This window comes from Tigriopus californicus, chromosome 12 (assembly GCF_007210705.1).
Source record: "Tigriopus californicus strain San Diego chromosome 12, Tcal_SD_v2.1, whole genome shotgun sequence".
Classification (NCBI taxonomy): Eukaryota; Metazoa; Arthropoda; class Copepoda; order Harpacticoida; family Harpacticidae; genus Tigriopus; species Tigriopus californicus.
In genome coordinates, this window is record NC_081451.1 from 9,704,504 (window position 1) to 9,773,320 (window position 68,817).

The following is a 68,817-nucleotide window of genomic DNA, read 5'->3' on the forward strand; positions in this document are numbered from 1 at the left end:
AACATACAAGTATTTACGTAGATCAATAAAATGCAAGCCATCGGCCAAAAAAGATTGCCTGCCTTAAGCGAAATCTAAAAAGATCCTTCTTGCCTTCAATGTGGGATTGTTACTGACTGCAGAAGGTATATCCAACAATAACACAAAGAGTCATAATAAAAAAAGACACTAGATTGCTAGTAAACTGTGCACACCTACATAAGTCATGGAAATGTAGAAAGTTGAGATATTTGGTGTGACATACCCAATCAAAACGAGATTTGTCTGTCAATAAACTAATTTCAAGTTCGCTCTGAATCATGTCTTCTAGTTTAACTGCATTAGATTGTACACTATGAAGAAATGCAATTCATGACTGGAGCATGCCTATGGAAAAACAACACCAATTTTTACTTGGGTCAATCTATCAAATCCAATGATTACTAAACCCCCCCCACTCATTTGCGTCATGATACAGCTATCTTTGAAGTCTCTGAACATTGTTCATCCTTTTTGGACACATCAGCCTTTTACTTTATTACGTAAAATAAAAATGTGGCAAACATAAATGTGCCCAGAACATTTCGGTGACGCTGTTCCAAAATGGCATTAGTGCAACACTACAAACAGGCTGTATTCAATATGAACTCGATTATTATTTTCCCTTTCAGTGAACTCATATAGGATATTTTTTTGTGTCAGGATTTTTATTCTTCAATGCTATTATTGCGAGACAAACGGATAACAACTTGAGTTGCTTCATAACAAATTTATCTGTTTTCTCTCATCTCTAAATGAATTGTTGCCTGCAAAATCAGAGGGAACGATTTCTCGCTGAAAGAAAACGTAAATAGACACAATACCATTCAGAAGTTCAGGAAGGAAGAGCTTCAATTCGTGTGGACATTAATCATATTAGATACGTTTCAAAGGAAGACGGCCATCATGAGCGACGGGCGAAAAAGACCTCTGTAAAAGAGCGAAATTGAACTTGGCCCCAAAAACTCGTAAATCCACCAGCCTGGAATTGGGCTTGAACCGTAATTGTCAATGTGTTCAAGGGCCTTTCCATCCATCTGGAGGTTAGTTTGTGTCACATATTCTTTCAAAAAATGGGGCAAATTCAGAATGATGCATGGCAGACCCACGTGCAACACTGTTAAAAAAAGAACAATTCGGGGACCTTTGAAATAGACCCTAAATGTTTAATCTTTACGCAAGAAAAGTTAAATCACACAGATCACATTGTGAAAAAAACCCTATCCTAAACACATTAAAGATAAATGCTCAGTTGTTAATGGACTCCGGTAAGTTAGGTCAGTGAGTTGTGTCCCTCCTGTTCAAGGAGATGGGAGTGAAGACATATTTTCCAGAGAAGACGTCCACCAACCCATCATTGAGAAGGAAGACGAGAAGAGGAAGGAGGAGTTGGAGGCTCGCTCCAAGTCTGCTCGATCGACCGTCCGTCCGTCGTCCGCGTATGTTCCAGGTAGTAGGTACGCCACCAAAGGCATTTTTTCCCCTTCTTTCTCCAGTGCGTCGTTCATACCTCATGTCCGTACGCTATGCGTCAAAACCAAAGGCCCCAGGATGATTCAGTTGCGAGATTGGGATCGAAGTGAGAAGATGGTACTTGTCGTTTTGCATTGGGACAGGCCGATTGATATTGGGTGTTACTGTTGTGACCAGAGCTAGTGATTGGCGAGTGTTGGAAACGGTTTCACCGAATAATCAGGTGTTCTGTCAGCTGAATCTGAATCGGAGACGCCAAGGGTTGTTACTTATTATTGATTTCGACCTGACATTTAGCAGACCTCGAGGGTGTGAGCTTCACCTCTTGACAAGTTTTACTCCCAGGAAAAATTGCGAAGGTCAATCTCACGGAAAAGGGACCCTCTCGATATTTTAGCGTCCTACTGAAAGGAAAATATTTTAGAGGCACTTTCCCTTGGATTCTCAAAACTGCCAATAGGAAAATAATCACCGACCAAAGACCATCTGAATAGCAATCTGGAATCTGTGGGTCGATTGTGAAGGTTGAATAGAAATTGGATTTTGGTGATCTCCCGGGTGCCGCAAAGGTACGACTTCCAGCAAAGCAATGGTGTGTGAATCAAAGTGACTTATTGCGCCAGACATGACGTCGATTTGGCACTATATGTGCATTTTAGCCCTCCTTGGGGTCTACTCACCGGTCAACGGACAACTCTCATTTGGAGACAATGAAGGAGACACAAATGGAGGTAAGCGATTGCAATTTTTGCCAACATGTCTGTCTTTTTTTTGGCTAAGGTTGGATGTTTCGTACTAATAAAGCTACAATCCAGCAATGGGAATCAATTCCAAAGCCGTGCAAGGAATGAATGAGTGACTAAGTTCAAGCTCTACCAAAACAGCAATGCTTGCAAGCATATATGTTCCCAATGATTTCTTCGCAAATCATTTGCAGATACTTAATTGAAGTGAGTAACTCCCGTGAAAATGAAAACCCAGAAAACGACTTCCTTCATCTTTTAAAAACCTAGGAACTCATGTAGCTTGCTCGTCAAAATCCGAACCCGTTTGTCGCCTAGCCAAACAAATTCGAGTAGGACACTACAAACCGATTTGCGGACAAAGTGTCTCCAAACTTTGCCGACTTATTTGTGCCTGATAATTGAATTAATCCTCTGGCAACAAATTCATCACAAGCGCTCGAAGCCAAACCCTCTCAGCGCATGATTTGGATTCTCACGATGTTTTCAAGGGTGTTTTATCGGCATCCATTATCCATGTCAGGAGAAGTGTGTGTGTGTGTGTACGTACTTGAAAAATGACAAGTCGATATAAGTATAGATTGGCTAAAACGAGCATTACTCCTGATTGGATTTTTCTTGTTTGTGTTCTTGCAAGCAAAGTACCAGTAGACTCAGAGGAATAAAAGACGCTTTAGAAATACGTCAAATATATCCCTTGGTTAAGTTCAAATTTAAGCGCTTAAATAGTGAAATTTCAACCAACTCAACTATTCAGAGCGCTTTGGGATTGTAAAACGATTTTGGCGCCCGTCATGACGATGTTTTTCAATTGGCATAGATATTCTCATAAAGTTGGGTTGGTTTTAACTGAAATTTGAAACAAAGTCATTTCGCTGTAAAGCCTTAAGGCAGAGCAATATCATCAGCTTATTCGTTAAAAGTCCTCTAGGTTAATTTTGCAATATATTGACCAATATCAATCAAACTGCCGAGTTATGAGAACTTGATCAAAGTGTCGACCTTGTAGTGTCCAAATAACACTGAAATCGACGCTTTTTGCTTAAACAGCATAACCGTTTTGAAACCAATCAGACATTGTCTAGGGTTCTCGGAAAGGCTTATTTGACTGGATTTTTAATACTTCCTGAATTTCCGAATTTCATGGTGTTGTTCAATTGTTCCTCTAGCTATTATATCATTGTTTTTACAATGACCACACGTTTCGGCATTCTCTTTCAATCATGGATCAATGATTTGCGATAGGTCATGAAGAGGTGATGGTTCACCCTGTTGTAAAAAGCCAATCTTCTATCGTTCCTCAATCCAATGGATTTTATGGCGAACTTTCTCGTGACCGAATGGTTTCTAAAAGGTCTTTCATATTGTTTACAGTGGCCACAAAATAAAAAAATTCGTTGCCCCTTGAGTTGTTTTGTCATACTTGACCACAAAGCACCTTCTGATTCATGAACAATGAACTCATTACGATATTTCATGGTTAAAGCCCCCGTTCCTAATTTTTGGTCAAGGTAAATCCATCCATTGAACATGATCGAACACCAAAAATGGTTCTCATCTCTCAATTGAGGGAAACCCGCCTTTACGAGTAACTAAATTAGACGCAGCTTGAGTGACAGTCAGAAATATAGAGCAAAGTTTACAAATTTATTGACGCAAAGTCGGAATCACAGAGTATGCCACGTCAAGATCAATCATGCTAGATATAGTCTAGTTACTGAAGTTGTTTTGCTCTCAATCGTCCATCATTTCTTCCTTAGTGGCACAACTTGTGTCCATTTCATGTCATTCTTGGACAACCAGGGATGGGTTAGAGTCGCGTGATACTTGAAGTCTGGTTCGATCTCGGGTATTCCAAATATAAGCTTCCTTGTTGTACTTCAAATTCTGAAATAAACGGTAATTAGTTATTGTTTGACAACTTAATTGGGTGTACCTATGGTCATTCCTGAGAGCAAGGTAACAATTAATTATAGTCAGAGTATCAAAAAGACTTTAAGACACAAGTACAAGCTAATGTTTAACCAATCTCTAGCTAAAGCGCTTTTGATAAACTCGTGATGTAAAAATTCGTCAGTTGTTTTACCGATGTCAATCTTTTGCCACAAAAATGGCAAATATATTTTGCTTTTTCATTGTAACTTGGAATTTTTGCCTGTAAAACGTCCTGTCTTGCTAAAATGCAACACTATATTTCGGTTCTAAACCTGAGATGATTAATTTCAAGCAGAGGCGGAAATCTTCCCGACTTACTTTGTGCTTAGGAGTTGTTTTTGGACACTGGAAAGCATTTATTTTTCCTCTCACACATTTTTCCTTCTACGTCAAAGAGAGTCAAGAGCTTTGATCAGCAACGCTATATGCCAAAATCGACTTGATGGTGAGACGAATCCGTCTTTTGTGCGACCACCACCATCTCTTTCTACGTTCGCTGATCTGAGAATTGTGGATTTCTATGTACCTCCCCGCACTTATTTTTGTGAGCTTGATCTTGAATTACCACGGCCCTGAATTGAGACATCTCAAGTGCGAATGTTGCCTTGACAGGAAAAGTTCAGAGCGAGATGTGTACGGTTAATTGCTGCTGCAATTCTTTTTCTCTCTCTCGTTGTTGTTATCCTGAAAGGGGTTTCGAGAAATACTCGGAATGTATTTTGGGATGCCACGACCAATGCAGAAGCCATTGTTCACCTTCAGCTCCTTGTTCTGGTCTAGATACACATAAAAAAGGTCACATGGTCTCTTTGTTTCCGTCGTTCTCCGTACAATTGGTCCGACATTCAAGCCTCCCTCCAAGGATCTCACACGGTTGTTTGACAAGGCGAGGTTTTGTCACATCCACCAACAAGCCAATCTGAACCAAGAGGATCCAAACGAGTGAAAGTAGTACGGCAAAGCGGAGAAATGCATCTGTAGTTTGTAAAGAGCCTACTTGTGACATGAAATGTAGGAGAAATGTACGCCATATTAAATGAAATAATGGTGATTTTTAAGCCCTCTTGCTTCTAGCTCCAAGTGGCAGACTTAAATTCTGGTTGAGACACGAATTGCAATAGACCATTCAATTTTTATTGCATTACTTAAAAAGAGTTGGTTTGGTTTGCGATGAGGTCGATTAGGAATAATTGATTCTTAGATGGATTTGCACTTGTGGAGAAGATTTAAAAAAAATACTTATTAAGTAGTTAGGACTTCATATGAGAAGCATTGAATATCATAGTTGTAGTCTAGATTTATTTCTCCTTTTTGTCAAGATAAAAAGACTAAATTGGGTGGCATTTTAATACCTCTAATATCGAGGAGGCCAATTTATTGTGATTATTGTGATGATTTTCTACCAACAAGTCAGGCTGGACAAAATTCTGGAAACCCTTAGAATTCAGAGGCGAAATAGTTCACTATTCAATTTAGTGTATGAAATAGGACAATAACATAAAATTCAAAAGCAAAGGTAGTTTCAAACTCAATCCAATCCAATTTGAGTTGGGTACAACCCTAGTGTCTGAATCCTGATTCATACCGACATGTTCTCATGATCAATATATTTTTTTGCTGCTAATTGATTTCACTCAAGCTTTTATTTCTTCCCTCGCCTTAAGGAAAACGAATGCTATTTACGTCCAATAACAAAAGACGCCAAGAACTCTACGTAGTATACGAAATGTACTATTAAGCGACCTTTACAACAACATTCGTCAATCCTCACCAATAAATAAAAGTAAAGTGGTGACTACGTATGTGACATAAATATTCATAACGCATCTCAAACGGAATTACAACATTGTTGGATAATCAAAATTGTGATTGAGCAAAGCCAATACCAATGCCAAAATATGTGGTCAATAGATTATTCTACACTCACCAATAGACAGTAATAGATTTTCTGATCAACCCTTGAAGAGCATAAATACCCTTTCAAGGAAATCAGGCCGTCCATGATTTGAACACGTGGGGGTGAATGCGTCCGTGCAGCTCTCAAAGGTATGAGTACGTACATGAGAACGTAGTTTCTTGTCGTCGATAGGTTTCCAATGCATGCCAGCCAGAGCTTCACCTTTCAGCCAAAGGTTGGATGAATTTTGCGTGACAAATAAATGCCAATACGCCGTTACACTTTTACACTCGTCGAGCGACATTAGTGTGAAGCGTGAAGGAGCCAGCCTAATACACAAATGTATGGTTCCATCGAGAGCTCTTCAAAACACTCGCTTCAGAGTCTATACGTTCCGAGTTGATGACGTACGAATTCGAATATTTCGTTCCTCAATGGATTGATCGGGTTCCACTTGAAGGAAGAGAAGACAGTCCAATGAAAAGTTATTAGTGGCCATACATTGTGGCTCGTCACTTTCCCAGGATAGCATTGATTTGAAAACGGCTAGAGGGTCAGTCTTCCATTGATCACGTTTCTCGTGAGTCGGAAACGCGTCACTCCTTCCCTCTAGCTCAAATCTTAAGTCGTACGGGGGGGATTCCATCACATCAAAGTACTTTGGCGAAAAAAGAATAATATGTAGTGCTGGGGCGAGTTCGGACTCGAGTCTTTTAGAAAGGACTCAAATCCGGACTCGTCAAAAAAATGGTTTTTTATTCATTTATTTAAATTTTGCAAGACGAGTCTTTCCGCTTGACCTGACTCTAGTAAAAGACTCGAGTCCGAAGTCAGCAACTCCAGCAAAGAGTAAAACAAATCAGAGGACTCATACGAGTCTAACTTTTGCCGGACTCGCCCCAGCTCTAGTGATGTGTATACATTTGTGTTTTTCATCTTGATGCCAAACTGACACCATGAAAAAAAAAGCCGAGTCCTTTGTGTGAGAAAAAAGGTGCGGGTAAAAGGAAAACAATATTTCCCATTTAACACGAATAATTGAAATCAATTTTGGAAAGTCCATGAGGCATAACTTGAACTTGAATTTTAATTCTGATGGGGATATCAGTGCTATTCCTTTTACATTGATCAATTGCAAAAATAAGAATATGCGGCTGCAAAACCGCTGGAATGCCCCTCGCAAGTCTTGTATTTGAACCGACCGACGATATTGAGGGTTTAAGGTGTTCAAATTATCTCCATTCTTTCGTTGCAATCTGTTCATCTGAGCCATTGGTGGCCTATAGAGTGCTATGCTCTTGTTGTGGTTGTGACCGTGCACTCACAATGCAAGGTCGCCTAATAGAGATCACTTTACCCCTCACCAAATTGTCGGCCCATTTCGGTTCACATCCTCGTCACTCCCGATCAAACTCCAGCCGACTTCTCTCTTGACGAAGCGGGTGAAATCCACCGAAATCCGGTCGATCGCAGTTCGCACCCGCCGCAGAGTCAAAAAGACGTCAAGAACTATTATCCGCAACTACTGTACCCCTCTGGCTCATGTACATGCACCTTTCATTGCAAACATATATGGTGGGTTGTTTATCTATCCCGTCACCTTATTGGACTAGTTTCAAGAGGGGTTGGTTACCGGGTCGATACTTCAGTAAGCCACGTGTTAAGGAGTCCATGGTAAATATGGAAGGTGTTGCTTTTTCCGCATTCTGGATGGCAAATTTGCATCTATTCCACGATGAGGGCGGGCTGACAATAGGATATATATTAGCTTTCCAGGACGTTATGGACACACCTCGCAGGTTTAGTTACATTAGATTGCAGCGGAAGGAGGTGTTCAGATCCTCGGGGTGTCTTGGTAATCAAGTGATTAACTGAAACATGGATGATGAGACTGATCTTCCTCTTGACGAGATGAGATGATGGAAGCCCACTGCCAGAGATTACCAAAACCTGCTTAATCGGCTTGTCATTCCGAAACATGCACGTCACTTGACTCACATTTGAAAGAGTCACTGGTCACATTAACTTTTTTTTTGCTTGAGAGCAAGCTTGAGCTTCAACACTCCATGAAAACTTTTTCAGGGTTAAAGCATCCTTCCTTCTGCGAATTCTTGTGCCGAAGGAAGGCTCAAAACAATGGTCAAATGTACATGCTAGAAAGGGTTTTCAGAATCATTCCGAAACAACCATGAAGATATGAACTCTATTTCCATTTGATGCCCTATATGTACTTGGGATGGGTTTTTACACATTTTAACGCTATTTTCTCTGAGTATGCAAGGCCATGTTGACTAGGTTTGGCGACCATTATTTTACGCAGTACTGCCTTTACTTCGTAATACTTCGCTCTTGTCGACTTTTGGTGATTTGACATTCTTTAAAGACTTTTTTTTGCTACCAATTGTTGTGCTAAAAGATCAGCAAGTTGAGGGGGGACTTGTGTTTTTAGCTTTAAAAAACGCAGTTGACTAGGTTCGGTGGAAAAGTGGTTGTCGACGTTCCGCACTTAGCTCTAAGTATTTCGCTGTGGTCATCCAAACTTTGCTAACTTTTGGTGAATACGTCCAAGCAAAAATCCCCTTGTCTATGGTGTGGTTGGAAAAATAAACAAATCAGATTTAGATCTTTTCCATCTGAAGATGAGAAATTGGCAGAAGAATCGCTTGTGACATCTCAGGGACAGCCAATGAAGCGAAAATGCTGAGTTTGTGGCAATGAGTTCGTTAGTGGTGAGATGTCAGAGCATCACCACGATGATACTTTAAGCTATTTGCACGACGTCCAAGTACGTGTGTAGGTCACAAATGCAAGCCAAAAAAGCACGACGTGTGACAAAGTGACATTTTCATCAGATACGTACCACATACCACGACTCATCCCCACGGTCATTTTTTTCTTGAGTTTCCGTCCGTAGTCTGATTGGACGTCACTAACTTTTAGTAAATGCATCTGATATTTGTAACGGAAGGGGAACATATCCGTTAGGAGCGGATCTGCGTCGACATCTAAAACCACCTTTCAATCATGTTTGCCCAGATATCGCAATGGATTTTTGATGCTCTTGCGGTTTGGTTGCACTCTGGAGGCCCACTCACTCATTTTTGCCTTAATTCGTGCTCAAATCAGGAAACGGCCTCTTTGTTCTGGATAACTTGGCTTGGAAACGGAAGAAAACATGCACCAGGGTTGCCCAAATTGGACCCTCATCTTTGGATGTGTTTGGAGAGAAAATTGTCGATTAAGTTTTTTCCCAATTATTATACATTCAAAAGAGTGTACCTTCCTCGGCGTGTCAGTGTGTTTGCGTGTGTGTTGATTTGCCGAGGACGTATCTGGGAACCCTGATTGGGTGGAGTTTGTCATCTTAGCTTAATGGGCGCCTCTGAGACGGAGAGGATTTTTTGGGGGCTTCGGATCATTAAATAATGGGCATGAACAATGGCACATTATATGAAGCTGGTGTAGAAAATAGTGGACTTGTGCAGCTGTCAAATTGACATTAAGAAGATTTCCCTGTCTCTGAGAATTCGCCAGAAATGAATGGGCTTGTGCGTTGAATCATGATTCTGAGACAAAGAGAGCGATTGAGGACTCCCCAATTGCAGGTCAAGGGTAAAAAGATTTACTAACAAGTTTCTAAATCTCTTTGTTCGCCTTAATTCCTAAGCAAGCAGACGACGAGCAGGAGAGGGAGGAGGATGTGCAATTTGTAATTATTTAGTAATTAGAACATCACGACGATAAGGAAATGTCGAGGCCCATGTCTCTTGAAGAAGGAGAGATGAAATGTGCACAAAGCCACGTTTCAGATGACACTTGAACCATGTAAACAGGTTGCCTGTCATTTAGCGACTGAGACTTGCCTCGAAAAACAGTCAGCCCCCGTCGGAAATAGAAAATTAGCCCAGAAAAACTGTTGACGGAACAACCAACACCCACAACTAAACATGTTGGAGCTAACCTCCAGAGTCGAAGCAATTCGTCATATTTACGCTAAAAATATGGTCCCTTATTTTTTGGGAACTGGCTATTTTGATCTTTGCTGATTGGCCCATTTCGCAAGTGAACTCTCGTAAATACTCCTGGCTGGTGGGAACAAGTGATGTTTTCTTTCAGCTCTCAAGGTTAGACATCTCAATCTATTTGGCTAAGGAATCAGCCGATTCGTAATTATCAGCTGGACGTAGTGGTCATCGCCATTGTCCCGGTTTGACGTTAAAAGTGGAGGAGAAGAGGGACTTCCTGGAAAATGATGGGGCACTTTCTGTGAATCGGATTTTTCATCTTCCCTTTCAGACCTCTTACTGTACTTGGAAGCGCCTTGACAGATACCAAAGAGAGTGAATAGGGTGCCAAAATTCTGCTTTGGCGTCCTAAAAGGAACCATCCTAGCGCCTTCACGCACGTCAGCCTCAAATGGCGTTATAGGGACATTGAGTTGTTGGGGTGTGGAGAATGAATAAAAAACAACAAGAGGTTACGATGCAAATCGCTGTCCTTCGAGTCGTCATCCATAGGAAGCTCAAATTTGTTTCTCGACAAAAACTACTGTTTTATGATGTGATTAAGACGGAGCATTTCCTTTGATTTACACGCAAATGTTTGTTTATTACGCAAACATGTCCTGACAGGTTGTCATCGTCGTAAATAAACACTGACAAATATGTAACCATCATTTCACATTTCTGCCAAATGCAAAGCAAAACTAAATCTAAATATAGGGGGTAGAAAAAAAAATAGTCGATCCATAAACATTTGAATAGATGATTTCAAGGCACACAATTGAAGGGAGTCTGTCTTTCGCCGAGTCTCACCCACAATCGATAACAGTTCTGTTTGCGCCCAACTTGCCTCAAATCCCTTGACAAATTGAGCAATCATGTACCGGTACTTCTTGTTTCTGCCTTGATCAGACATCCATTTCAAGTCAAATTGAGAACATACCATTGCCCTTTGTTAAGCCGATTTTGTTGCACCACCCAACACGCCCACCTCGCCATACCTAAAGATAGGCGAAGAAAAAAAAAGCTCCAATAGATTGCCGAAACATGTAACATTTGCAAAAATAGAGATCTAACTTGTACCAACTTCACGTTAAGTTCACTTTGAATGGGTAAGTAAGCCTCCTGCTCATTTTTGATTTCTCTATGTGTACCTGTCATTTGACATTTTTAGACACCAACCGATCGAAGTCACGGCAACCAGGTCTTGTGTTATATGTGTTTGATAATTTATCCCTAAGTTAAGTTCACATTTCTATTTCAAGCGCTTTGATGAAATGATTGCAAATGTAAGTGAATTCTTTGGAAAACATCCTAAAGATTAGGTAGGAGGTCACTTTTTCCATTGTCTGGAAGGGCTAAATACGCGAAATTTATGTATTTCTAGTCCGCTCGTCGAAACACAAAAAAATGTCCGGAGAAGGTGCAAAACGCTAATGATAATATTCCGATCAAACTTATGGCAGAAAGCGCAAGATTCGCACGAAAACACAACATATGGAGGCCCTGCTCAAAGCAGACTTTGTGTCTAACACTCCTAGTTTAATCAATTCAAACATGACCAATGTTATAGTTGAATTAACCTTCAAGCCAATTATGATGTTGTCCAATTTCTGGACATTATGAGCCCCAAAATCGAGCCTAGCATGGAGTCCATTAATTAAAGTGAGGCCTATTACTGTCAACCTTGAGCTCTCAGACCAGGGAACCATAGCGATTAGGGACAAGTTATGTGCCTCTCCTGACATTCCGGCGATTCGAATCACTTAATTTCTTATCCAACTTTTTGGTTGTAATTGCGAATTCGTGCCCGTGCCAACTTTACAATTTTCCCGACTCAGCACATCTCTGAAATGTTCTTTCCTGTCCAAGATTGGTGGTTAGTACGGATCAAGAAAATGGTTGTGGTAAATTGTCATTGAACGAATTGACACAAAAACAGATTCTTTGGGCTTATGAAACAATAACACTGGTTTCATCCGGCTGCTTCTCCAATTTTAACATTGGTTTAATTGTTTTTATCCACCAGCATCAATCCACAATTCAGTCTCAAGGAGAAAGAAAATGGGGCTAGGAAACTAGGATAATGTTATGTTTTATTAGTATTATGACGATCGAACAAAATTAATGAGGACTTGAACTTTATCATTTGTTTTGCTGAAAGTCTACCTGAAAAATACCTTAGCGGTAGGTTCAATAAAAAATGAATGCATATGTTACGAGCAGCCACTGGAGAAGAACAATTTAGCACTCATTTAGATTACAAATCCAGATAAAGCAAAGGAGAGGAGGAGGATTGGTAAGACATGAGTAAACAAAAACAGGCTTGCCAATTAAGATTTTATTGAACATCGCCTTCGGTCACGATTTACACCCTTCGAACTATTCAAACAATCAATACTGAGCTCAAGATCTGGGCGTTTTGTGGGGTATCAATGGCAACCCTGTTTGATTACCAGCAGGGATGCTCGTGATCTGGATTTTGAGACGCAAATGACCTTTTCTTGCTAGATCGGACCGATGGCCCACCAGGAAGAGTAGGATTCCCTCATTCACTGGAGAGGAAGAACAATCACTTTATTGGTATCTGTTCACGCAAAACATCGTAATGCAAACATTTAATGGGAGTAAAACCAAGATTCTTGAAAATGAAAATACTTATTATCATAAAGGTTCCAGTCCACCACTGAAAGCAGTCTTCATGGGGGGGGGACTAATTGCTCCTTGAACTTGGACTTGGCACAATGCCCTTGATACAATTTGAAGAAGCACTAAATCATAATCACAACTTAATGCAAACATCCACCCCTCAAAGATAGCCAACATTTTTGTTTTGTAACACGATCGGGAGCATGAAGCTCCACAAGTTCATGCCATTTGGTTCAAATTGAAGTAAGAGATTCCAAGAAAGTGCAACGGGACGTGATCAGTTTTTTTACACGTATGTCACAGATCGGAAGTATCTGATCTACTTGAAAGAAGAGGAATGTGAGCAAGCTGGATTGCACTGACTTCAATGGCAGGTCTCAAATTCTTCCCAGGACGCTTTTTGGCTTCATGTGAGGAAATTTCACGCCCACATCGGCTCAGGGTCGCCCAATACACGAGCTTGGAGTTGGCTAAAGTTGGCTTTGAATGAGTCAACTTGGCGACGCTGATTGCTTTTTTTTGTCAGAGTCCTTGAGTTTTGGACGTCAATCCCTGGCCATGGGAACCAATGTCCGAACTGGCAGCCCTGGATTGGATGCCTCATAATTTGCATTATTTCACAGGAACCCACGTGTGTGAGCTTTTGAAGGATTATTATTGGGAAGTGCGGGGAATCGCTCGCTCGCCAATCGTGGTGTATGCAAATATGAGCGGACTTCCAATCGCATTTCCTCCATGATGTTGATGATTCCAAGACCCCCGGTTTTTTTCCTTTTCACGTCCCTTCCTTGGGTTGCAATCACCGTCAAAAGCGAGCGGATTTCACCCCCCAAAAACAACTTTGGCCAGGTGTTTTCATGGATGAAGCGTTCAAATCCCCGGCAGGTTGGAACTTGGTGCGGCTTCTTTAGCGCACAAAGTTCATTCATTTGTTTCTGAATCATTATCTCCATCATCTTCACTATCGTCATCTGACGCAAGAGGAAGGTATGACTTGTCATGCTGGGCAATAACATTAGTCTCGTTATGATCTGGATGACTTCCTAACATTATCGCGAGACTTCCAAACCGCCCATCCATTCACAAGTATTTTCACACCCATTTCCTACTTCGTTGTTTCCCTGATTTTGAACTATTCAATGTTAGTTTTATAGCACGACATGCTTGCCTAAACCACACACCTTTCGAGGGAGATACCAATCAAATACAAGTACCGTATACAAGTACGTTATTTAGCAACTAAGAAACTCACAATAGATTGCTGCTTATAGGCAAAGGTGTGTGAAATTACCGCTGGAAACTGGGTTGAAGATGCAGAGAGCGGACATTGAACAATGAGATCGCTATCAGATCTTATCGTATTCGTGTTCGACATAATTCATTCTCCTCACCAGGAAGGTAGATGATTTTTCTTTCCAAGTACCTTTTTGAGTCGCTCATCGCCATTTGTGTCAAAGGGGGGCCAAAACACACTGTATCTACTCCAATGAATTCCGTCCTAAATTCATGAACATATTCTCCATCTCAACTGGAATTGGAGGTCCATCTTGGCTCTCTCATTCGTCTTGCAGAGGTCCATAAATCTGAACATGCTAATTATGTCTTGGAATATTCATACGGTATATTTCACCCCAAGAACATGAGAAACGTACACAAGTTCGACTAGGTTGAAGAGAGCACAGCTTAATGTTCCGACAGACTATGATTACTAGAGAACAAGAATATTGCTTTGTTTTTGAGAACTAGATCTTAAATTTTGATTTTCTGAAATAGGGTTTAGTATTGGTTCACGAAGGCTTGTAATTAGAGGGCGGATTTGAAAGTTGTTTTTCATATGCTTTGATGTTGTAGCTGGATTTTTTTTCCGTTAAGGTCAGTCAAAATGACAGTTTTTCCTCAATTTTGTGTTGGAAAAGCAATATTTTCCCTACATAGCACTTTTATATTGTTTCAAGGAAACTTTTAACTACACCGTTACTTTCCAAAGTATGCTCTGTTTTGTTGGATGATTTAGACATAGGGTCAGAAAGGAAGATGTGATAGGCAATCAATTTGGTTTGAAGTAAATGTTAATGTTAGAATATTTGTCAGTCCAAGGGTAAATCTTATGTCAAACTGTACAAAAATGAATGTGATATTTTAGTGTCTCAGGTAGCTATATAGGAACCAAAAGTAAAAAGGATGGAAATAATCCAAAGTTTTCAACAATCTTCCGAAAAAAAAATAATTTCTCACGGAAATTTGATAAAAAAGTACGCCCAGTCATACTTAAACTTGCAAAGCAAGAATTATTGCCAAGAATTCAATATTTCTATGAGCAGAAACACGGAATTTATTATAACTATGATGCATTGCTATTGTTGCATCCAATTTTTTGACTGTTTTCGTATCTTTTTACCAATTTTATGGCTTAAAACTCACTTTCAAATCCGCCCTCTACCTAAATTTTTGCATTCTTTTTATCAATGGTATATAACTCAAATACACAAAATGAGTCTTCTTTATCACTAACAATCAAATGAATCTGCCAGTTCCAATTAACAGTTTTTAAAATACCATACCACTCTCTAATGAACACCAAACCTATAAACCGATTAGCAATTAGCACAAAAGGGCAAATGCTTTCAACCTTTTCCAAACTAATCCTTGTCCATTCAGCATAATTTGATCCACATGCTCTGCCTTAAAGTGCTAAAAATGTGGATGAAATCCTGTCGGACATCCAAATCATCATCTTTATCCATGGCATGAAGTTGTCCGTGAAATATCAGTCTTCGACATTTCCATGTCTTTCTTTCACGCACTTTCGTCCTTGGGAAGTGCTCTTGTTCTAAGAAAGATTACGTTTGAACCAACCAGTCATGCAATGGGTCATTTTTCATTTGCCTTTGATTTTCACCATTATCACGTGCTCAATCTGCCCCCAAAAGTCACCCCATGCGTCAGTGACCCTGAGCACTGGGTTAAGAACACTGCTGAAGAACAGAGACGCAAACGTCTTGGTTATTTATTGGCATTCTTTGATTGGAACTGATGTCCATTAGAAGGAGAGGTGAGACCTTCGGAGAGTGATTTTCTCTCACTACTTGAAATTTGGGGAGTACGTGTGACCCCCCTTGGAGGAAATATTGATGGGGTCATCTTCGACACCAATGAATGAGAAATGCTTCCAAGCTAATTCATCGCTAGCGCCCTGCGTCCTCAGGGATGCCATTATGCCATTTCCGAACAAGTGAAGTACAGTGATTTGAATGTTTGTTAAAAGTGACTAGTTGTGCAGAGGAGGCCGGAAAGGGACCCTAGGGTCTATTCTTTCATTGCTAATCGCCCTCTTCGCGATGAGATGACTTTATAGAGAGCTGAAGGAGGTTGCCGAGATGGTTGGTTGATTGGTCGGCAAAAAAAAAGGAACAAAGTCATCCTGACATGAAAGAACATCAAGGAAGGATTGGCAGGATTTATTTTCCTATTCCTATTCCTAACCCTGCCAGTCGGGTCATTTGTATACACATTTAGCTGGGGAAAGTTGTGGGGGATCCTGTGTAATTGGTTGTGATAAATGGCCAGGGAGGCCCTTTACTTGGACAGATACATTCATAGTTGTGATGGGCTTGACTAAATGTAATGCTTGCACACTTTAACCGTGCTCTCACAAGGTTGTTCGTCTCATTACGATTGCAGCTTGCCAATTCCGGGGACAACGCGGAAAAGCCGGGAAATTCGCTCGAGTCGCCGAGAACGCCACTTTGGGCACTGAGATCTTCAGGGTGTCAGTCTTCCCGCGACAGCGGTTCAATGTCCAAGCCTTGGACGGGGTAAGTAATCCACACGAGATGGCCGATTTGTGCAAATACCATATTTTCAAAACATGAGTATAGGTACGATGTGATATGATAGATTCATTTCATGGGATAATATATATATATATATACATATGACAGTATTTTTCACTTTTTTATGTAAACATTAAAAAGCTTCTATTAGAGCGAATTTTTGCCAAAAGAGTAAGGTGAAAATGACAAACGTCAAGTTATTTTTCAAAACACAACAGAACATATTTGCAATGTATGTTTCCAAACTCCAATATGACTTTGTTATCAAGGTACTTCAAGATTGGGTTCACTAAAAGGAAGAATGTCAAGAATGAAAAAAAAAATCAGCTTAGCTTTTCTTTATTGTTGTAGATATTGCTATTTCACAAGCGATAGTTAACATCCAAAAGCAAAAACTCATTTACGCAAATGCAAGAAATTGCAACTGAAAAACTAACGGCGTCCTGTTCATGAAATGGAAACGAATACCCAGCCGACTCATAATTCATAACAAAATTTCTTCGCTCCTCTGTCGAGCAGGATCCTGGATTAATTAAATCCTCAAGCAGACCGAGAAAAGAAGGTACCGTACATTAAATCATGCCATAATTGCCCCCTCGCTCTCATTTCAGTCGCGCTCAGATGGTTATTTCACATTCCGCGAAATCGACCGCCGTACCGTTGCACTCATTCTGCATCAGAGTCTCGAAGATTTGGTCGACCAATCAGCCCCCATTAGTGCTCTGCAGTTCAGACTGTCTTGTCGGGGAAGGAGCGGTGTAAGTATGCTACATGTGCTTGATATTCATTTCTAACTGGTTTGGTTAAATAGTACCTCCAACATTTTTTTCTCCCTTTTATATTTCATCAACCATCTAGCTACAGTAGACGGAATCAATTGAAAGTCTGGGAAAGAACTGACATATCTTATTCAGCTTATTTGAAATGTGCCTCGGAACATGGATATTTACGGTATATGTATGACAAAATTTGCAACTGTTGTGCAACAATAGTTGCGTAAAATACCTTGGAATTTCCCAAGCCAACTGCAGTACCATATTGTTAAAGCATCCGCTTTCCAACTTACAGATCCCAGTTCGATCCCTGGCTAGCCAAGTTCAAGTTTCTTTGCAAACTTTAAGTTGAATCATGAGTTTCTGCTTTGATAGCTTTAAAAGTGAAATGGGCGAATCTGTGGTCATTCCAGAGGGAGAGGTATCAATTAATGTTGGCTGTCATAGCGGAGCGGAAATATTCCTCAATTGGGATACCCATCATCAGATGGCAGGCCGAGCAAGAGGGCTACCATCTGACTCTAACAAACAAACCATCAAAATCTTAGAATTTCCAAGAAATATTTAACGAGAATGCCACAATAACGCATTGTTGCAGTGATCAGTTGTGGCTAATTATTAATAGTTTCTGATAGAAATCTACGAAAATTGTCGCTGTGCCGGCTTTGAATGTCCTCCTGTACATTGCAATATGCAGGGTGACTGCTTGAAAACTGATGGGCCCTGATTAGAAATAATAACTTTCTGGGCTAACAATCTCAATCAAATATCCTTTAGGAAGTTTAAAGTCAATCCTTTGTGTGTACATTTCTGTGTAAAATGTAAATGTTTCAAACTACTATGAGTACAAAAAGAGTAAGGAGTCTTTATAAGCGCATGGCTTGGTCATGTCATGTAAAGAAATAAGTACTTCACCTTCAATCTGCTTATTCAGATCAGTGAGCGAAATTATGACTCATTATCGCAAGGTTCATATTGTCCAAAGTGATCTTCACGCCTGACTGACACCTTTTCCTTTGAGAATGAGTCGGACTTTTTGGTCCCATGGAATACCAATTCCCTTTTGGTTTTAGCACATTTGTATGCCAATTATGCACTTCTTTTTTTCCTTTGGTAGACTGATGTTAAGGTCACCCTAATTTTTTGACGAAAAGGCACCAGAGCGGGAAATTCAAATCTTTGTCTATTAACGAATCTAACTCTTCTAATGTTTCAGCCTACGGATTACCTCCCTGTAACCGTGTATATAGACGACATCAATGACAACCGTCCGGAGTTCATTGGCACGCCCTATAATGTGAGCCTGGACGAATCGGCCACGCCCGGTTTGACCGTGTTTCGAGGGATCTCCGCCCTTGACCGCGACAAACCGGGCACCGCCAATGCCGCCATCACCTACTCAATTGTGAGTGGGAATAGTGATAGGAAGTTCTCATTGGAGGGACGGAACAGCGTCAAGACCGTCTTGGTCTTGAGGAAGGCCTTGGACTTTGATGCTGGAGAGCGACAGTTCATTTTGACCATCAGAGCACAGGTACATTTTTCAAGCGTTTTAGGAATCAAATAACCAGTAGGAGATGGAAGCAACTGTCTCGAGATTTTTGGAGGTATTTGAACTTAATCGAATTTCCAAATTGCAGTATTGCAGGCTTTAATTTGCGATTTCAAGGTAAAATTTGCGTCACCATTTAGTTTCCTCGGTAACTCCGAATTCGGCGGGCTAATTTAGAAGATTTTGATTTCGAATTCCCAAATTTGTCCTGATTTGTCTCAAAACACTGTAATCAGATAAATTTGAAAGCTAGTTGGTCATAGAAATTTTAGGCTTCACATTTTAGCCATATTCTTAAATGGAAGAATTTATATTTTCTCGACTTTGACACGTGATTAGACCCTACAAAATGAATGGCATTTGGCAATTAGTTTTTTCTTCCTATTTTTTTAAAATTTTGAACAAAAAATGGAACACTGCTCGTTCTCATTAACCCTATTACATTCTTCATTCTTTACAATGATAGTTTAAATAAGCTGGTTCAGCCTTATCCAGTTTTCTGATTCCAATCCAAACAATTGTAAAAGACACTGTGAACGTTTGCTATGGCAAAAAGATGCGATGGAAACCATAAATTATTGTGATAGACCCTTGCTGTCGAGTTGAGAATGTGAGTTCTTGTGTTGGGAAGTCATTAATCTTTCTTGCTTCCAAATTTGTGACAAAAGTTTTCTATTCTTTCTCTCTTTCTGTTAGGATAATGGAAATCCTCCAATGAGTAGCGAGACGGAGCTGATTATCAATGTGAACGATTCTGATGACCTGGGTCCAAAATTCACCGAGAGAAAGTATAAAACCACGATTCAGGAGGATTTTCCGATTAAGGTAAGGCAATCTTCACGGAATATTCATGCTGCGGACAGTGCCAACTGAACCTGCCTTTTTTTGACATACTTTTTGCCACTTAACACGACCACTGTTCTGTGGCCCTTTGGAGACTTCAATGTAGCGTAAAGAAGTACTAAAAGATAAACCAGACGAAATACGCTAGTGCCATATACAGAATAATTAACATCCATAGCAAAAGGGGCAAGATAAAAGGAAAAAGCTTATAAATAGCCTTACTAAATATAAAACGTTATTTTCAGCCTTTGCCATGATGAAAAACAGTAAAATCGTTTTTTCCCCTGAAAACGAGAAAATGAATCTGAATGTAGAAATGTCAACTTTCCTCAATGACGTATGTTTTATACATTTATTAACATTTCAATGCAATTGTAGGATGAAACAAGCCGGCCGATCCCTTTCGTTAAGAATTTGGTTAGATCTGTCAATTGGTAAAAATAATTAAACTGGAAAAAGTCCTCTTTAGAAATATCCAAAAATCAAACATCAAAATTCCAAGCTGAGATATTTATTCAGCCAAGTAGAACTGCATTCCAAAGTCCAACATACCTCGCCTTGAGCATCCTGACCCTCAGAAGAATTAATGGTAATGTTAATGGATTCTTAAACGAGCGCAGAAATGCCACAAAAAAGTGTGTCACGAGTGAAAACCTACGCGAAATCTCCCGCCCAATCAAGAGAAGCTCTGTACTATTGTTCGTTGGTGTGTGGGTTGCTAGCTCGAAACTTATTCTCGAGTCTCGTAGTTCAGCCATAGAGAGGATGGCAAGGGAACAGAGAGAGAAAACCTCTATTGTCTCGGGAGTTTCGTCATCTAAAGCTCATTTAGTGGCCAAATACATATTGGAAGGCATTCGTCCTTGATTGAATCCCTCCTGCCTATTGAAATTGAAGAAGAATCACTCGCGTTGCAACCTGCAATTCAGCTTTAATGAGGCCAGAGGTCTTCTAATTGCTCGGTCGGAAAAAAGAAGTCATATAATGAGAATTCCACAGGATCGAGTCGACTCTCTCAGCTCTTTTATTCGTTTTTCGCTCATAGAGTTAATCAAGCATTTTCGATGGACATGCATCGGATATGGGTAAAAATTATGACTTGTTTCATGGTTGGTTATGTACTTAAAGTAGCATCATTGAGAGAGAAGACGAAAAAATTGTAGTCACAATATTTTTTTTGTTCAATTATTTGCCTTTAGAAAAGAAATCCCGTACCTTATTTTTAAATTCTAGACCCCCAAGTAATGGGTAAAGTAACCATTGGTTTTTTTAAAGTTGTTGGTTTCATCTGAGTTTCTCAAGATAAAACATCAATACCCATAGAGCATACTTAAAAGAGGACAATAAGAAAATTCCTTCTTATTTATCCAGGCTTTAGCCTCCTTATCATTTGTATGATATATTGTAAATCCCCACCTTTATTGCGACTCTCGGTCATGTCATTTCGTAAGATGTCTAAAATTGTGTGCATGAATATTATGCATAAATATCGAAAAATAAATAAACAATGACATGGTCAGAATGATAGAATAGCTGGCACAGACAAGATGACTAGAATTGGATATAGTTCTCTCAAAAGTCAATGTTTGTAATGTTGCCTCACAAAAGAATGGAAACCCCAATTATCCTTCAATGTTTAAATGCTGCTCAAATTATTTCGCTACAAAGTTGATCATATTTCTCCTCAATTGCAAATGAAAACAACCCTCCTCCTGGAGCCCTCTGCATTTTCCGAACTGAAATGTTCAAGAAAGACAAAAATCCCAGAGCAAAGAGTGATTGGATCATCGACTCCCTGATCATTAATGAATAAAATGAGTGGTGTGGTTGACAGGCTCAGTGGCTTCGATTTCTGGGCAAGTAATGATTGGTTTGCTCAATAATTCTTTAATGATCATGATTACCGTAAACCCCCTCAAAGGAAGGAAGCCCCCAAAGCCAAAGCCATGAATGGGAGATTCGAAAATACCTTCAATTTCCAATTTCCAATTGTTTATCTTCCCTCTGAAAAAAGAAAGAGAGGCACGCACACAATCATCACCATCAGAACTTGCTAGTTGCTCTCAAACTTGAAGGGCCTCTGTCAATGGGTGGTTGATAAGTATTCGCCATTATCATCATCTTTGTTACTACTTCCTCTCAAGATCGATTGGAGGTGACTGAATAGCGTTTTGGGTCTGGTTGACAAACCAAACTTGGGCAGTCGGAATAGGCAAATTCCTTGATTGACTTCCTCCCCATCCCTATTCTCCATTCATCATCGCCGATTTGGCAACAAGAGTCATCAATAATACACGGGGAAGAGCGGATAAATTGGGAGAAAAATTGATTCCAAGGCCACACGTGGCCACCCTGTCAAACCGTTTGATGGAACACCTTTCCTTGAACCAACTTCACTACGTCCAAAGATATTGACAATTTCAATATACCACATTCACCAAAGGGAAGGAAGCTTAAAGACCGCGATGCAATAATGCGTCACCCTGAACTGTCAAAGTCTGAAACCTCTAGCGGTGAATATATGAAACAGTGATGGGAAAAGACAATATTTAAGTGTAATACGAATGTGCTTTATTGGCGTGTATGTGTGATTTGTCGGCGTCTCCTTGATGGCTTTACAACTGGGAATCAGTTACCTTGAATGAAAGCGCGCTGGAATGGCAAGGAAATTGAGAAATCGTCAAATCATTAGATTGTTCTCGCAATTGCACGCACTCGCTCACTCGTTGGCGTTTTTTTTTCTTTTTGCCTCCTTTCAAATATCCAAGGGTTCTTTTGCATAATTGGTGTTGAATAATTAATATTTCATTCACGGAGAGAGTGACTGAGGAAAACCATAGGTCCATGACATTCAGCGGGCGTTGCTGAAACAAAGTGTAAAAGCGAGCCTTGATTGAAAAAGTAACCAATACAAAAACTCCCGGGATGACACAATTCAAAGGGAGGAAAAATGGAATGGACGTAATAAACGTTTTATTGTGTCAAGAACAAAACCGTCCATGGAGAGAAAAGATTATTCCAAAAGATTTAGGCACAAACCCACTCGGTGTTCAGGACGGATGGTATCTTTATAGAAAAAATATTTTCCACATTGCCGCCGCATTCTAGCAATTTTATTCTAGGTATTATTTTCAACTATACTGGCTATAATTGAGTGCATGTAATGTTAATAAAAAAAACAATTAAATATTTGTACCCTTGCTGCTTCCTTGGAAGAATTCTTCGTATTTCAAGGTAAGCAGACACGAATATTTTGCTTTTTAAAAGTCATCAAAGCACATGTTTGGTCCCCGATTGATTTCTTGTCGGGCGGAACAAAAAAGATCAGGAAAAATTGGCTGCAGTAAATCTTATAGCAGAGCGATTTTTTTTTCATGTAATTTTTTGGACTCGACGATAGTATCAACATTCCCTTACTCCTAAAACTATTAAGATGTATTTTCATTAATGGTCAGCACCCAAATTCCTGGAATTTGTAGGACAATCCCAATTTACTGTAGTGTCCCATTCGAACACAATGAGAGCTAAAATGCTTCCGTTGCAAATGCCCTTGGAAGAAAACATTTCAGGGAACATCTTGACGAGTTATAATGCAAATATGTGTGATGCTCAGAGAATGCCACGCTCTACCCCCGAAAACCGTCCCTTTTCTATGACTCCATTTGGCGGCCTCATCTTGATCGGATACTACAAATTATTTTACCAAACTTTCATCAATTGTTTTAGCCTCAAAAATGTGGTGGAAATTTGGACAATCCTCGTTTAGAACTTATCCATTTTTTCAATCCAATCCAGAACGTTAAGAAAACGTACGTACTTGTGCTTAATAACTCGTGGTCCGTTAATTGCGTAATCCATTGACGAGTGACTACAATAGCTTAAAAATATGAGCGTACAAAATCCATTTGGACCGATTATTACCCGAAAACCCCATTTATGTTCAGGGCNGTTAATTGCGTAATCCATTGACGAGTGACTACAATAGCTTAAAAATATGAGCGTACAAAATCCATTTGGACCGATTATTACCCGAAAATCCCATTTATGTTCAGGGCCTTTTTAGATTTGTTAAAACCAGGGTGTTGCTGGAAACAGATATTTCTTTGCGTTTTTTCCAGACTTAAAACTTTTACATGGAGTAATAGTTTTCGAGTTGCTGCAAAAGCTCGGTAAACGTGAAATTGTTATTTGACAAAAACATGTGTTGGTTAATTGAAGAATATTTCTCAGAGTTTGAGGTGTGTTTTGCGCGAATTATCCATTAGCGATTCATTTCCGTCTCTTGTGGCCAAATTTGAACGGAATTGATAAAAACTATGGCCTCTTTTTTTTTAATATACGACTTACTTGGAGGCTCAATGAACATGTCTGTTTTGTGAAGGGAGGTGATGTGACCTTGGCAAAATATGTGTGCGAAATTTAAAACTCCCATCCAATAACTATTTTATTGGGTGTTTGAAATTATTACAGAAATTGACAATTTTCCTTCCTCGTTTTTGAGAGGAAATATTGTCATACGTCAAATGAGTATTGAACTTCCATGGGTAGCTTTCCATAATTGAACATTTACGAAGAGTTTCGTTAAGGCCAATTTAATCCTTGAAAGCATCGACCACTGGGATTTGTATCTCGCCCAATGATTGCATTTCTTTGTCAAGGCCTAGTTAGGTTTGATGGCATGCAAATTGTGCAAATTTCTCTCACATATCAACGATTCAGTTTTTTGGGAGGCAACCTCGAGCCTTTTTTTTATCTTTGAGTTGAGTTAAAAGTCAATGGGTATTTGACAATCTGCATCGCCTTGCTTGATTAACGGTTTTTTATTATTATGAATACAACTCGTGGCTTTGACTTGCCACTAGCCTTGGCTTGCCTAATTCCAGATAGGAATCGGAAGAAAATCCAACACTGATCGAATTAAAACCTTTTGTCGTCTCGCGGCATTTTCCATACTCATGGTTCCCAGTCAGACTCCGGTTCAAATCGGTCTTTTTTTTGGACAGTGTTTCCATCAGTGATCCAGATATCATGTCCATGGGTTTTGAGGGGGTATGAGGGGCAGGTCTTGAACCTGCCCACTTCTGTGTGAATGAGTGATGGATGATGAACCCTGGCAGAGGCTGGATTTCAATTTTGTACACACACATGAAGGATGGATGACTTCCCCGAGAGTCGTGGATGAAAATGGAGAGGAGAAAAAAAAATCGTGAATATGGGAGATATTTTCCTCTCATTTGAAATGAATCTATGATGATCTTCCTCTCATCTTTTGAGAAAAAAAACATGTTCCATGAAGAAGAGCAATACAAAAAGCACTACTACTCCAGCTAAAAGTATTTCTCGGGATTTCCCGTTTTTTCGAACACCCGGTTGGAAAATGGAAGGGGCATTATTAAAATAGAAAATTAATTTTAGCCTCGAAGAAATGATTAATGTGTCAAAAGCACGCAAGGTGTAGTGGCCATCTACCCATTTTCCCCGAAAAAATAAGGTCTAAATAAGCGTTTTCCTTGGAAAAGTCCCAACACAAACTGAAAAATCGATGAATTCCACAATTCCTATATTGATGAGCCAAGACTAATGGCTTCATTATTCATAATTCGTTTGTCACGCTTATGGAAGCTCGAATTAGAAATTTCAGGACTTTTCGTAATGAAGTTTTTTTTTCTGGCCTAAATATGTCACCGTCCAAAGCGACGATTAATTATCTCAAGCGAGGCCAAGCTTTAGATGCATGATTTGGTCACAATGAGTGAAGTTGAAAGATTGCCATCAATTTCGGAATGCATTTCAATGATTTGCCCATCCACGATCTTTCCAAATCGAAAGAATTGAGTACCTTGGTCATGCAAAGCTGCCAAATGGAGATTGGGTTATTGCGTACTTCGTTAACGAAATGCGAAAATTGGAGAGATTGAAATTGTTTCAAATTGGGATTACAGCATGCTCTAATGCAATTAAACAACAAAGTCTTCTGAACTTTACAGAAGCTCTTATCTGCATTAAACGTAATCATAGTATGTGATCAATTAAATTTGGGCTTGATTGTATATTGTTTCTACACATTTAAATCAGAAGGAGATAGTGTGATATGAGCAGTGGAATTCAAGTCATTTAGAACATTGTTGAAAACCCAAAACCAACGATAATCTCTTCATTTCAGAATGATTCCTCAACCAAAGGGTCACCTTTTAACATTTCTTATTTCAATCTTTTGAATAATAGACTATGTAGAGTATAATGTTGAGGCAAAAATATATTTTTTCTAGTATAATGATAAGTATCATTGTAAAATTTGATATGTAAAACTTTTGACTCAATCCATCTTCTAAGCTGTACAGCAGTTATCAAAAGCATACATGTAGATCTCTTATCTCTTATCCCTACAGAACACAGGAAATAATCCTTTTTTTTCCTTTTTTTCGGCCTCTTTGTCTCTCTGCTGTTTTTGAGACGCTGTTGTCCATTATTCCTCAGAAATTTCGACAATGCAGGGTCGCCATTTTTGCGTTTTTTTGTGCATTCTTTGTACTGCCTGCCTGATTAGTAGAATCGGATACAGCCACTCAATTGGAAGACATCCTTTTCCTTCTCTTAACTGTTCTTAGACTAACTGCACCGTTTGTGGTGGTTTTATTGATCACGGAGGCGAGATTTTGGTGCCCAAATCAGTTTGCTTTGGCTCAGATGCGCGCATCCCTGCCGAGTTTGGAGTCTATAAATTCATGTCTGCTTGGGTATTGGCCCACCAAACAGGGAGCCTCATGAGAACGAGGTAATGCCAGCGACCAGGATTCCGGCTGGGCCCTAGAATGGCTTTATAATTCCATTTCAAGCCCTTTCCTGTCGACTGTCTCTGAAGGAAATGTCACATTAGCTCGAACACCTCCTCACAGCGTTTCTCAATTAATCATCATCTCTCATTCAAGAGACGAACAGGGTTCGGAGATAGATTATGCCACCTATGAACCACTGGAAAATGGACGGGAGAGATTTGACCTTTTGGAGTCAAGACAACTCTTTGCATTTTTCTTCAAATGGGACTGACCCTTGGTGTCTACAACCATGCACTTCAATTATTTTCAGCGCCATCAAACCACTGGATCAAACATTATGCCTTCTTAAAGAATAGTATATAACACAAGAAAGAATAAATTTGTCATCAGTTTAATGCCTTATTATGGTATGCGCTTTAAGAGGCCACAGCTTGTGATCTAGGGGTTCGATTCAGCTGGAAATTGAAGTGCATAATTGTACCGACCCGGGGTCAATCTGACATGAAGAAAAAGAAAAACACGCAATTTCCTCCCAAATGTCAATTCTCGGTGCTAGCATCCATGTCCATATTCCAGTGGTTCATGTACCACCTCATGTATCCAAGTTAGTACTTGGGTTACTTGTGGAGGTCTAATGGATGCTGACATCTGGCGTGGCGTGTTTTGACTGGGGTGACATGCCCTTGAAAAGAAATTCATAACCTCGCTGGATTGGAGCCAAGTCCAATATTTCTCCAGTTACCTTGTTTGGAACTCCTAGTTCCTGGCCTATCCTTGCATGTCTGTACTATGGGTATGAATGGAGCTTTGCCAATTTGGAGGCAATTTGTCTCGAATTGGCCAAGTCAAGGAGATTCACAAAGTCTCCGTGAAAAACACATCAATGATACACTCACTGGCTTTGGAAACTTCTCCGATTTCTGTAGCAAATAAGTGAGGAAGATATCTTAGCAAAATTGGAAAACGTCACTTTGGAAATAGTTCTTGTTTGAGGTTTTCTCTACGTTATTGCCCTTCAAGTAATGTATCGATGTAGCTTGCTGCTTCAATGCCTAAACTGACATGTTTTTTTCTGTCATTCCTATTTCTTTATTGGGAAATGTATTCTCTTTTTTAGCAAGAAGCAAGCGTTAAGGCTTTTGCATCTATGAAATAATTAGATTGTACATTTTAGGAGAATTAAATCCAGAACTGAATGGAATCATAAAAAAATGAATTCACCAAACCTTTTGATTTTTATAGGTGTTTTAAGTCTTATTCGTTAAAAAAAATATTTTACCTTTTTAGATGAGTTCTAAGGTGCTTTGTAAGTGAAAATATTTTCTGCAATCATAATGACTTTGTGTGTGGATGCCCAAAGAATCAAATCTTGATCTTCGCAGCCTAACCAGAGAAGTTGTTTCTTGGTAATTCCAACGTTAAAACGTATTGGTTGCCGATGCTTCTCTCTCTGTCAGATACGAAATGCGATTACGACAATGATCAATGAGCAATAAATCATGATGGTTCGTTCTTTTGTTTCAGGGTCACCAAATCCAGAGGCTGCTCCAATTTTCTCCACCGTTGCATGCCAGCGATCAGGACATTGGAATGAAGTCACCGCTTCATTATTCCATCCTCAAAGGCAACCAGGACGATTACTTTTCAATCGATCCAGCCACGGGTCTGCTTTATCAGACCAAGGAAATCGATGCCGATGTCTTGCCAGAGAATGTACTCAAGCTGGAGATTGAAGCCAAACAAACGGACAACCCTTTAAAATCGGACATTGCCATTGTGAGTAGCTTGGACTGCCTTTGGCATTCAACTTGCACTCCCCAGGTGATGTTTTGGTCAGTTCAACCGTTATCATATTCTTTTTTGCTCTTTCTTCTTCCTCAGGTGGAGATCACGATTGAAGATATCAACGATAATGCACCCAAGTTTGCCATTGAGGAGTACAACATGACCATAGTAGAGAATCTACCAGATGGCTTCGAGATCATGAGTTTCCAAGCAACTGATGCGGACAAGGTGAGACCAAGGAAAAGGGGTGGCTTTGAATCAAATACTACAGCCGGGAAACTCGACAGGCACAATGGATTTCATTTAGAGTGCTTTTAGTATCATATCGAGCGGATATTTTTATAATTCGTCACTGAAAACCTTTGGGGCATTTAATGAGCTGGGTCGTCACAAGGAGTGGTATTTTTAACTCTTCTAATATATGCTAGCTCATTGACGGTAGCAAATTGTTTCCACTTAGTCTTGAAATGCAAAGCAGTGCGTTGCATCGCCAAGTAATTATGATGTACCGGGATCTTTATTCTTGAGTTTGTGCAAAATGATCATCTCCCAGAGGGCCAATCCAAAACAAAAGACATTTCATTAGCGTCCCTAAGACTTTTCTTGGCAACGCATCAATAGCATTATGATAGTTCATGGCAACAGAGATATTATTGATTGTTTGTTTCCAAAGAAAGAGATACGCCGATAAGGTCAAAAATTTCCACTTGGATTTTTGTGCTCTTGGCGATCCAAAAACTTTTGGATCTGAAAAGAAGTGCTTTTGTGGTTTTAAGATTTAATTAACAGTAAAATCTCACTCAAAGAAAGACAAAAAAAGTAGAAAAGGAGTTGTCCACCAACTAAAGAGTTCCTTCAACTCTCCAAGAATGTGGAAATATATTGTTTTTTGCACAAAGACAGTAGTCACAAGGTATTTAAGTGGAGATTCAAGTTATTGTTTTATTGATTGAGACACTACCACTTCCACAGGTACATAAAGAGTATGGTCGGCAAATATATTCATGCTTTATTTTCCTTTCATGTTCTAACCATCTGTAACACCAATTAGACAAAATAAAGCTAAAAGTATTCAATGAGAGTACTTGAATAATTTTCTCTTTAACCTAGAATGCACCTCTCTTAAAGTTATGTACGCAGGTTATTTTCAAACCAGCTGAATAGCTCAGACACATCTTTTTAGTTAAGGTGGAAGATTTGTCGTGAGATTCCCCCAAGAATCTCATCCAAATGAATTATTTGATATCTAGGGTTTGATGAGGGCCATTAAGCATGACTTGCCATGACCACATGAAAACACACATATCCTCACTAGGGCATGACTCCTCGAGATGGAAGTCGTGTCCTCCGTGCAATATTGAGAAATGGCTAAAACGCTCACTGAAACCACCCTGGACTCATCATGGCTGATGAAGTGACGCTCTTTACTCCGTCTCTATTTCAGGGGTCCAATGCTCAATTCATTTACACCTTGAAAGACCCCTCCGAGTCATTCGAGATTGGCACGACCACCGGAACTTTGAGCCTCAAGAACCCCCGGATCTTGGATTTTGAAGCTAGAGAATTCATCGAATTGGAGGTGGGCACCCGAGAACTGGTGCCCAATGTAGCACCTGTGGGCAGAAATGCGTCAAAATCAGAATCCGTCAAGATCAAGATCAACATCGAGGACGAGAATGATAACCCTCCCACGTTTCATCCTAGTAAGCATTTTTGGCGAATATTCAATATAAACCTTGAACACGTTATTTGTCTGGGGCATTTGACTCAACAATCCCTTGACCATCATTGGCTGTAAATTTGGGGTCACTGTTTTGGCTATTGCTTATTAGCAAGGCCACTCTAAGGCATCATGTTAAATAACAAGCGGTAGATGGCGATAGGTTTCTAAAGTGGGCAAACGTTGATATCGGAAAAATAGAGTAAGTTTTCGCAACCTCATCTCGTTCCTGGCTTGTCAAGTGATCGCGTTCATAAACAGCTGACGTTATTCCATGGAGTAAAATCAAAGACAACATGCCCTGCCAAATTGCACCGTGCATGCATTGCATTTTGACATTTATTCCTTTTTACATGCTTGTCTAAGCAAATAGCATTGTGGTACTGAGCCAATTTGAAAGTGCGTTCACCGCATTACACCAAACATGTTTATTTTGTTAGGTTTTATAATACAGCTAACTCAAAACTATGTTAACTGTGATGTTCTCCCTTCCCAAAATGCCCATACTCAGGGTGCCGGACCCCATTTTCCTTGAATTTCCTTCACTGGACGTGCCCGATGTTATTGATCCCATGTCAATGTCTTTAAACTCGAGTTAGAACCTCCCTCAGATTTCATGTCTCTTCAGGTTCTCTCTTCACGTTTTCAATTCCTTCAACCATTGGACCCAATGAGCGAGTTGGAGACATCAACGTATCAGACAACGACAGCGGATTGAACGGCCAAGTCAAAATCTTGCTTCTTAACCACACGGACCTCTTCCAGATCAACCAAGACACTGGCAGGATTCGAACCCTGGCCTCGGGCCCAGCTCTATCCCAGAACAAGTAAGTCTCATCTCGTTAGCGTCCGTCATTCAGGGACATCCATACTTGGAATACTTGCAGGGTAATTTCGAGTCACCTGAGAGTCCGAAGCAATTATGTTAATAGGGGTTTACCTGCTCGGGGGGGCCCTTTTAGTGAGAACTTACGGTAAGAAGGTGGTAGTACAGGTAGGTGTGAGAGGCTCTTGCTCAAGGAGCATCTAATGGGTCTAAGGCAAATATAGCTGAGTGACTTACCCCCCCTCCCTTGCACATTCATACCCGCAATCACGGATGACAAGCAGGAAAAGAAATACGAACCAACCAAGGAACGAACGAACGAACTTCCAAATGACAGACGTGGAGTTATGTGACCATTATTTGTGCAAATCATAAGCCATTAATAATGACTCTCCTTACATGCCACTTGGTAGTTCGTACCCAGGCAAAGGGCGGCAAGTCACCTGTCATACTAATTGCCATAATAAAATTTCTTACCTATTATGAAAATTGTTCTTAATTGAACAATGACTAATTGCCGTTTAAGTTTGTGCAATCCTTGAAAGAAAGCTTTAAACACATAGATTTGCTATGATTTTGAGTTCTCTACCAAATGCGCTTAATTGATCAGATCCTGTCAAGATGGTGCTGAAAGCGATAAAAGAAATTACCAAGTCAGCAACCCCTTACTGACACTCATATGACCTCATGTTCCAAGGTAAGCTTATGGCAACCCTGAAGAGGGGGGCATCGAAATAGCAGACTCATTTGCAAAGCGTCAAGAGCCCATATTACGTACGACATAGAAAAAAAATCTTTTTTTAAACCAGGCATTAGGGACCCCGTACCGCCCAGGTAGGTTTCTTCCATTCAATCCAAGTCTTTGCGAAGACCTGGGCAGATAAACCTAAAGAGGTGTTGTGACGCTATCACATACTAAGTATTGATTTATGTGCAGTTTTTGTCTCCCCGTTGAAAAGAGTCGGAAAAAACGTGCCAAGGTCATAGAGAGAGAAATGTTGATGAGCTCCTGGTGAAGATGAGTTGGGGTCTGTGAGAAAAGACAGTTAGTCAATCCTCCCTGAAATTCTCCTCGTCTTCTTCGGGAGGGGCAACCACCTCCTTCTCCGCATCTTCGTCATCCTCAGCATGATTATCTTCTTGCACAATGATCTAGCATGAAAATTCATCGATGAGACACGAGCGCAAGTGCAAAGGCATTGTTGTCCTCAAAGGGCCATGTGGTCATCATGTCGAGTTTGACGAGGGTGTCTTTGTAAAACTCAAGGTGTACAAAGGTGGGCCTTGTCTTGAACTTTACACCATTTGTAACTGAAAAAAAAACCTGCTTGTGATTGCGTTTAAGTTCTGTATGTTGAAGAAAATTTAGATAACCAATATATGAGACGCAAATGTACTTTAATAAAATGGAACACTTGGGCTTGGAGCAGGCTGGATTCAAAAAGCGAACTCCAAGGGGAAATGATCATTTCTTGAAGTTGCCTAAACCAACGCAAGTGTAGTAGACCAAGCAATTCTTTTTGATAATTAAAGTACTAACGGATTGATTGAAATGTGCCCACCTTTGGTTTGTGGCTTTTAATAATCCGCCTCCGCTCGACAGAGTCTCTTTTCATTGATAATCAAAGGGTTACAGAGGTCAATCTCTCATCAAATTGGCAAACCCAAGAATCCTCTGTGAGAGTTAATGAAGTAATTGTGAGATGGGAGTACCTGCTTGAGATGAATAACATCATTGTCTCAAGGATATCTGCGTCATCCATTGAGCGATCCATCCTTCTTGATCATAATGAATTCTGACTTTGGGTTTTGCCTTTCTCTCTAATAGAAGGCTTGAAGAATCGCATTCTGCTCACTTCAGCCATGTCATGCCTTCTCGGGAAGTGAAAATTGTTGGAGCTTGGGAAAGAAACATCCTGGAGATTGACCACTCAGATTTGAGCCCAAGATAGAACCGTGATTCAATTAGGATATTATTATTTGATTCCTGACGATCAATGGCAATTCCTCGTAAATTGTAATCAATGAGGCAATTTCGTTCACAGCTTGCCATCAAATATTTTGATGGCAATCAAGCGCACTCCTCAGATTTGCTCTTGGTAATATCAAGCTTATTGTAAGAATCTCTACCAATGTAAAGCTTCTTTTGAGATTAATGGCTAGATTTATTAATGCGTACCAACTATTGTACTGGTTGTTGTATCATTTTTAGATTGAGACGACGGGAATGATCAAATCAATCCAGGGTTGAGCGTATAAAATGATTGCCGAGAAACAAACAACTGCCTTGGATCTGGATCGATCCCTGTAGATTGGAAGGCGTACTTTAGAGCTAAAATAAGTTCGTTTTAAAAGACTTAAAAAAACTTGAAAGTGATATTGTTTTTTTCTAGTATATTTTCAAAATGATATCGTTCTTCATTTTGACTGACATTGTAAAGAAATCATTTTGTATGATATTGCAGTTTGTGCCACCAATAGGACATACTCACGGGAGTCGTTGTTTACCCCTTTTCACTTGAGCGCCACCTTCTGGCTCAAGTAGGGATGTGCCGGGGTTGGCTGTGGCATGTGTCAATTACATTAATAGTGTCGAAATAAGCGGAGCTGTCATACAAAAAAACAACAAAGGGTTGTGCTAGAAACGATAAAAAGATAAAACTTTAAGCTCGCTTTGATACAGAAGTTCAATTGTTGGTTGAAAAAGCGGAGTCATTTTTACGTTTAACATATGCCTACCTATCCGAAAGATGGCGCTTGAGCGCAAAGGGGTACAAAAAAAACTGATCATGTGATCCTATCCTATTAATATGTTGGGATGCATTTCGGCATGTACAAGGCATGGAGTATCCTGCACCAAGGAAGCAACAATATACGTAATGCCCTGAAATTAGCCATTGTCTTTCAGTTGATAAATCTAGTATTGTCGTTAACTTAACATCATCTCAAGAAGAAGAGATAAGATAAACAAAAAAATGACGTATAAGAAATGTCCATCTTTGTTTTTCCTTTGTCCATGGTCACCCATCTAATATTGTTTTCTGTTAGATCAAAACTTGGCAAACAAAAGCCGGTTGTAAAATGTAAACATTGCCACTCATGCCAAATTCTGTATCCACAACCTAGGGTTTCTAAATGGCAGCCACATGAGATAAGATCCCACTGCAACAATTTGCTTACCACAAGTGGCAATGGCAACCCTGGGAATGGAAGAAATGTCTAGAAATGTGTGGGATTTTTATCTGAAATTGTGCTTGCCAGATTGATGAGGCAATTCAGACATGTGTAATCGTGCATTTTCCTCGCAAGATACGTCTCTTCTCTCTCCTCGGCCAATTCTAATAGGTCTCAAAATCTTGGGAGAAATTCCTTAGCACCATTGCCAATAATGTGAGGCCAAGAAGCCACTTAAGATTGCTTCAATATTGAGCATATTGAGCATGGAGTGCGCGTGAATACAGACCGAATGGCGTCCAACATGGAAATGGTCCGTGGTTTGTGTCTAATTGATAGGACTTGGATGGAAATCGATAATTGACCCTCCAGCAAAGTATAGCGCCGCAACGTGTAATGTTTTTCAAAGATGTAAAATAGGGCTAGATAAAGAACATGACGAGGGAACATACTTGAAGATAATGATACAAGGATCACAATCTTCCTCAGGTCGGTTTGAATCATGCTCTTTAAAATGTTAAAAAGTGTTCTTATTTTTTAAAATAGATTAGGGCCAATTCTAATGATAGATTCATAATTTAATGCAAATTTACACGGGTTGTATGAAATTGTCACCTGAATAAAAGCTAACTCAAAATTGCCCTGACTTTAAGTAAAGTATGGTTTGCTTGAAAAATAGGTTGAACTGCAGTCAGTCTATGTTGTCAGCTAAAAAAAAGTAAATGCCGATTTGTTGACAAGGTGTTGCTTTCCAATGTTTGGATGAATGCATAGCTTCAATTCAGAGTTGCACTTGAAACCATTATTGTTCTGCTAGTTTGTAATTTCAGTGTATTTCGAAATGGGCATAAATTTGTGAGGTTGCGTTATCATTGCAATGAAGTACTCGCGTTGCCTTCGGCCAACGTACTATGCTTGAACGTTCTAGATTGGTTTCACATCTATGATATGGCGCAAAAGTTAGAAGTTTGTAAGCGTCAGGCAGGTGCTTGCGTTATTGAGGAATGGGTTTTAGAAATGATATGGCTCGGCGCTACATCAAATTTATGACATTAGGAGAAAACCTTGCTCCGAAATACCCCACTTTCACCAACTCTATGGCAGAATTACTCATCCCGAAGGTGCTCTTTTGTTCTCACCTCGCTCATTGCACTTTGGCCGAACAATAGGGGCTCGCTCTTCAGGACTCCTTGGTTGTTCAAGAACCTCTTTCAGTCAATTACTCCATGGTTCCAGAATATACCCTGTCCTTAAAGTAACCTATCCTGACACCTCAGAGGTTCATACATTATTGAAAAGAACTTCCCTTTGGGCTGGCTTCTCTATTGCCGTTGTCAGTCATATTTATGGCTCTCTTATTTCAGGTACATGCTAACGATAAAAGCCACTGATCAAGCGGAAAATGCAGCCAAGAGATTCTCCACTTTGGGCAAGGTGCACATCTACATTGAAGCACCAAAAGTGCCTAGGAGTTTGCCTATTGAGGAGGGTGATGATCAGAAGGGCGGAGAAGAGATTCCGATCCATTTCCCATTGGGGCTTCAAGAATTTGAAGTCAAACGTAATGGCAAGAAAGGCACCACCATTGGCAAAGTGGACATCCTGAACCCGAATAATGTGGAACTACATTGGGTGATGCGTCACCGATATCGAAATGGAGGTGGGACTTGCTAATAAGCTGTAAAAGGTTTAAAAGCCACTGTGCTGTAAAACAATTCTTTTCCACTCCCTAATACATCCTCCCTGAGGAATCAAGGTTTGGATTGATCCAATAATTTCTTTTTCACCCCACCTGTACAAAAGGCTACATTCTCGTGTTCAGATATTTAATGTTTCAGCCGTGGCTATATTAATAGTGCGTTAAAGTCATTCAAGAATACGGCAATTTCTTAAAACATAAGGTTGAGGTTATTTTTAGGATCCTTTCAATGCTGCACAAACAAGCCTAGTTACCCGTTTTTGTATTTTTAAAACACTTACTCCAAAAACTAATTGTTGAATTTGAAACCCTCATCTCGAACTTGTAAGCTCCAATCAATCAAATAACCCAGGGGGCTCAAAAATGCCGTGTAGCCACATTTTGATACTTATTCTTTTTTGAAATATTTTCTGAAGAGTAATAAACATCCATGGCGTTGAAATTAATATAGCTTTTGAAAGTTACGATTATTTCAGGACTTAAAGTGATTTTGATAACAAACTATATAACACTCATCATATAACAAACTATTTCTTTTAGTGCCCTTTGGGATTGATCGGCGCAATGGAAAAATTGGCCTTGTCAAGGACATTGGCTCCAATGCCTTGGACACCTACTTCCTCAAGGTAAGCCGTGTTGTCTTGTTACATCTCCAAGGTATAAAACTCATTGGTTTGATCTACAGGTGAGCGCGGAAACGCCAGAAAAGGATCGCTTCATCACAGAGATCAAGCTCTCGATCACTGAACCAGAGGAAAAAATTATCACCAAGATCCCATTCATTCCCCCAATGTATAATTTCACCGTGAAAGAGAATCTCCCGGGAGCCTTGATAGCCAATCTCACCGAGCTCACAGCCTTGGTCAAGCGAAATAGTACAGGCAATCCCAGTCACAAGGATTTTACTATCTCCAATGACGACCAAGATGTGAAGAACAAATTTAGTGTGACTGACTCCGGTCTCCTTTACACCAAGGTAGAGTAAAGAGCTTCATGTTTGGTTTCTTCACTCACGCAACCTTATAATTTAGGACGCTCTTGATCGAGAAGACACGGCTGTCTTTGAACTGAGCATTGATCTAGGCCGTGGTATCTTGAGGTCAAAGGATCAGTTCAAGATTCATATCGAGGTGGAGGATGACAATGACAACAGTCCGGCCTTTGACCGGCATATTTATCAGGGAAGCATTGAAAAATCCGCAGCTCCAGGCACACCTGTGAACCTTGGAAACGTGGTCAAAGTGACTGATCCAGACTTGAACGACCGAATACAGCTACAGGTAATGCTCTAGAGAGTGTGAGGTCAATATTTATACAGTGACTTCAATTTTCATTTTTATTTAGCTACTGGGAAAAGGCAGCAACATCTTCAGGTTGGATCCATTAAGTGGAAATGTGTTCCTGTCCTCTCAAGAGGTCTTGGCCAATATGCTGAAAACGGAGAGGCTTGAAAAGCTATATTTGCGAATAAGAGCCTCGGATTCACTGGATCATATTACAGAATCCCAACTAGTTGTCCATCTTTTAGACACAAAAGCAGACCAACCTCCCGAGGTTCGAGGTTTGGCGATTATCAACTCGCGTTTTGTAGAACTGAAAGAGAAAGGTAGACAAATTTTTGGATTTGGAAATAATGAATACGCAATCTTAACGAAACTCAGTCAAATGCTAATGTGTGCTTTTTGTGAAATCCAGATCATTTGTTGGTGAATGAAGACACACCACCCGGAACGCAACTGGCTCGAGTCATGGCTACTGATGAGTCTTCAAGTGTTAAGGATTTTCGATTAGAGTTCGTTATCCTTGAAGAGATAGTGAGTGATATTGGAACTTCAAAAATAGCAAATGCATCGTCTGAACATCTCAATATTGCTCATTTTGAGGTAAAGCTTTAAAATTTGGACATCAAAACGGTTTTTGATGCCTTAACTTTGTTCTTTATTCTTCAAGATTGCTAAGGATTCTGGAGATATTGTGCTCAAACGCAAACTCTCCCCAACCCTTGAGTACAGTTTGAATATTACAGTCAGAGACGAAAATGAAATGGAGACTCTAACCATTGTGATCATTTCCGTTAAGGACATCAACGACCACAAGCCTCGATTTAGCAATCAAAACTATGCTTTTGAAATAATTGAAGGTAAATTTGAGCAAAGCTGGAGAACTTTCTTTTCTTTATTATGATTCGACTGTTTTTCCTACTTCTTAGGTGATTATGTGGATAAAAAAATAGGGGAGGTCATTTCCAAGGATGATGATATTGGAATCAATGGAAAATTGACATATGAGCTCAAGTCGGCTTCAGTATTGCCATTTTGGATCGACAAACAAAATGGATCACTATATGCCAATGGATCACTTCATCATCAAGCTAATGACTCCTACTTATTTGAAGTGGTTGCTACTGATGGAAGTTTAGCTGAACCAATGGCAGCCAAAGTCAATGTCACCGTTAAAGTCTTAGAAGTCAATGATCACGAACCAGAGTTTATTGGTTTTGAAACCATGAAACTAGTCAGTGTTGCCAAACTTGCCGAACTGGGTCTGAATGTTACCAAGAGCAAGCATATGCCGTACTATGAGTCTCCAATTGCCAACGATTTGCAAAGAGGAGACTTGCTCACCAAGATAAATGCCTCCGACAAAGATGGTCAAGAGGTTCAGTTCAGATTGGTCAATAATCATGGTTTCCTCAAGATTAGTGACAGTGGCTCGCTCTTGGTCGAAAAGGACACTTTTGTAGAAACGGATGTAGAGATCTTTGTCCAGATCAAAGACAAAGCAGATTTGCCCAAAAGCAGCATCGCCTTGCTAGTCTTGAAAATCCAGTCACCGAGCACTCCATCAACTACTTCAACGAGCAAACCATCTTCAACAATGAGAATGGAAATAGCTCCAAGTACGACTCAAGAATTGGTGACAACAATGATCCCGGTTACTTTGGAGGATGTCAGTGAAGTTAAAGATTATGAAGAGGCGCCGAGACGTCAAGAACCACGGAAAATTTCCTTGAGTCAGCCATTCATTCAAGAGTCAAGACTGTTTGCGAGTTCCTCTGAAACTGTTGAGGTCTACGAGAATCTTAAAACTCCACATCCAATCTTGGACTTGAACGACTATCTAACTGAGGATTTGAGCACCGTACAGCTTGCTCTTCAAGGATCGGACAGTGGACAATTCATCTTGGATCAAGCCACAGGTTGAGTTTCAAGGTTGTCGTGATTAACGAAAACACCTTTCCAATAATTGCCTCATCCTTAGGCCAAGTGTTCATCGCCAATCCTCCGGATAGAGAGCTAAAGGATCACTACAATTTCACTATTCAGGCCTACATCCCTGCTCCAAACTCTGGCGACAAGAAGGTGCCTGTTCTTTTCTACACACTCTATATCAATGACCACAAGAACAAGGAGAACCTTGTTGAAGATGAGCTCAACGTAGTAGTAACGATCCTGGATGTCAATGACAACCGTCCAGAGTTTCTCACCAATGCTGATCCCATGATCATCTCCTTGGATGCAGATATTGACTCTGGCTCCATGTTAGCAAAGATTGAGGTGAGTTGGCATTTTTCCAGGCTCAAGATATCCTTCATATGTACAGCAAGTGCTTTGACTCCCGTTTCAGGCTTGGGACGCTGACCTAGGATTGAATGCCGAGATTCGCTACTCGCTGGTCGGTTCAAATGAGTTTTTCAGGATCCAACCTGAAACTGGTGACTTGGAATTGGCTGCCTCAGTACTCCGGGAGGCCGGAAAATCCTTTGAGATGAAAGTTGAAGCCAAAGACTCCAGAGGCGAGCGGATTGGCCTTTACTCTTCAATCGGACTCATTGTAAGACAATATTGTGACATATCCTTACAAATCCGAGTCCATTATTTTTGGTGTTCATAGGTCCATGTTCTAAATCCAAGCTACCAAGTCCATCTGATCCTTGAAAACAAAGTCCAGGATGTCCTTCTCGACATGCCAAATATTACGCAAACATTGACAAGTCTTTCAGGATTTGAGGTCCTTTCGCATTCAGTCACTCTTCATGAGGAGGATTCCTTGCTCATTCAACCAGAGTTAGAGAAGACGGATCTTTTCGTATATGCCACGGATTCAAATCACCTTGTCAATACCGATAGGATCGTTCGGTATGTCAAAAGCACACGAGGTTGAAAGGGTGGCTAATAAAAGTTGCGCGATTCGTTTTTGATTGTACTCACGCAACCAGTCCAACTTAATGATGAATGACAGTATTGTTTAACAACCAACCTTATTATCCAGATCTTTGACTAACCAGTTGTCAACAACGCGACAACAGCTTTCAAACCACGGACTATTAGAGCTTCGTGCTGGAAGCTTTGTTCTTTCTCCGGATGCAAAGTCGCCATTTAACCAAATCAATCAATCCCATGGACATCATCATCGACAAGGTGCTCTTGGAACTTGGGAAGTTACATTATTGATAATGGCTTGTGCCATATTTTTGGGAGGTCTCATTGCCTTGGTCACAGTTTGCTCAATCCGTTACAAGAGGTAAGTAACCTTCTTTAAGTTTGACTTCAAGACATTATTGAGCGCATTTGGATTATTTCCAATACGTCCTTCAGGGGAATCAAAGCTTATCCAGCTCCTTTGGCAATTCCTTTGCCTTTTAACACAATGGATGCTCCTCCACCACCTCCACAAATCATCGCACATGGTCCACCCTCAATGGGCGCAGTGGTTCCTGGACCTTCCATTCTTCATCATGGAGAGCCTCGTCGGCAATCTGTTAAAAGTAACAGCTATCGCTCCCACCACACCCACATGGAGTCCTCTGAGGATACCAGTGACACTTGCTTGGATGATCACATGGACATGAGATCCCCAGATCATCACCAGTCACATAATTTTCTTTTGGGATTCCGGAGCAGGAGCAACTCGCACAAGAACTCTTCATCAACTCCAAAAGAGTCGAAAAAGTGGCACAAACGGAGCCGCTCTTGGAAAGAGTCCCTTTCCAAGGAGGATTCTTCCAAGGACTCTGGAATCAGTCGCGGTGGAGCTCTTGAGGATGAGAGTGAGGATTGTTGTGATTGTAGGAACTCAATTGCGAGTAGCTGGTGAGTCAGAATCTCAAGATGTAAATCTTCATTTTGGGTAGGAATTCACGCTTTGATTGTTTTCAGTGATAGCTGTTCGGAGTGCTTGTTGGATTCACGTCACAACACTTACTCTCACTTCTCACGTTCGCCATCACATTTGAGTCATCGACGTCAAACTCGCCGCCATAAATCTGCCTCTCCATCGCGCAAATCCTGGACCTCCAATGGTCCAAACAGTCAAGACTTGACTGGGACTCCCAAGATTCGATCAAGATCCGTTGGAAATGGACTCAAAGGTAATTAATTTTTACTCTTGCGTCTTTGGATGATGGACGGTCAATAATATTGTGGTTATTTCTAATTACTAGCTAAGAGATGGTCGAACTAATTATTGCTAAATGCTATTGGTTTTTAACGAACTGGATGCGTGTCACTTTTTTATTCAGCGCTCTATGAATAATCATCCTTGTGCTGTGCCTAAAAAAACTCATAAATGAACAAATGATTATGAGATGTTTTGCTAACGTGGCGTTGGTAAATGATCCCAATGTGGCTGAATTGCTTTAAGAGAAAAGGCAAATATTGCAGTGATTGGTGCATATGAATATTGTTAAAGAGTAGCGAAAAACAGGGTTTTTTGTGGCCAAAAGTTATTTTACCCCCTAGAAATGAAAAACGTTAAATTTGATATAAACTCATGTACCAAGGTAGCCTTATTCTACCATCCTCATTCCTCATGAATATGTGTTCTCAAAAAAACCCGTTCTCAAATGGTACAAGCCATCAAAAACCTTTCTTAGAAACGTTCACATGCTCATCTCGAGATTTGCTTGCGTACTATGATACATCATTATCTTATCAATATAAATGAGACAATTCAATTACTGCCCACTTCTTTTCAGACGATTGCGTTGACTGCCAACGAAGGTCCCACCAACAGAGCCCTTGCCATTGTTGTTCCCATTGCGGTGACGCCAACTATTGGGATCGTAGTCGAAATGAGCCTTTGAGTAAGAGCACTCGTTCCACAAAATGGGAAGTTTACCATGATTGGGGCCGAGATAGTGCTGAAGCCTCTTTAGAGCGCAACCTCGAAAGGAGAAAGCGTGCCACTTTTGACGTAAGTGACTTTTATTCAACTGGAAATTATGTACTCTCCAACGTACCACACGATAGATCAATGGCAAAAATACTTATACATGCTAAATAATGTGTAGCCCAGAGTCGATTTTTTTTACTATTTACTATGAGACATATTGTGACATTATGAAGAAAATTTAAAAAAAAACCATACATGCAACATAATAATCCATAAAATCCATTTAAGAGAGATGGATTGTGCCAGTAAATAAGACATTTTTTTCAAGTTGCAGGTTATGTGCAAAAATGAATAAAAAATGTGGCTCATCTCAGGGTGGACCGAAAAAATTACTGGCAATTAGACAATTTTCAGCGAAAAAGCCAATCAATTAATAATTAAGAAAAAATAATCACGCATACGTATTTGGAACTTGGCCATCGGTCAATTTCAGATATCAAAAGAGAAAGGGGCGAATTTTGTAAAATTATAGAATGTCATTTCTGCGTGGGTCTTTAATTAACTGCAATTTTTTGGAAAGTCTTTTTTGCTGAATGACTTCAAAGCTCCTTGCTAGGGATCATTTTACAATTTAGGCTTTTTCTCTTAGGAAGCTGTTTTTCACTTTAAAAGATACAATCAAATTATACCCTCTTGCCAATTTTCATGAGTGAGTATTTCCTTTAGGGTAGAAAAAAGCTCATTTTGCCCTTTTCTGCCCATTGAAAGTTTTTGTGCAATTGTTTTTTTTTATTACCTTCATTTTTTGGACGATAAGGCAATGAATGACCTCTCAAGAAGCTGTAAAGACGTCATCATGTTTTTGCCCTTCGGTTTCTTTTTAGTGTGGTGTTTTTTTCCAAACCAACCATTATAAAGTTTATTATAGTCTGGAAAGTACGATGGTTGCCAAAGAAGGCCTTCTTCAATAATGCACGCAGAACTTATCCTTTGGTTGTTAATTTGAACATTTTCTTGGAATGAAATTGCCCTTTGGCCCGAATTCACATATTCATATATGGCTCCTGGTTCTGGACACACATGAGAATTCAAACTCGCGAAATGTGCATCCAAACAGCAAGAGGGAATACATTTTCGAATCCAAAGATAGAAAGCATGTGGCAAATAAGCAGAAATTTTTTAATCGAGTTTGGCTTGTTCATATAAAATAAACGGAGAATCAAGTGCAAAAAGTGACAGACCATGAACGGCAAACGCTAGTTTTTTGCATTATTGAGCAAATCTGTTTGTATTACCTATTCTTTCAAGAGGCAAATCACAGAGTAGATCGTTATCTTTGAAAGGGCAAAACAAGACAACAATTAAAGAAAGACACTAAGCGGTTACGATCCATTTTGCAGCCTAACTTAGAATCTTCCACGCGTGCGGCTGCCAGTTCTACCAATAAAGCCCATAGTTGGCGCGGAGATCACCCGATGAAGCACGGCCATTACTTCCACCACGAGCACAAGCATCACCACGCCCACAACCCCCACCCCCACGAGGGTCGTCACCAGCATCCCTCAGCCTCCCAACAACCCATCTCGATGCCATTTCGAACCACTTATTCCTACGGAGAGGATGTGGGCGGGCCATCCATGAAGGGCGGCTCCGCCTTGTCCATTACTTCGTCTAGTCCAATCAAAAGCCATTCTAGCTCAAGTCCCGTGGCCAATGGGATCAAATTGGTGGGATTAGCTCAATCTAGTCCGAGAATCATGGACAAACCGTTGCAGAGTGCCAATCTTTGATTCACTATATTAAGTGCGAACTGTATTGAAGCTGCATTTTCCCTGGATGAGGATGCTCTGGAGCATCCTCATGTTTATGTGGGGTGCTTGTGAGAGTGTAGATGTGTTTTTGAGTACTTGTATGTGAATTTGCTTTGAAATTAGGCTGAAATAAACGATTTTATAGAAGAACTCATCAACTCTTGATTTGGAGGTTTGAACGTGAGGCAGGTCTAAATTTAGACGCAAAGGAGAAGCTACGAGGTGGATTGACGAAATGTATATTTTGGAGTATGGTACTTGTTGATTGGTTCCTGGACAACTCGACCCAACGGACAACTCGACCCAACAGACAATTCGACCCAACAGACAATTCGACCCAACAGACAACTCGACCTAAGAGACAACTCGATCCAACAAACAACTCGATCCATCGGACAACTCAACCCAGCAAACAATTTGACCCAACAAATAACTCGACCCAGCAACAACTCAACCCAGTGAACAACTCGACTCAGGGGGCAACTCAACCCAACGGGCAACTCAACCCAGCAAACAACTCGATCCAGGGGACAACTTGACCCAGCAAACAACTCGACCCAGCAAACAACTCGACTCTGGACAACTCAACCCAGCAAACAACTTGACCCAACGGACAACTCAACCCAGCTCAGAAGCTTAGCATAATATGTTGGCTTACAAATAATTCATACTTATGGAGCAAAATTGAAACTGTGATTTAAAACTTGTCAAAAAATTGAAAGGTTTTACACAATTTATCATTCCATATTTAAAAGCAAGTTATTATTTCATCAATCATGGTTTGAAAATCAAGTTTGATAATGTTTTAATCAAACTTGAATTTTTATTCCATGCCTTACTGATACTAAAATCTTTGGAAACAAATTAAATTTTAACCCATCAAGCTTTAGTGTTGTGCCATATTCGTGCTTTTTGGTCCATAAGTTGTGTTTAGTTATTGTATTGGGTCGAGTTGTCCTGGGTGGAGTTGTCCTGGGTGGAGTTGTCCTGGGTGGAGTTGTCCCCTAGATCGAGTTGCCCGGTCACCTTCTCGATTTAGTATTCACAAAAAAGCATTATATGAATTGTGAATGTTCTAATTGTTAGAATCTGATCATCGTATCTTAACAATCCAAAAGTTGCTTAACATTGATTTTTATGTTTCGAACTTATAAGGATGATTTGTTTAGTCATTTGAATGCAACCGAATTTCTAATAGATCCAAATTATATACAGGATTGTTTAAAAGGGGCATTTTCGATTCATTAAATTTGGTGCACTGAAAAAGAATTTCAGTGCATTTTATGATTTAAAGTTTGTTAAATTTCAAAGTATTTTTGGGGGGTTTGAGTTTTCACGGGCTTTACTAACTTCGCCAAGGAATGGAATCCCCGTTATTATCAAAATGAAAGCTCATAAGTTGTCTAACTGACACCACCTAAACTTTGGACGGTATTTGGTCCACCAACGAATTTTAGATGACTAAACGGGTTAGGATTTACTTATAGGGTTGATCTGCAATTGTCCACGTCTGAATTGAAACATGCTAACGGATCAGCAAGGCCTACGTATTCCCTACGAATATTAATTGCAAGCACATTAAATAATGAAGGAGCCCGAGAAAGAAGAGAGTTGGATTTCATGAGTAGATATGATTTGGGGCTTGAATCAGACAACCGAAGTTTTGACCATTCATAACACAAGCTGATTCAGTATCATCAGCATAGAAAGAGATACTGAGTTTACTACTGAAGTTTTTAATTGGAACAATGAAAAGGATAAAAAGGAGAGGACTTAAATTGAAGCCCTGAGGAGCATTCGACTTGACGTCATTCATATCGTTAATGGATCCTTCGACTTTAACTAATTTGCTTCTGCCACAAACGAAACTTCTAAAGCAATTGAAAACCTTACCTTGGTCCTTATATCGTGGAGCCTATTGACTTAAAGACCATGATCTACCTTGTCAAAGGCGTTGTCAAAAGCCTTGGCATAGTCTAGATAAACTACATCAACTAATTCATGACTCTCGTCCCTCAATGTCCCGCAATATTCGAATCGGCCTATAATTACTAGGGAGGAACTGATCTCCATCTTTGAAGATTGGAATAACGTGAGCTAACTTTAGTGAAGAGGGAAACTTGCCCAGAACCAAGATACAATGTATCAATTACGAGTAAACAGGAGCAAGTTTAAATAACCAAGTACTTCATGAAAGCATTAAAAGAAAATTAATTATGCTGACCACATAGAAGCTCTTTATTTACTACAATACTTTTGAAGCACAGTAGAACCCTGCTATAGTGAACCACGTTGTAATGAAAACCCCGTTTTAATGAATTTTTTTTGTAAAACCGACTCTTCACACCATGTGAATGCTGCTTAAAGCAACCCCGTTCAATGGAAAAAATTCAAATCTCAGAACCCCCTAATGAGGAAAATTTGGGCATGTAGAAATTTGGCCACACTGCAGAAATTTAATATTTCTCCATGTCTAAATCTAATACCAGGAATGATGCTACATTACAAATTTACAGAGATTTTCACTCCCATTTATCAGATAAAGAACCGTGAAAGCAAAGGCTACAACGTAGACTTTGGGTTCGAGTTATTCTACTCACTGAAATGTTTCTCTTAATTTTTGAATTTAGTTATTGTGTGAATGCACTTTGCTTTAAGATGTCAACAAAAAATTCCACCCAAAACCAACAGACATGCCACTGCGCAAACTGCAATGAATTCTCTCATCCATTCCAGAAACTTTTGGGAAAAATAATGACCTCTTATTAAAACTCAATAAACTAAACTGAATTTTAAAAAAAACGTGTTCGGTAAAAACATGTTCAGTTCAAAACTGATAGCAAAGAAACTTACCACATTACAAAACAAGCCTTTTCTACAAGTTTCATTCCGCCATCTTCTACCACATCTTTGGCTTTAACGCCACAAACAACTTTTTCATTCCGCCATATGCTGCCACATGTTTGTCTTACCGCCAATTGAAATTGAAGCCCGGAAACGACTTTTTCATTCCGGCACTTTTGAGCTATTTGGCGGTGATTTCCGTCATATGGCAACCCTAGAAAGATCAGCAATGGTCAGCTGATTGATTCTTTTTCTGTCTAAATAGAAACTCTGATTAGATATCCCAGGGTGAGGATTATTTGATTTGTTTGAGCCTCCGAGATAAAAAGAGTCAAATGTGAAAAAAACCTTAAGAACGGAAATAGATGATGTTGATAGTTAAACACTGCGACTTGACAATATCCAATCTTATTCAGCACCTGTGCACATTTTGCGACCTCAAAAAGTGAAACCCCGTAAGAGTGAAAAGCCCTTTAAAGTGAATATTTTGCTTCTTCCCACAAATATAACTTTAACGGACTTTTTTATTGTTGAATGATAGGTCTATAACTTTTAAGGATTTAATTGAATCTGAAATGCTTTTGCAGAAATTTGGACATCAGTCTTAAAATCAAAACTTTCTCAACTCTCAGAGTGGATGAGCTCTCCAGTGTCAATGTAGACATGCTGGTTTTGACACAATTTAAGGTAGTGCTGACACCTAAGTTCAATTTCATGTCATCCCAACAAAATAGAGATTAGTTGAATGAATTTCAAGTTAGATTGTGACCAAGCTATGGTCCACAAAGTGCTTCAGCGTGCGTCAGACAAGCACAAAAAAGTCAGTTTTCCTTCTCACCAAATGTCATTTTTACTGTTAAAGTCAAAACTTGATGGACATATATTGGTAAAGTGGTCCAATGCAGCATGTCATTTCAATCATTAGGATGTTTTCTTCCTGATCTTTGGAGGAAAAACAAGCTTGCGCAATTTAAGCGATGTTTGATGGGTTAAGTGTTGTGAAAAAAAATGTTCAACCAAAAGTAGAACCACATTTGTTGTGACAGGACCAATCCAAAAAACAACGAGTGCGATGCAATTTTCAAGAGCTCAGAGTACAAACCTGTAACCTAAATAGATCCGCATACAGCCGACCAAGGATTAACCATACGTTCGTAAAACAAGAATCATCTTTGGTTTTTGAGCTTCCACAATTGGTTCTTTGTTTTAAGAGTGAAAGTAGCCAATTCCCCATAACTTATCTTGTTTTAGTAAGATGATTGTAACCATCCCATCAAAAATGGCAAAAGGTAATCCAACGAATCTTACTCATGTCTAGACAGTCGCCAAAATCTATAAAGAACAAAGTGAAATCTATCATTCCCAAGTCCTAAAAAATAGACATCGCTATCAAATATTGGTTGACCTCGAAATATTTCAATATCGAACAATGCTGTTTAAACTCAATTTTAGGCATTATCATCAATGTTCCAGAACAATACTTGAAGGTTTGTCTCTCATCAAAATGATGAGGTCACGTAAAAAAAAACAAGTCAATCTATCCGTCAGATCGACATTTATTTGACAGGATATGGGGAGAATCGCCAACATATAAATGATTCTCTCCGGTCTGATCTGAACACCATTCTCGAATCGAAGCTTCCCCAGGAAACATCTGATAGTTGAGACACGTCTTACGCAGTTTTAGTTGTGATTCCCCATGCCGGAACATGGTCCAACTGCAAGAGCTCTAACTGTGATAGCATTGATTGCCACCCTCAATGACTCAGCCGCCACAGCCAGAGGTAAGTTTATCATTTCCACTTCTCTTTTTCGTTAGAATCTAGACATTGCTTTTCATTTTAGAATTTCCTGTGGAGTCCGACAATTTCCACGGTATCGAAGCTCCATCGGCAAGACTTCAACGTTCCTCGCTTGGGGTCCAAGATGTTGAGCGGGAATTGCAGCAGCTGCATCTGATCAAACAACTACAGGTAAGGGGTAGGAACACAGCAATATGCACACAAAAACACACGAGAACATAACCCTAATTTTTGGCGAATCAGATGTCTTAATGAACAAAAATGTGATGCAAATAAGCAATATTTTCTTTGCTGATTCTAAATCCCAGAACTTGTCACAAGACCCTTAAATATCGAAAGCCACAACTCAAACCTGATTCAGAGCACCATCCAAACATTTTAGGAACTCCCTATTCCAATTACAATCCTAAATCCAACAGATTTTAGAATATGAAAAAATCATAGACACTGGTATACTGCTATGCTCTAGCGTCACCCTGATGGAGAGAACAATACTAAGTTCTAACACATCCCTACATTTCAGGAGTTCCATCACCCACATTCAATGGCCCCCATCCATGTTGAGATCCCAATCAAGCGTACAGTTATTCCCTTAAAACGGTCCCCAAGGGCCACCAAGGAGGAAAATGTGGACATTTGGTTGCGCGCTCGGCGCGCCGGTCACGCTACAAATCCTCAGAAGGAGAAGTCAGCTGATTCCTCAGAGCAAAGGCATGGAAATTCAGGGGAGGAATTGATTAACAGCCGCCTGAGTCGCAGTCCCTCTTTAGACTTGATCCAATCCAACTGGTTGCGCTCGAAGAAGGATCAAGGTCAGCAGGGTCAAGCGGTGAAGCCCAGATTGGAACGGAGCTACACCAACTTTAGCCCGGACTTTTTCCTCAAGGCCAAACGAGCCAGTGGACGGACTCGCCAGGATTACTCTGATTACACCCCCGAGTTCTACTTGAAGGCCAAACGAGCACTGGACTTCTACCTCAAGGCCAAGAGGTCGAATTCGGCCAATGGCCATTCTGACTACACCCCCGACTTTTATCTGAAGGCCAAACGGGCTTTGTTAGGACGTTTCCTCCCCACCCCTGAGCCCCAAAACCACCAAGATGTGGCGCTTATTCGGCCCCTCAATGACCCTGGTCTCGACCACATGAGCGACTTCCTCAGTCGTGACTTTTACTTTAAGGCCAAAAGAGCGTCCAAAAGGCCAACTCCGCCCGAGGAATCTCCACAAGACTTTTTGGCGGATTTCTACCTCAAATCCTAAGAAAATGACTCGAAGGACAATATGTATACCATGATTTTAGCGAATCCAGTTCCAAATGCTTAGTATCAATTGGTCATGTTTCTTAGCCGTATGTTCCAAGAACAAACGACCTCGAAATGTCAACCTTTTTTCAGTTGTTTTGTTGAGGGGGAGGATTGTTTTTTTAACTCTCAATGTGGATGTCTTGCATTACATAAGATGTTGTTAAGCCCAGCTCTCTTCCCAAGGAGAAACTTGAAGCCCTTCTTTCTCAATGATGATTCTAGTACTAATAACCCCCATGATGATGTGCCTATTTCAAGCTTAGTTATCCCTCACCTTCACCCCCAGCGGACGCAAATGCATTTCAAAGGCGACAATTCCTAAAAATTCAGCTCCCGAAACCAATGAGGACAGTAATAACAAGCTCATCTTCCTTAAAAAAGGATGGGTTGACCCGTGCATTTAATGTGTTTTGAACCATAGAGCCAATAAACTCAAGAAAGTGCACGTTCAGCATCTAATGACTTCGTCAATCCATTAAACAAATACGTAAGGTCTCTGAAGGCAGGAAATCAAAGTTTGCGGAAGTTGTCAATCTGAATAATGCAACTAAAGTTGGCAAAAAAATAGGTTAAAAATGAAACAAAAAGAGCAAATAATGCAGCTATCTTACTTTTTGTAAACAGAATCATAAGCAGAATGCGGAAAGAGGAAAAACAATGGTAAGTAAAAGTATATCTAGTACAATAATATAAAAGTGATATAATCGGAGGAAAAAATTATGAAATAGGTAAAAAGAGAAACAATAAGGTACGGTACGGTCAAAATGATTTTGGATCGCTTTGTTTGGCATGGTATGAAAACTCTATGCAGAAAGTGGGCAAGAGAGTGTTTGGATTGTCAACGATCAAAAATTCAGTGCCACATTAAATCTTTGCCTGGATACTTTCCCGTTCCTAATGACCGTTTTGCCCAAATTCACATTGAACCTGTTGGCCCTTTACCTTGTAGCCAAGACTTTACTCATCTCCTCACCATTGTTGACCGCTATACTCGCTGGCCTGAGGCCATTCCTCTTACCCCAACAGACACAATCTCCGTTGCCAGAGCCTTGGTCAACAACTGGATTGCTCAATTTGGAGTCCCAACGCATCTCACTTCTGATAGAGGAGCTCAATTTACAAGTCGTCTGTGGGACAATCTAGGTCAACTCTATGGCACGTCACTTCATAGAACAACCGCATACCATCCTTGCACCAACGGACTTGTTGAACGCTTTCATAGACATCTGAAGTCGAGTTTAAAGGCAGTTTTGAACTTATCTGGAGCAATGTGGGCGGACCATTTACCTTGGGTCCTCCTCGGCATAGGTACTGAACCCAAAGAGGACCTCGGTGTGTCATGAGCAGAGATGGTTTTTGGAACAACAGTTGCTGTGCCAGGCGATTTCCTTCCATCATCAACCACTTCAAATGCCCCTTCGGATCTTCTGAAGCGTCTACGTGAAGTAGTGGGAAAGCTTTCCCCTCTTTCCACTAGTTGTCATTCGCCAGTTACCTCCTTCCGACCCAAAAGACTGGATAGTTGTCCATATGTTTTTGTCCGCCGTGGGCCTCAATCCGGACCTCTGCAACCCCCTTATTTGGGGCCATTTAAGGTCCTACAATCTGGCGAAAAGACCTTCAAGCTCGACTATGGTGGAAAGGAAGAAGCCTTCTCTGTAGATCGCCTAAAACCTAGTCATGTTGATAATTCCGCACCTATGCCATTGGGAACTGTGCCTCGCCGGGGTCGCCCCCCTCGTAATCAGCCTTCTTATAAAACCCCTGCCATTTCTAATCCTTTGCTCCCTCCCAGCAAACTCCACCGTCGCAATCCCCATAGAGAGTCCCGTCCTTTTTGTTTTTGGGACTCCTAGTTTGTTGTTCTTTTGTTTTATTATCATTTGTAATCTCGTTATTTATGTTAAATCCCCGACCACTTCATTGGGGGAAGTTATGTGGCCGGATGGTCACACTGAGAGAGAATACACAGCTGGATCTTGAGCTCGCTTTAGCATCATGATTTAGGCAAAGGGAAAAAAATCTTCGTGGTCAGTAAGAAAATCACACAGCCCAAACGCCCCCTTGGATTTGAACTTTCATCGGTTTTGTTTTAAGGTGATTCATTCATTATTCCGCTCAATAAGCTAGGCTTCTTTTCATTCTATCACAACAAAAACACATTGAAAACTGAAAGATGAGATGAATAAATATTTTTGACGTCACAGTTTGAGCATTGAAAATAATTGTTAAACACAGTGTTTCCACAACCAGAAAACACCCTTTAACAGACTGTCAGCTGTCACCCATTTGCTCTGAAAGCTAGTCTGCCTTACTTACTCTTGGCGGATGCTTTATGATTTGGGGCAATTGAAATTACACTAAGTAAGGGAATTATAAGATTGATATCATATGATTATCAGTTATTCTACAAACGGATGAATCGTCAAGAACGCACCAACCTTTACTTCACCGGTAAAGGCCAATGCAACATTTCTTTATAAATCATTATGTGTTAAGATTTCAATTGCCTTCTTTGAGCCATTTTTAAGTTAGGGCGCCACAACAAAACATTCAATTAGGCCATGTTATTAAAAGGTTAGAACATAAACACCATTTGAGGGCCTCAAAAGTAATCCAGTCGACAGCATGTCGAGCATGTTAATAAAGTAAATATCTTATCCGTCAAAATAAACATTTACAACTTACATGAGGCTAAATTGATATTCCCTTTTTAGCGTTAGTTACTGGTCTTCATTGCATTTTTCGATGTATTTCACAAATAATGTCTCCTTGATTCAAAAATACCCCAGTCACTAGCATGTGGAGCATGTTAATGAAGTTGTGAGCATCTTATCCGTCAAATTAAATAATTACCAGTTATTTGAAGTTACATTGATATTCTCTTTTTAGCGTTAGTTACTGGTCTTCATGCTATTTTTTGATGTGTTTTACATATAAAAATGTCTCCTTCATTCAAAAAATTGCCCAGTCATTAGCATGTCGAGCATGTTAATAAAGTGAGAATCTTATCCGTCAAATGAAACATTTACCAGTAACATGAAGTTACATTGATATTCCCTTTTTAGCGCTACTTAGGGATCTTTATGCCATTTTCTGATGTATTTTACATATAAAAATGTCTCTTTAATTCACTTTTGTGCCTTTTCAGAACATTCGTTCAATACACGTGTATCCCAGCCAATTGAAAGCGACATATTTAGCTGAATCGCGATATCTCCAAGTTGTTTCAATATCCCTTATTCCTTAAGACCAGGTCCGAATTCGTCTAACAATAAGAACGACTTGAGAACTTGGCCGATCCCGTACAACTTCAGCGTGTTCCTCTGAGCTTTCTTCTTTCCACGTTGTTCGATAGAAAGCCACTTCCGAAACTGATGACATAAACAAACACCGTGTTCTCGTTTCCACCAACCTGATTCAACCTTCTTCATCCATTTGGCCAACATGTGTGGTAAGTTCTCTCCTGACTTTATTCCAATATAAAGCCATCACGAACCCATGAGGGTTGATTTTCTCTACTAGGAATATGTGGATGCGTGTTCTTCAATAGCTCCGTTACGAGTTTGGAGCTACTCCGCCAACTCCAACAAAACATGGCCAGAATGGAATATCGTGGTTACGATTCCTGTGGAGCGGCCATTCAATGCCAATATCGGGATGGAGACCCCGGGATTGAGTTATTCAAGGCTGTGGGCAGTCCTTCAGAGAGGTTTTGGCCCGTGGTAGAGGCAGGCATAGATCAGATTAATCCTGGTTTGATCCAGCCGATTCAATTAGGAATGGGACACACCCGATGGGCGACCCATGGGGAAGCTGGTGTGCCCAACTGTCATCCCCATGTTAGTTCTGATAAGAGGGAGTTTGTTGTGGTGCATAACGGTGAGTAATGAGAGGGTATCAAAAAGTTTATTTGCAATAACTGACTTTGTATTATTTGCATGAGTGTTTTGATACCCTAGAATGTGCATGTACAATTTGGACCTTGAAGCGGGAAAAGAATGATGACGTCACCACAACTTTATTGGGAGGTCATTTGAACTTTTGGGGCTTAAAGCATAGTTCTAGGTCATTTATCCTTGAAAAGAGTTGTTCATCTAACATTGAATTTTGTATTTAATGATTCATAAAACATATGTTCAGTCTGAAAATGTTGCTTCTGGACCTGTTTGTTTGCTCCAAGCCAATTCTCAGAATGACTTTTTTGAATTGCTAGGAAAGATTTAGGCGTTGCTTAAAGGACCTAATAAGATTCCTTAAAGCGCACAAAAAATGGTTTACATTCCTACCGCCAGAGTGCGCCGACCTTCACCATGAGCCAAAAAACGCATTTGTTGTTTGCTTAGGTAAGATTGAAGAACAAAAACTGAAAGATTGAAAATTACGAGCTAGGAGCAAAACTGGGAGAGAGAAATAGTTTTTACTTGATGCTCATTGCATTCTGCTATTTGATTTCAATATATACAACTGGAGTTTATGAATGTCGTTACACAGACATGAGCAGCCATCTTGATTTTCTTTTTTGCAACTCATGTTCACTTCATTTCATTTGAATGAAAGTCAATCCAGAGCAAAAAACCAAAATTACAATAGAAACAAACTATATGTCACAAATGAACTTACTATCATATGTCTGACGTCATTTTTGCAGGACAAATCACCAATTTTGCGCAAATTCGAAACTACCTCAAGGCTCAAAGGAATTGGGACTTTTACTCGGAGACAGATACCGAGGTAATTCCCAAGCTCGCCCTTTACTTCTACGAACAGACGCCCAATGCCACATTCCCCGATGTGGTTGAACAAGTGTGCCAAGTTCTGGATGGGGCGTACGCCTTGATCTTCATGAGCAGTCTCTTCCCCAATGAAGTCGTGGCGACCAAATGCGGCTCGCCATTGATCATCGGGGTCAAATCGGATTCGCGACTGCATTTGTCGGATTGTCGAACAAGCTTGAAAAGTAGGTTCGCCCCAAGGACTGAAAGAACGGCTTTCCTGCTAATCCTGGTGTGGTTTGTCAACTAAAACCTGACGGTTCTATTTCTTAGGGACTGAATCGGCGGCATATGCTAATGCTGTCAGGGAAGAGGTAAATGGATCAGGTAAGCGTTTTAGACATCATCTTGATTCACTGCTTTGTGAGGTATTATTTATTGTTTAAGACTTTCAATGAGTAAGATTCGAAAAACATTTTTTTTTGAGGAGATTTCGCTTTCACTGCTAGTTAACGAATTTAGAGCTCTTGGGAGAGAAGCGTCACTCACAACCAGCCACTTGACACTCTCAACATTTTTTATTAGTTTTCAGAAGAGTGTTAGGGCAAGAAACTATTTCGTTATTTCCTTGACTTCGCAACATAACTTCATGTGGCAAAAGGCAATCCCAATTGTACATACCGTACCGAAAAATTACCTGAATTTCATAGTTTTGTTTGATTTTAGATGGTGCTGCAGAAGCTGGTTACCAATTGGATGAGCCAAATCATATGATCTACAAACCAAGCGATTCAAAATCCAAGCCCAATGTCCAGTACTATTTCTCCAGCGATCGACCGGCTTTAGGAGGTATCACTAGCTATTGCCTTGATTTACACGTAAGTACTCGTCTTCATGATGAGCAAAACTACGTATAACTAAAAGTTGCACGAGTTGCATTTGAACCGGTTTTCATGGTCATGATTTTGAAAAGGCACACTTGTCGACTTTCCTCATGCCTCATTCTTCCAAGAAAATAACATTTTCGCGATAGGATTTTGACATTGCCCATGCTCGAGGAAATGGCGAGTTGGAGATATCGTACAAGTACCCTGGATCCATCGCCGATAGACATCTCAAGTACCAAGAGTTTGACCAAATATCCGAGGAAGAGAACACATTCTCCTGCAAAACTGAGCAGGAGATCCACCAACAACGATCCACGATTGAATCTGCCGTTCGAGGCCGTGTGGATTTCGACAATCATACAGTGAAGCTTGGTGGAATCCAGGCCTATCTCCATGAGATCAGGAGGAGCAATCGTATCTACATGATCGGCATGGGCACATCCATCCATGCAGCCTTGGCCACCCAACATGTCTTGACCAGCCTTACCAACAAAAGTGTCTCCGTGGTTCAAGCCACGCAATTCATTGACATGGGTGAACCCATTGCTAAAACAGATCTGTGCATTTTTATTTCCCAATCTGGCGAGACAGCAGACACAAAGGCTGCATTGGATTACTGTAATCGGGCAGGAGCATTGACTTTGGGGATCACCAACGTTGTGGGCAGCTCAATCTGTCAAAACACCACTTGTGGGATCCATGTGAATGCGGGGGTCGAAGTTGGTGTGGCATCAACCAAGGCGTATACCTCTCAATATATTTGCTTGGTCCTTTTGGGTATTGCCATTGCCCAGGATTTTTTCAGCATGAAAGGCCAAATTCGCGAGGTAAGTTTGAATGCAGAGGTTCAAACCATTGTGCTTTATCTGAAATGCTTCCAGATAATTGATGGTCTTCGAGAATTGCCCATGAAAGCAGAAGAGGTTCTTAATAATAAACAACAGCTGAAAGCGCTGGTGGAACTGATCCAAGAGTGCCAAAATGTGGTCAAAGAATGCATGATGTTTAACACCGACAGATCCAACTCCCTGTACATCTTGGGACGAGGCTACCAATATGCCGTGGCTCGTGAGGCAGCTCTCAAGATTAAGGAGATTGCTTACATGCATGCTGAAGGCCTTTGCTCCTCTGAACTAAAGCATGGACCTTTGGCCATGGTTCAAGAGAACTTCCCTGTCATCTTATTCGCCGTCAATGATCAATTTAAAACGGTAGGAGATGAATCAAAATTACGCCAAGTATCTCTTGAGTTAACAGGTATCCTTCTTTTTCAGCATGCATTTAATGCTATGAATCAGCTGGTTTCCCGAGGTTGCGTGCCTTATCTGATTATTACGGAAGGCGATGAGGTGGAGCTTGAAAACAACTTCAAGAATAAGGCCGAGGTTCCATTTCATTTTGTCCTGCCCAAGTCCACGCCCTGCCTCCAAGGAATCTTGGCAGTGATACCTATGCAACTCCTCAGCTTATACCTTGCACAAGCGCGCGGTTGCAATGTGGACCAGCCACGCAACCTTGCGAAATCTGTTACTGTATAAAATCTTGGCTGAAGAGGATCTTTTTCGAACATTCCATGAATTGACGCAAACTTTTCCAAGATGTCCATCGACCGTAAATAGAGCTTTGATAATTTTTCAAACGCCTCGTTTGAACCAACCAAAACGAACATATTTTAGGGAAGCCCACTTCAAGGGGGTTATTTTAAACCACAAAGTATGTTCTGAAGTCTCGGCTCGATTTAGATTTAGGCCTATCAACGACCAATGCAAGGAATCCAATCTTCAAGGCCAAATATCAAAAGGCTGACTTAACGAAATGGATCAAAGCTTGCCTCAAAGTCTGGTGGGTCTGCGAATGCTTCCATCTAAACAGCATCATGACGTTGTTTTGTACAATCATAAATCAAGGAGTGGGTTAACCCGCCGTGTGAACAGATAGAATTTCTGCGTAGTTGGTTATCCATTTGCATCATAACGGAGTTGAGTTTTCAGCCACTTAAAATTTTCCTTTTAGAAGTGCTTGGGACTTTTTTGTACAGTCCTTCTCAAGTTGGGATATGTGTACTATATAACGCATTGATAGCGTTTCAATTCATGAATGATTTAAACGAGATTCATTCGAATGACTCTGTGACCGTTTAGATTGGCTTCCTCATAAGGTTATGTACACTGCTTTTAATCGAGTTCCTATAACGTTTTGTGTTTATTAGTGATGTTATTCTTGGCTAGAAACGTGGTCAGTAGCATTAAGTGAGTCTTGGCATCACAGAATAGATCTCTTTATTTCAATTACAGTGAAGTAGATATAACGAAAGATCTTGATCATGACTACACCAAACCAGCAGCTTCTGTCACGTCCTTGGATAATTATTGGCAAGGACATTCTTCGGATCATCTTTCCACAAAAGCAAAGAAGACCATTTCTATCTTCTTGGTTTATATCTTGACAAATGGCTCATCATTTGCATTGCCTCTACTTCTTCGCCTGTCAAAAACTATCGTCGACCGGAGAGATGCCTAAATGCTCTTGTTGCCAAAAACTTTGGAGGTTCATGGGTGTTCGCGAAGAATTCGCCAATACGGTATATTTTACGGCGCAGGAACTTCCGCTCTTCCTTTCGGATGTGCTCCACATAAAATCCATCCCAATTTTGCGTGTTGTGCGGCGGGCTCGGACAGGAGCCCTGTCACTGGAGGTGCGATACACAAATGAGAAAACAATGGTTCTCCGATCAAAACATCGAGACCCAGTTCTCCAGAGGATGGATATTCCTCAGTAAAGGTTATGTTGTGGAGATGGGCGAAGTCGTTTCTATTGAGGGTTATTGGCTTAGTTGGTTGAGCAATACTGAATATTGTTGTCGCGGTGATAGGACTCGAAGTATATGGACCCATCCAGCGATTGGATTTGAAATTCCATGAATCTCTCCTGATACGTTTAGAACTTCCGCAACCAGTTACGCTCATTTGAAGGTACTGACGTGGACCATCCAGGCCAAGATCTTGAGCACACCTCTGCCTTATCAGATTTTCCTCAGTCGCTGCATCAAAGAGAAACCTTACTTTGCGGAGCTCTCCATCCCCAATGTTCTTGATGAATCCAATGCAAGTGTGCAAAATTCCACTCACCTATCCATTTTGAACTTGTTTTGCCACGCTGACCGTCAATTGTAGTGACCGTAGGGGCTTAATGTGCGTTTTGAGAGCACCTTCAAGCCCTCGAGAATCCAGTCTAGCTAAAACAATGAAGTCCACTTCTCTTCCTTCTCGGGCTCCTTCATTGTTCAATTTGCTGCCCTCAAATATTCGTAGGGCTTATGTAGGCGTTGATCCAGTAGCAGGATTTAAGTCAGACTTGGACAAGTTTTTGACGAAAATTCCTGATCAACCTTTTATTCAAGGGTTAGCCAGATCAGCCAACACTAATTCGTTGGTCGATCAAATGATATATATAAATAAATAAATATCTCGTCTTGAACTGCTGGGATTCCAATCCCAGCAGCGGTAAGGAAGTCCGCAAAAAGAAAAAAAACCCATATTCAAGGTTGAGCCAAATCACGCACCTCTAATTTTTTGGTCGATCAAACGATATATACAAATAAAAGTTAAGTAAAATGAAGAAATTTCTCGTCTTGAAGTGCTGGGATTCCAATCACAGTAACGGCAAGGAAATCCGCAATAAAAAAGTATCATGCTTTCATAAGTGTGAAAAATTGTGATGCCATAATAAGAGGAATTCTTTCCTACGTTACTCTACATAAGGATCAGAGTCAATTTCATCTTTCCTACTCATTATCTGTTTAACAGATGAAAAGTGAAATAAATAATGGAGCTATTTCGTGCAGAGGGATAATCCTTCATTCGTTTGGCGTCTACTTGGCAAAGTAATCACGCTTAGTTTTAGTCTTAAATAGTGGAACATTTCTTGTTTTTTTTGCCCTGATGTCGAAGGGAGTTATCCTAGGGGCTTGGGATGCCCAATTTAATTAGAACACCACATTTGGAAAATTGTTAGAATGTATGACCAGTCGTCCGTACCATTCGTAGGGTATCTCACTGGATAGTTTTTCTCATGGAATGTTTTTAGTTCTGTTCACTGACTTTAATTACGCTCGTTTCATGCTCTGAAAAGGCTTATTAATAATGTTTCTCAGAGACAAACAGGGGTAAAAAGTGGTCCAAAAAATGCCAAACAAAGGTGCAAAAATAGACTGGAACGATTCAAATGAAATCAAGAAAGAAGGCGTGTTCAAATATTTTTTTAGGTAATACCAATTTGAAAGACTTCTCTTAAAAAGCCAAATTTGAACCAATTTGGGAAAAAGTGACATAAATTTGAATGGAATGCGTCTGGAAATGGTCCGTTTTGCTTATTCTTCCTTTTTTTAGAAATTAATCCGCAGTAATTATCCTTGGCAAGAACAAAAGACAGTTTTTCATTTTCAAACAGAGAAGTTAGATAGCATGGAGGAAATGAGAAAAACAGGAATTGTGTGTTTTTCGGTGTGATTAGCCATGGAGTGCGCAAGTAGTGCAATGGAAAGCTCGAACCACGAAATCGCGGTGGGAATCATGGAGAGAGAGTGCCCAATGAATTCCATCTTCAAGTTCAAGCATTCACCCAAGAGGTAACGCAAAACTGAAACGGCTTCTAACGAGGTTTCAGAGAGCTTTCCACTCCAGTACTTGCGCACTCCATCGCTTAACCAGTTTTATGAATAGATACCTATGACAAAAATAAAAGATGTAAAGTTTGGTCTCAGAATCCAGTACCCTACTGCCTCTTTCCGTTTATACCTCGGTCAAAGAGCTGTGGCAAAAGGAAAAATCGGCCTAGCTCCGCTGATGTCCACCACAGACCATATAATGACTAGACCTTGCATAGCGCAAGGAAAAATGCGAACGCTTGCCTTCATCAGCTGGTACATGAATTTTGGTGTACAGTGACTCATGCTTTTTCATCCGCCAGCGTGGCCGGATTCAGAGTGAGTTTGTCACTGATAGCATTCGTTGAAGCCCTAGCGATTGTAGGTCGTTAGTACTGATCAGGTAGTCACCCTCCTCTTTTTTGGTGTACAGAGTTGTTGACACAAAATCCATTTTCCTCTGCACTGAGGTTAGGCCAATGCGACATCTAGTCGTTATATGATCTGTTATGTCCACTGCTTTAGTTAAAGATCTCTTTGGATAGCGTCAGTTGGAGGAGGTGAGTCTGGCTCGGTAACCAAGCTAGACTATCACGTTTTTCTTGTTTGGTCATGTCATTGTCCGATGTCAAATGGGCTCTATCTGTGGTTAGAGCTACCATTTAGAAGTTTTGTTAAGAAGAGTAAGGGACGAGAGTCAAACCAAGGATCTTGACCATTACATCAAATCTTCATTTCTTTTATCTTGTTTGGACTAGCTTCAACTTCTCCATTTGTTGCAAACTTTGGAAGATATATCTTTTCATCCCTTTTTAAAGCCAAAATATACAAAAAAAAAAGTGATGAAATATGCTTTATCTACTACTCGTAGTAAACCTGTAACAATATGAATACTTTTTGCCCTCTCTAATAAAAATATCCTTGATGTCGTTAACGGAAGGATAAGAATAGTGAGGCAGACTCTTTGGATCGGCAGAATTTGTTCGACCTTCTGTCCTTTGGGTGATCATGGAACTGCTGAAGACACTTTATTGAAATTTTGAGATCAGAGATAAACTGGATAAGGTCACGATTATTTGTATCTTATTGGCCGATAAAAAGGTGGATTGTGTGATATGTGCAAGTATAATATGAAAATCAACTAGAACATCGAGATGATCTAAACCCAAGTGAGTGTGTACACGTAGTCACATGAACAGGAAAGAAAACCAGAGCTTTTCGATATGAAATAGGTATGCTTTTTGAGTACAGTGTTTTGTGTCAGATGCATCATTTGTACATCCGTCTTTTTGAAGCGTGTATCCTCCCAAATTTTCAACGACCCAGTCCTCATCAATAATGAATGAGAAACAAGAGAGAATAAGAGAGCAAGTTAAATTGGTAAAGGCATTGTGTGCTTTTTTAAAAGAAAATGCCCATGTCAACCTCCAAGTCTCAGCGGATAGGTTCTCCATTATAACGGATAGAATGGTGGAAAACCAGAGGGGTCTTTGTGGATTGGAGAGCATTCTTTATTCTTGGTTTGAACGATGGGCCCAATAAGGATAGGTTTCCACTAGTTGGTCGAAAATAGCTGTAACTGAGAGAGAAAGGAAAACAAATAATCGGTTTGGAATGCCTTGATCCTGATTTAGAGAAGGGAATGGACTTGGAGAATAAACCTAGGATTATTTTTTCTTTATAATCCTCACATGTCATAAGGTTTGAACTGAAATGCCTGACTTTAGAATTGGCAAAAATTGCCAACTGAGAACGATCTCAGAACGGTCACCCTCCCAAATTCAATGCCAATCAATTTGATGTTTTAGGTCAAAAATATATTTTGTGCCATCGTCTTCGTATGGATTCATAACAGAAAAGCTATTATCAACAAGAGTGATGTCATTTCTTTGCGAAAAGTTCTTTTCTTTTCAACAAGGCAAAAAAGTCGGTTCAAATCGCTGAAAAAAACACTGCGCAAATTTGATTTTGTCGCGTGAGTTAACTCAAAACCCTTCATAGCCCTACATCACCGCGGACGATAATGCTGGCGATTGTAAAATTGAAGAAAGGGAATACAGGGCTAAAATGTACGAAATGCGCCTCCCTGATTTCGGGCAATCTGATTTGTTGAGGGAGAATTTAGACAAACATTTGACACAAAGACTGAATTTGTCCTTTTTATTTCAATTTGCCGGCTTGTTGAAGGAAACAATGTTCTGATATAGGTTCATAACAGAATTGCACCAAAAATGACATTTTATGAGTTTTGTAACACAACTCACTTGAATGCACATAAATCAGGGTGCTCCACCACAAATTTCCTTAAATTTCCTCTAATTCAATGGCTAATGCAAAAGAAAGTCGACATCCATGTTGGTCAATAGGGTTCCCAGCTCGGATTAAATTGATATCTAACGACATTTGATGGGGGCTTTGTTCACGAAGGTGTTTGGATATCTTCTAATTATGAAAAAATCAAATCCTTTAGGAATGCACGTGTAAAGGTCAAATTGAGGGCACAACTTTTATCATTTAATCCATTAGCACAAATCACCAAAGGAGCTAATCCAGCCGAACCAGAAAAGAAACTTCTGCCAGGGTGACCATTTCGGGAGCTATTGCTACGGAGTGGTTAGCTTAGCGCAGGTGCCTATCAAGAGAAGGGTCTCCGGTGGGATTCTCCTCTCCGACATTAATCAAGGCAATCTTTAGAGACTAACCACTCCCACAGACAAAGAACTAGTCTGTTAACGCCCATCGGAATAAAGAATGGACAATGCAATGGCTGGCCGGCCGAGGTTCAAGCCTCCGAGCCTAGCACCACTAGCACAGATAAAACGGACAATTGAGTTACTTTGAGGGTGATATTGTGTTCAAAAAAAACCCTAGTGGTGAAGCTAAAAATTTCATTACTTATTTTTACCTAAGGGCCATGAAAAGAAAATACTAATTTGAAGCTACAAACCAGAATGACGTCAGCAAAGAAATCCAAAGAAAGTTCCTTTAACAGTTTTTCTTTAAAATTTCAAAAATTGACAATTTATCTGCTATTCATTAATTATGCAAAGTGCTCTTTGTTCGTCGTCTACTTCCATAATCTACAACTGAAAGTGATTAATAAGCTATTTTGTTCTTTGAAGTAATTAGAATGGCTTCAGATCCCTACATTTTAACTCGTATATTGTCCTGGTTTTTAAGTTTTTTTTCACGGACACTGCAGCTCCTTTTTGCCTACCTATCCCCGATCCAGAGGTTTCACAATCTACTTATGAGGTAAAAACCTTGAATTACGGTTTATAGCCCCCTTACGCTGCACGAAATATGTTTTACGTTCTGCACTTCAGAGGGCGCTTTGTCACTCAGTCCTACCAAATAAAGAGCCGATTGGGCGGATTCATTAATTTGAATTATATTTTGTTTGTGTTGTTTTTCGCGAATTATATCAAATTCTTATGTATAATTTGTGACCCGGGTCACATAATGTCCGGAAAAGAAATCGCTTTCAAGGCAAGCCACCGGTAGTTCATTTAGCAATCTACCGTGCTTCTTCCCGTTTGGTTTCGGCTGTCTGACGTTGCAAATAGGGGCCCTTATTAAGTTCAAGTTGCACCTCCCAAGGATCTTAAAACGTTTTGCTTCTCTCTCTCTATTGACTAGTATTTGCGACCTTGATTGAGAAACACAGTAAGGAGAACAAGGTCAGTCTTAAACAAATGATGAAAACACTCTTGAAATATCAAAGGTTACCTGGGTCTTCTGAATACGTCTCGGCTGAGCCAGAGTCCATGTTCTCCTTCTTCATTCGAACGTCCGAGAGGTCCATTACTGCATTTCGTTTCACTCCATCCTGGAAGTCGATCGTCTTCTTTTTGAGCCGAATATCTGAGAGAGGCACAATATGAGGCGATTCCTCCATGAAGTCCTTCTTAATTCGAATATCCGACAACAACGGCCTAAAGCCGTACACTGGCCGATACCCCATCTCAGGTAACGTCTTCTTGATGCGGACCGCGGAAAGCGGTACGCTGTCCGTGAAAAAGTTACGCTTCCGTAATCTGATGTCCGACAAGGGGAATTTGTAGTCGGTGGCTCGACGTATCCGGATGGCCGAAAGCGGGTTCGAGTGAAACTGAGCGGACTTCTTCATTCGGATATCTGTCATGATTGGTCGACGATCGTCCTCGAAGTAGGCGGGCTCCTCTGGGGCGCGCTTCTTCATGACCCGCGAGACTAGTCTGTCAATGTAATTTTTATACAGGGATCGAATCTTTGGATTAACATCCTGGAATGAGAAGCGCCCGAATGAAAGAAAGACATTTCGTAGATTTAGGAAGGGTGGGGGGGGTATTAATAAACCTCTACAAAAGTGGACAGACAGGCTAACGATGAGAATGAGCATTTGTGGTCTTGGTCAAGACAAGATGTTTTCATTCCCACTAGTTGAGCCCTGTGTTATACAGAAAGGGGGAAAACAGTCTCAACTCCATTTTGCATTTTTGGCCAAAAGTGATCAAAAAAGGGTCAATTGTCTATGATTTGGGCCATCGTATTTTGTAGCTGCTGTGTCGTACATCCGCCTTGGCCGCATTTTTGGCCAAAAGTGATCAAAAAAGGGTCAATTGTCTATGATTTGGGCCATCGTATTTTGTAGTTGTCTAGTGTAGATGATGGATACGCTAGCCATCTAGATTGCAAAGCCTATATGTAATGTGTTTGGCTCTTGGTTGCAGCATTTACAATAGGCAACCATTTATAAGTTTGATATTCTGCTGCAAGTGGCTATTTGATAGCTGCATCACATTTGTGCTTTTCAGTTGTCACCCATTGGTTTTACACAATGGTCTTCCTGGGTTGATATAAATTTGGAGGCAAATGTGCCAATTGCTCTTTTTACATAGTGTTACATAAATCTTATATGAAATAGGACACCATAGGAACGCAATTGTTTCTTTTGCGGTTTTGTTCATTATGCTTTGCAAAGAAGTTTATTCAGCAATTATACATTGCTTTTGCCATGAACCACTGGAATATGGACAGGAATACCAAGGTCAATAATTGACATTTTGAAATTAAATCAACTTAGTATTTTTATTTATAGCTTAATCCCATGACTCAGTTAAATATTAGGCCCACTCAAAACCCATTGATAGCTCTTTACAGAATGAATTGGGTAGCCCTCTTCTGGTTATTGATTACAAAAAGAAGACCATGCATGCTTTGTTATCTTTTGCACTTAGAGAGGGCATAACTTTTGATCCTGTAGTTTGACCATCTTGGTAAAATTTTACATAAGGTTTGTTGAATTCCCCCTAATTTTGTTAAAAATGGAATTTCATTGAGATTTGTCATTTTTGCCTTGAGCTGCAGTGTTATGGTTCCACCCTGTATAGTAGGTATAAAACCCAAGATTTGAGGGTGCAATTTTTTGATTAAAATTGTTAAACAGATTTGTTGAACCTTGCTTTTTTGGGGCATTCATAGCTGTCATCAGATTAAAACAAAAAGATCAAATTCCGCTGATTAGAATCAGAGTTCCACTCAAATTCCTAACCTGTCCGTCCACTTGGCAGAGGTTCTGTGTGAAAAAAAAATTAAAGGATGTAAAAAACGGATCTTTATTGACCTTTTGCGTCAGGATGGATAGAGCAAAATCCAATGTGTCGGGATAACGATGAGGCTGAAAACAGAGAAACCGACGGATCTTGTAGATCAACATGCTTTAACAATGATTATGCCATGACGAAAAATTGGCACTAGTGAGCAACATTGTCAAAAAGAGGTCGATTGGTTGTTTGTCGTAGTTTAAACCGTCATTATACAAAAAACTGGAGAGGCAGGAAAATATTTAGTGTCTCGTTTAAAAATTCAAGGACAAAAACATGCCATTATAAGAGCGAAATTGATTCAACAATGCGTTATCAGTTAGTTTTGAAAGCAATGTCAATCCAAGGCCCCGTCATGAAAGTGCCATATTGAGTTCACTTTTAAATGTCTATATTATGGACTTTTATTATGAACCTATCCCTTTTCATAAATCCATTGGGAACAACCCTTGCACGAGGAGATCAAGCGATAGTGCATATTATCGTAAAGAATATTTGGTGAATGGTCATAAAACTCTAACCCGTGATGTTCTACAGTAAAATGAATTTCTTATTACGAAGTATTAACACTTGCTTCTTTATCAAAGCTTAAAAACCATCATGATATGAAGTGGTCGGATTAGTTTGACCTTTTGATTTTTTTTCTAATCTCCACGAGTACAAATATACAGATTTTGAGAAAATACGGAACTCCTTGGACATTGCATGTCATGTCATATCAAGATATACATTTTAGGATAGTTCATGTCGTAAGAACCATGTCATAACAAAATATTCAAGAGCATTTAAGAAACGTACATTTTCTTTTACATTTGAATGGGCTTTTCATTTATTCAGTTCAATCTTGTAACTGTAAGTACACGACAATTTTTGTCATGTAAGTCTTTGGACGAATCTGGACTTGGACACTTTGACTTTGAAGGAACTAAAATATCTTCCTCTTCTAGTTTCTGGTTTACTGAGACATCTGTTTAGTCGGAATTTGGAATTGAAAGTCAAATCTCGAAATGATTTTTCTCACTTGAGGCCATGATTTACTATCTTAAAACCTCGTTTATCACGTATCTCGTTTAAGCTTTTAAGTTGATTGTCCAATGTGGGGAGACAAGAGACTAAATTGGTTTAATCCGATTACATTCAATGCCACTTTTTTATGGTTCCAATGCAAAAAAAACATGAACGAAAAGAAAATCAAATGGTCTTACCGAGTTCTCCTCCAAGTAACGTAGAACCCAATCCAATTGATCCGCTTGTGGAAGTTGGCTCAGACTTGTGATCAAGGCCTCGGGGTTTTGAAGCGAAGGCTGGAACAGATTGGCAAGCACCACAACAAAGGCCAAGGAGCCGATCCATGAGCTCTTCATGTCTTGTCAAACGGTCCTGGAAATCTAATCTGAAATGCAAATGGAACTTGAAACATCCCTCGGGAATGAAGCGATATACGGACTTGTGTACTTGTTGGTTTTAGTGGGTGGTTTTGGAGCGATGACTGGACTTTGATGGTTGGATCTGGTCTCACCTTGAACTCGATCCCAACTGAAAGGTGTTTTGAGACGGCATTGAAGCGACGGCTTTTCCCTCACTCGTTGAAGAAGCGGGCCTTTCTACTTACCCACTTCAGTACTTACTCACCACGTGAATGTACCGTGGACATTGTGCATTACATACCATACTCCTTAGTTAGAGCTCTAGCTCCGCCTGAGACGAACCGGAGGAAGGCCTGGATTCGTCGAAAACCCGGAAGACTCACAAGTTCTGTGACGGAACCCACTTACCCTATTCAGTCAAGTATGAATAGGCTATCTAAGGGATGAAAATGTCACTGATGATTAGGGGTCGGAAAAATAGTTTGTGCTTTTGGTCATAATCGTTTTTCTTCAGGTTATGAAAATCAGCCAAGATAAGTTCCGAAAACGTAAAAAATAATAAAAAAATATGGTTTTATCTCCTTGGATATTCAAAAAGCTACGATGGTTATTAAGGCAAGAAATGCTTGATTATTGTTCTTTACAATCTTCTTGCTCTTTACATAAACGGAAAATTGAATTCCAATGTAGACTCATATCTATGACTTCTAAGTAAAGTCTTATTTTGAAGCATTCCGATGTCATGGTCCAACACAAAGTAGATGAATGGTCTCAAAAATCAAAACCATCATTATGTGAGAAGCTGAGGCAGTTGGGTTAAAAAAAGACATACAATATAGTACATGGAAAAAGTAAAATACCCCTTCAGTTACCTGTCAATGCAAAAATGCATGCATTTTTAGGAAAAGTAAAGGAGTTCATTAAAAATGGTAACATAACAAATGCAAAATGAATGTAAATGTTTCGCCCTTCCGTTTTTTGGGTATACTAGTGTGTAAAAGCCGTTATATGGAATCTACTGTACAGGGTGGATAGATACCAAGGGCTACTCTTTATGCCTTTTAAAAAATCCCTCCCCCGCCCTCAAACAATTGCTTGATCCTATCAAGTCTCAAATTTTCATCGAAAGGGATTATTGAAAAACCTGACACCATATCATGAATGAGCGATGGTAAACACCTGAATTTTTGCCATCTGCAGAATGATTCCCGTGATCCCAGATCTTTTCCCTCAGTCTGGACTTTTGAAAAGGGATTCGCCGTTCTTGCTTGAAGTAGGATGGACACCAAAAGGCTGAACCACTTCCCTAGGCTTTCTTGCCGGTCTTCAGCATGACCTTAATTTTGGTTCTGACATCAAGACTGCACTCACTTGCATTTTCTAATGCTGTTTTGGTGACAAACGGTGGGACGAGTAGCAGGGGTGGGATGGTAGTACATTGGTCAATCAAACAAAACAGACAATTATCCCTTGGACATAATAGCAGGATTGGGGTGATCTCAAAGGGCGATAGAATATCGACTTGCTTAAATCTCAATTATAAACTATAAAATTTAAATGCTTCAACAAGCCCCCGAGAATCCATGCTAGTTAAAGCACTGACGTCCAACTCTCTTCTTTCTTGGGCTCTTTTATTGTTCAATTTGCTGCCTTCAAATATTCGTAGGGCGTATGTAGGCGTTGATCCAGTAGCAGGATTGAAGTCAGGCTTGGACTAGAGCCACTATAATAGAAGATACGCGCATGAGATTTTTGGTCCCAAAACGTCGTTTCCATTGTACTGTGGTTCTTCAGTTCACCCCCAAGGCGGCTTTTCCTGTGTTATGTATTTACTTCATTGTTGTAAAACGTAGCAAGAAAATGAATTGTGTGCATTTAAAAAACAAATCTATAATCTTTAAGGCCTTTAAAATGACAAATTAGTCGGGCCGGAAGGTTGACAATCTCTGATAACGCAACCCTGCTTCCGGCTGTGTTAACAGGGATGCCAAAATGTGCGCCTACAATATTTGTCATAGCAAATGTCAAGACTTAGTTTCTAATTC

General features: G+C 40.2%; 4 protein-coding genes and 1 long non-coding RNA gene across 6 annotated transcripts; 3 read left to right on the top strand and 2 right to left on the bottom strand.

Moving 5' to 3' along the window:
* Nucleotides 1-3,860: 3,860 nt before the first annotated feature.
* LOC131891341 (uncharacterized) lies at nucleotides 3,861-6,650 on the bottom strand. The gene is made up of 2 exons (XR_009374392.1): nucleotides 6,097-6,650; nucleotides 3,861-4,121 (listed from the first exon to the last, which is right to left on the bottom strand). It is a non-coding gene; the product is annotated as an uncharacterized LOC131891341 (long non-coding RNA).
* A 7,664-nt stretch (nucleotides 6,651-14,314) lies between these two features.
* LOC131891270 (cadherin-89D-like) lies at nucleotides 14,315-43,772 on the top strand. The gene is made up of 25 exons (XM_059240800.1): nucleotides 14,315-14,335; nucleotides 16,373-16,531; nucleotides 17,161-17,307; nucleotides 18,539-18,856; nucleotides 19,571-19,699; nucleotides 28,018-28,269; nucleotides 28,375-28,506; nucleotides 29,723-29,981; nucleotides 30,627-30,825; nucleotides 35,363-35,658; nucleotides 36,238-36,323; nucleotides 36,383-36,673; nucleotides 36,729-36,977; nucleotides 37,042-37,303; nucleotides 37,393-37,580; nucleotides 37,648-37,837; nucleotides 37,907-38,896; nucleotides 38,959-39,254; nucleotides 39,325-39,531; nucleotides 39,592-39,836; nucleotides 39,970-40,221; nucleotides 40,296-40,790; nucleotides 40,857-41,068; nucleotides 41,675-41,892; nucleotides 43,212-43,772. The coding sequence occupies exons 1-25, from the start codon at nucleotides 14,315-14,317 to the stop codon at nucleotides 43,599-43,601; spliced, it is 6,483 nt and encodes a 2,160-aa protein (XP_059096783.1). The 3' UTR covers nucleotides 43,602-43,772.
* Nucleotides 43,773-48,066: 4,294 nt separating this feature from the next.
* On the top strand, nucleotides 48,067-50,027 carry LOC131891337 (uncharacterized). The gene is made up of 3 exons (XM_059240863.1): nucleotides 48,067-48,250; nucleotides 48,312-48,439; nucleotides 48,792-50,027. The coding sequence occupies exons 1-3, from the start codon at nucleotides 48,166-48,168 to the stop codon at nucleotides 49,527-49,529; spliced, it is 951 nt and encodes a 316-aa protein (XP_059096846.1). The 5' UTR covers nucleotides 48,067-48,165; the 3' UTR covers nucleotides 49,530-50,027.
* A 2,893-nt stretch (nucleotides 50,028-52,920) lies between these two features.
* Nucleotides 52,921-56,814, top strand: LOC131891335 (glutamine--fructose-6-phosphate aminotransferase [isomerizing] 2-like). Of its 2 annotated transcripts, XM_059240860.1 has the most exons (8): nucleotides 52,921-53,027; nucleotides 53,099-53,455; nucleotides 54,225-54,533; nucleotides 54,622-54,675; nucleotides 55,015-55,166; nucleotides 55,322-56,002; nucleotides 56,057-56,386; nucleotides 56,450-56,814. In XM_059240860.1, the coding sequence occupies exons 1-8, from the start codon at nucleotides 53,021-53,023 to the stop codon at nucleotides 56,711-56,713; spliced, it is 2,154 nt and encodes a 717-aa protein (XP_059096843.1). In that variant the 5' UTR covers nucleotides 52,921-53,020; the 3' UTR covers nucleotides 56,714-56,814. The 2 variants fall into 2 exon arrangements, with proteins under 2 accessions (XP_059096843.1, XP_059096844.1); XM_059240861.1 differs by lacking the exon at nucleotides 54,622-54,675.
* A 4,012-nt stretch (nucleotides 56,815-60,826) lies between these two features.
* Nucleotides 60,827-67,208, bottom strand: LOC131891339 (uncharacterized; the record flags this gene model as incomplete). The annotated part of the gene is given in 5 exon segments (XM_059240864.1): nucleotides 60,827-61,399; nucleotides 63,550-64,084; nucleotides 65,426-65,479; nucleotides 66,611-66,798; nucleotides 66,861-67,208. Coding segments are annotated over 4 exon segments (816 nt in total). The 3' UTR covers nucleotides 60,827-61,331.
* Between the last annotated feature and the right edge of the window lie 1,609 nt (nucleotides 67,209-68,817).

Excerpts from the sequence above, each read along its gene's own strand:
- LOC131891270 (XM_059240800.1), top strand. The coding sequence starts at position 14,315 with ATGTCTTGGAATATTCATACG. Across the intron at positions 30,826-35,362 it reads CCAGCTCTATCCCAGAACAA|GTACATGCTAACGATAAAAG; the intron begins GTAAGTCTCATC and ends CTCTTATTTCAG. Across the intron at positions 37,581-37,647 it reads TCAATATTGCTCATTTTGAG|ATTGCTAAGGATTCTGGAGA; the intron begins GTAAAGCTTTAA and ends TTATTCTTCAAG.
- LOC131891337 (XM_059240863.1), top strand. The coding sequence starts at position 48,166 with ATGCCGGAACATGGTCCAACTGCAAGAGCTCTAACTGTGATAGCATTG. Across the intron at positions 48,251-48,311 it reads CTCAGCCGCCACAGCCAGAG|AATTTCCTGTGGAGTCCGAC; the intron begins GTAAGTTTATCA and ends TTTTCATTTTAG. Across the intron at positions 48,440-48,791 it reads ATCTGATCAAACAACTACAG|GAGTTCCATCACCCACATTC; the intron begins GTAAGGGGTAGG and ends CCTACATTTCAG.
- LOC131891335 (XM_059240860.1), top strand. Across the intron at positions 55,167-55,321 it reads GCTATTGCCTTGATTTACAC|GATTTTGACATTGCCCATGC; the intron begins GTAAGTACTCGT and ends TTTTCGCGATAG. Across the intron at positions 56,003-56,056 it reads TGAAAGGCCAAATTCGCGAG|ATAATTGATGGTCTTCGAGA; the intron begins GTAAGTTTGAAT and ends AAATGCTTCCAG.